The 72,089-nt window shown below is 39.1% G+C and overlaps 1 protein-coding gene and 1 non-coding gene across 5 annotated transcripts; both read right to left on the reverse strand.

Moving 5' to 3' along the window:
* Positions 1 to 10,606: 10,606 nt before the first annotated feature.
* Positions 10,607 to 10,714, reverse strand: LOC131222141 (small nucleolar RNA R71). Its single transcript, XR_009159849.1, has one exon. It is a non-coding gene; the product is annotated as a small nucleolar RNA R71 (small nucleolar RNA).
* A 14,923-nt stretch (positions 10,715 to 25,637) lies between these two features.
* On the reverse strand, positions 25,638 to 29,992 carry LOC131221386 (CRIB domain-containing protein RIC10). 4 transcript variants are annotated; one of them, XM_058216650.1, is made up of 5 exons: positions 29,796 to 29,992; positions 29,225 to 29,310; positions 28,917 to 29,014; positions 28,638 to 28,743; positions 25,638 to 26,095 (listed from the first exon to the last, which is right to left on the reverse strand). In XM_058216650.1, exons 2-5 carry the CDS (start codon positions 29,280 to 29,282, stop codon positions 25,962 to 25,964), a joined length of 396 nt encoding a protein of 131 aa, XP_058072633.1. In that variant the 5' UTR covers positions 29,283 to 29,310; positions 29,796 to 29,992; the 3' UTR covers positions 25,638 to 25,961. The 4 variants fall into 4 exon arrangements, with proteins under 4 accessions (XP_058072633.1, XP_058072632.1, XP_058072631.1 ...); XM_058216649.1 differs by having other exon boundaries at positions 29,225 to 29,298; positions 29,796 to 29,991; XM_058216648.1 differs by having other exon boundaries at positions 28,917 to 29,017; positions 29,796 to 29,990.
* Positions 29,993 to 72,089: the final 42,097 nt, after the last annotated feature.

Below are 72,089 nucleotides of genomic sequence, written 5' to 3' on the forward strand. Positions count from 1 at the left end.
ACAATGGGCCTTGCCCATAGGCCACGAATACATCACAATGGGCCATAACCCATGGGCTTCAAATACACAATAGGTGGGCCTCAAATATACATCACATGGGGCCTCATCAAATGGGTCGCACTAACATTATATTGGGTCGCATTCAAGGGAGTCTAATACATTAGGCGGGCCTTGCACGTTGCAGGTGCACCCAACAGATGGACGGCCTAGAAGTAAACACGTACATCATGGAAGGCTCCACCATCTAGAAACGCTAGACGGTGTGGGTTTACAACTCATACATCATGACCCCACATCCAGGGGCCGGATGGCTTGGATAAAACACCTACATCATGTGGGATCCACGTCCAGGGATGGACAACCTAGATAAAATACGTACGACATGGCGGGCCCACGTCTAACCCGTCTGGATAGATGGCACCGATAAAACACATATATATCTCAGCGGGCCCTATGGTCTGACCGGACGGCCTGGATTAAACATTCATATGAGGTGGGTCCGATATGAGGACGGTCCCTCGGGGTGCAGACCCGTCTATGTGGGCCCTGAGAGGGAGGTATGAAGTGGATAAACATATACAGTATGGCAGGCCCTGATGGACGCCAGTCTAGCAACGTTTTGGGCTTGCTTGAAATCTGGGCCCCTATACACATCACAGTGGGCCTGGGAGAATTAAAAGAATGCATATCATTGGGCCTGCAGTTAGACACCGTCCAGCTGCTGGACCTGGCCCCTCAGCTCGGGTCATGCCATAAAATGATCTCTACAAATGGATGGTATGGATGTTGCACACGTACATTACAGTGGGTCCCACCCACTGGATGGGTCAGGTGCGTGGAAGGCCCATATAACACGTGGGCCTGGAATTTGAAGTGCAACAACATCTCTGTTGTTGCTATGGTGCGGCCCACAGGAGTACTGATCTGGCAACTCGCATATAAGACCGTAAGTTGAGGTGGGGTCCACACGTCCCACATGTGGACCGTGGACATACAACACATCATCAAATTAAGTGGCCACCCAAATCCCATTCAGGGATGAACGGTTTGGATATAAAACAATCCACACGGTGGGGCCCGTCGTACTTGCTGACGTCATTAAAGTAGCTTTGCTGCTGGGTAACGTACACCAGCCAATCAGATTCACCAGATGGTATTGTATATCATGATATATAATATATAATATATATATTTTATTTGAAGAAGACCAACCAGCGTCCTGAACGGATGGACGGCTGGGGTATAAAATACACGCGCCAGGGCAGGCCACACGTGGCAGCAACAAGGTGGGCCCCACATCCCCTGCATGGACGAGATGGATCTAGAACACATACATCAGCGTGGGGTCCACACGTGTGGGGCCACGCTGCTAGGCAGCATGAATACAATACATATATCACGGTGCCCATAGAGCGTTGCTGACGTCTTTGCAATGGGCCCACCTTCCAGAAAATGGACGTACGGCTGGGATGGGTTACAAACCATCAAGTGGGTCCCACGCTGCATGGATGCAGCACACGAGTAGAGTGGGTGGCATAAATAAAACACTTGCATTACGGTGGAATCCATCCGTCCAGAAAACCTCTGGGTGGTGAAGATAAAACATATAAATCAGGTGGATCCCACCGTCCCTGATGGACGCTGGATATACATACCTCAAGTTAGACCCCACACGTCCAGCAGATGGACGGTGTGAAGGTACACATACATCAACGTGGTGCCACGCCAATGGCCCACCCGTTTTGGGATCAAGCTGATATTTATACTCCCATTTCATACAGTCCAGCAGCATTGCTGCTGGACGCCTGAACCTGGTCGGTCAGGATCAGATGAGCCTGTGGCCTGGACAAAATGGATGGACGTGTGGATGTGGGACACATGCCATGGGCATCCAGCACCCGCACATCAAGGTGGGTCCACGCGGTAGCCCACCAAAGCTTTGGATCAACTTGATATTTGTATTTTTCCTTCATCCAGGCCTGTCCAAATGGATGGGCAGCAATGGTGGGTCCCGTATTTGGACGGTGTGGATCAAACTTAACATGATGGGCCACACACCTCATTAACATCATCACCAAACAACAACAACAAAAAAAAAAGAAAAAAAAAGAAAGAGAGAGAGTGAGAGAGAGGGAAAACGGATGGAGGGGCCTCGCCACTATGGGCCCCTCAATACAATGCATATATCAAGATGGGTCCCACCATATGGGGGCCTTAAATCAAAACAACGAGATGATGAATACCCACCTTTGATCTGCTTGGACCTCTTCTTCCATCAATGCATCCTAGAGCTCCAAAGGGTGCATTTGAACGGTGGAGATTGATTTTGGAGAGTGGGATTGGGTGGTAGAGAGTAGGCCACACCAAGCTCCTCCATGGAAGGCATGGATGTTGGAGCTCTTGGGGTTGTTTGGAGAATGAGAGAGAGATGAGAGAGAGAGGTAGGTGTGATGGGTGTAAATGAGTGATGTGAATTTGTGTAAGAGAGAGTACTTTATGTAAGAAAGAGTTGACTTTAAGGGAAAGGTGGTTGTACTTGGGGATGGGTGAGTGATGGAGGGTGATGTGTACTTGATTAATTTGACATATTGTAGAGATTCTCTTGGTATTTACAACGCGCGGTGTTTTCTCAAACTGAATGCGAGCCCACATCTCTTGGCCAGGGTATCACATTGGTGTGCGAGTTGTAGCGTTGGAATCGCGGCGACGGCGCGATCGTTATGGTACAAGTTTCGAGTCGAGCCGACTCCGATATGTTCAACTCGTCTTAGGATCGCGCGTAAACGTCGAATATACGTCAAGGGTTGCCGGAATTCGACCGGGAGGACTGCGAAAGCCTACGGAACGATACGGGCTAGGATATGGGTCTCACAGTGATCCTAAGTTTTCGTTGCGTGCATTCAACTGCCATGGGTTGTCCTTTTCACATGGACTTTTCCAGGTGTCTAGTTTTTCTTGAACGTATCATAGAATACTCTTCTTGGAAGTTAGGTCACCTTGGGTGTCCTCGTTGCATGGTCTTTTTCGGATGGGTAGTTCTCCTTAGGACGTACCTTTAAGTACTTTTTCAGGTGGCTAGGTATCCTTGGGTGACCTTTTTGCCAGCTGGATGTGCATCCCCATATCTGTGAGCATGAGCATGAATGCGTATCTGATGAACCTTATTTGATTACTATGATAATCATTGCGAAATATTTGTTATATATTGTTCTTGACAACCATGCTTAACTATCGTGATGTTTGTTAAATCTTGAGGGTTATTCCTCATTACGATAGCCATTAACTCTATCAAACCATATTTAGTGTACAGGAGACGTAGATGATGCACATGCTGGTATTCATGTGGAATAGGAGGAGCCAGATGATCTTGTGACTCTCTATTTTGATTCATTTGTATTTAATTTGTACTAACATGTATTGTAAAAACTTAAGACATTGATTTGTATAAGTTTTTGAGTAACCACTTGAAATTTTGGTTATGTATATTTGGACTCCTTATATTTGATTTGTTTTTATTCTCCTAATTTACTAACTCTGATAAAGAAAAAAATGTACATGAAATTTGGGCGATCTTTAAAGGTTAATACTCGGATTTCAAGACCCGAGGTATTACAGAAGACCTATCCTTTAGTGGACTTTTTATCCCCTACACTTGATATCTAACTTGCATCGGTATATTTGTAACACCGTGAAAATCGGGGGTCGTGCATAAACTCGACTCCCGAGTTCCTGGGGTCACTTATAACCAATTTTCATTAATATACGCTTAAATCAAGTTTAAATGCACAACCTGAAATTTTTCGGAACATGAAGCACAAACACACAAGTTTACTGAAATAAAAGAGATCAAGTATATATACAAGTCCAAAAGAATGTATAATGGATCACACAAGCGTTACCCAACAAAATCACCAAAAAGAATAGTATGACCAAAAGAATAAAGCTGAGTCTACTACTCAGCGATCTAACGTCCCATCTACTGAGTCGATGAAGACCCACTCATCAACTGGAAGTAGGAGAACTCGTCCTCCTCCTTGAGGCATGCGCCGCCAGGCTCCTCACACTCTACATCACCTGCGTCTACGAGAGAGTCTGGTTGGTGTTTTAAAACACCGTCCCAGAGTGGGAGTGAGTGATTAACTCAGTGGGTGCTATTAGTCTTAAGTTGTAACAAGCATCAATTATAATATGAATTTAATGAAAAGCAATCATTCATAAACAACTAACTAATCTTATTAATGCATATGCATGATGGATGATATGATGCATGCCCTCGCCACAACACTCCCTCGAGCGACTCCATCTAACGATCGCGTATGACCAACACTCCCTCAGAGCGACCTCGACTGCCGAGTCCCCACCCTAACTAGTGCGATGCAATAATCGTGTTAGCCGAGTTCTTAGTTAAGTCTATTCATCCAGCAGGTTGAGAAAACTGGTACACTCCACATATCAATGCCCTAAACTGGTTGCGAGGCCAAGGCCCCCTAACGTGTGAGGCTGAAATCTCGCGATCCTTGATCCCATCGGGTTTTCCCCATCCCTAACTTCAAGCACATGGGGAGTGCTGAAATGTGGGATCGTTCACGGTCACTACGGGGAGACATGTCACCCCAGCGTAGGCTGACAGCTCAGACATAGTGTCCCATTCCACCATGCTCGGCTCTCGAGTCAGTGGATCGATTTCAAATGGTTGGCAATGGGCTCCAATGGTTGAAGGGTGTTCCAAGTTCCATACAGGTGTGGGCAAACATGGTTAACAAATAAGGTTGGTCAGTAAGTAGGCTAGATCGCATGATTTTAGGCGAGTACGGGACAGACGACATCGGGTACGAGTGACCCATGTAGCCTAACTACTATCGCCCACACGCACATGCCCAAATACATGGGTTTAACCTCAGGGCAGTCCTACCAACGGGACCACCTTCACTCTCCTCATATTCCTGACCAACCCAATGATTTGATGGTAATCTATAGCATGCCAATTAGCAGGGTTATCATCTACTATAAAACAATATCATGTTTCATATTTTCTCAACATACAATTTAGATTTTTCTATCAAGCAAAGCTACCAATATCATGAATCAAGAGTGCATGTGTTTTGTGTGGGTTAGTGAGGAAGATAAGCACTTCTTATACCTAATAGAACCAAATTACACAAGAGTTAATGGATCATACATGCTATGAGGCAACATCATATGAGAACCAAACAAGACAAGTACATGCAATCATCCATTCAAACCAAATCATACGAAAGGGAACAACATTCCATAACCATTCCATGTTAATCGATAGGATCAAGGGTAGGGTCTTCCCTAGGTTCGTCTAGATTCTCCAAATGCATCATCCAAGCAAGCAAAATCATTAAACTTATACTAAAATTGATGCTAAGCCACATAAGAATAATAGTCCGCACCTATGGATCGTTGAAGACGTTAGGAAGTGATTTAGGGTTGCCAAACTCGCTAGTCGATTCGTAGAGATCCTGAGCCAAATGAACTTGCATGTTAGGATTACATGCATTTCCTAGCTCAACCCTAAAGATTAAAAAAAGGATGGGTGCTTACCTCTCTATTCGGATGGAAGTGGCTTGTAGTTGTAGATATGGGAAGGGGAATGTATTTCTCTAAGGCTCCAAGCTTCCTTGGGCCCCACCTCCTACCACACACTCCTTTCCTTTCTTCTTCCTCTCTCTTTCTCCTCCTTTCTCCTCTTCTTCTTCTCCCTTTCTCTCCTTTCTCTCTTCTCTCTTTCCTTTCTCTAGGGCAAATTCGAATGAGGAGAGGGGTGCCCCAAAGAAGCCCCTTTTATAATGTCAGATTTGGTGTAAATGGCCCCAAGTGTTGGGTTTTTACTATACTAACCTATGGGAGGATTTTTCTAGCCTCTAGGGTCCACTATGGGGAGTAGGAGTTGACACCTACCGTTGGATAGTTGGCCCTAATGATGATCTACACACGGACGCAATCGGCCTGCCATTTGGATGCGCCGATCGATAGATATGATTAAAAGTCTGTTCAACGGTCACCGATAGTCGATCGAGACCGTGGCTATACGAATATGAGCAGAGAAATATCCTTACTCCACAAGTGAAGTTTGGTCACAAACCGACGGTCCGAAATCCTCAACTTTTCATAAGAGTGGACGACTCAATTCACTTAAGTTTCAGCTCCTTTCTTTAAGGTATTTGCACTTCTCATGCACTCGTCCTTCGGCTCAAGTTCAGTGGTTCTGGACAGTACCCCAGTCCGACTCTCGTGATGGGCGTCAAGCCCAGTAAGATGGACATTATTCTATAGTTTTGGAACTAGTGGCCCACCAACGAGCGGTCTAGAGCTTGTTTGGAGAATCGGGGCATTTCTAGAATAAATTAGGTATTGAGATTTTTCGTGGGCACTGATTAGGGTTTGGATTAACTATGTTCATAGTGTGGCCTATTTATAACTAGTGAAAGTGGAGATTTGGTCATGATTACTCTAAGCTGTTGGTTTTAGGCTAAAAGAGTAAAGGGGTTCATTTGGTCTATTAGCCAAGATCCGGGCCTTGTCTGATTCAGCTTCTGTTGATCTTTAATTTAGTTATGATTTTCTTGATTAGTTAACGATAGGTCGGTTAGATTTGGATCCTATGTGAGTAAATTATGGGGCTACACCTGATATTCAAGTAATCGGGCGGATTCATTGGCTTCCTAAGGCTGATTAATCGGACTTGTACGGTTCTTTACTGGTACCACTCCTGTATAAACTAACATTAAGTGCTAATGGTCATTAAGTGATATTATAAGTTAATTAATAAAAAAATTTCAAGGATTTTTTTGGAAATCCAAAACAGTGAAAATCCAGGATGTTACAATATCATTCCAATATGGCAGGAAACTTTGAGTAAAATAACCTTAAGTCTTTGGTTGCTTTCAAGTAACCAAGAACTCTACTGATTGCATTTTAGTGTTTCACACTAGGGTTGCTAGTGAACCTACCGAGTTTACTCGTAACATATGGAACATTTGGTCTAGTGCATTACATAGTATACATTAAATGGCCTATAACACTTACATATTCAAGTTGTTTAACTGCTCTTCCATTGTACTCTTTTAGCTTGATATTTGGATCGAATGAGGTTTTTGCCTCTTTTATTTTTAGATGACTAAACTTGTTTAGTATCTTCTCAATGTAACGAGATTGACATAATGCATAACCCCCACCATGTTCCTTAACTTTGATACATAGGATGATATCCACTTACTCAAGATTCTTCATTTTGAATACGGAATACAGAAACTTCTTTGTTCTAGTAACACTTTCCATTTTATTACTTATTATTAACATGTTAATATACAAATAAATAATAGTTATATAGTGTTGAGTGTCAAATATTGCATATTTTTTCCCATTTATATCTTGGTTTTATAAACATGATACTGCTTAATATTATATTTTATACATGTTTGTGTTGCAAGGTGAATCTAAGAGCTTGGATTGAAAAGAATGCTAAAAGCATTGATTTAGTGCTCAAGAATCACTAAGGCAAAGGAGGGATCTTAAGAGACCAAGAACGGAGAATTCTCGTGCCTAAGATCTAAGAAAACTATGTACAAAGGATGGAGAAAAGATTGACAAAAGCACAAGTTAAAAAATAGAAAAACAAGACACTTCGGTGCCACCTAAGCCAACTTCGGTGCCACCAATGTAGCTTTCTATGGAGAAGTGCAACCACTATGTTTGGGATCCCTCTATTTCATCATTCGTCTCTGCTGGATCGACTACATTGGTGGTTGCTTCGTCCTTTGCCTCGTCACCTTAACCCTTTGTATTTTCAAACTGCCCTTGCTTTTATCCTTTGGGAGATCTGGAGAGCTAGGAATTTCGCCAGATTCAACAACAACTCGTCCTCGGGGGTGCGAGTTTTCTCAAAGGTGAAATGGTGGTTGAGTTTGATTTTCCCCGACTTGATCTCTACTAATATCCTCTCCCCATCTCAGGCCAGCCCCTTGTCCCCTGGGCTGCGTCATCCCCTCCTGCCCTCTCGCCTCATCTCTGTTGTGAGATGGACCAAGCCGATTGTAGGATCTATTAAGCTCAATGTGGATGGTTCCGCCTTATCCAATCCTGGCCCTGCTGGTGGAGGCGGGATTTATCGAAATCACCTTGAAAATTTGGTTTTCGCCTTTGCTCTTGGCTACGGGGAAGCTTCCAACAATTCCGTGGAATGACGAGCTATTCATGACGGTCTTCGGTTTTGCCTAGGCCTTGGTTATCAAAACATCATCTTAGAGTCGGACTCCAACTGGGCGATTAGCTACTTGAAAGAAAATTCTACGTCTTCCTAGAAATGGCCTACTGGTTGTCTAGAATCAGGGCTCTCACTGCTAGCCGTTCTGTTTCTTTCTCTCATGTCCATCGTGAAGCTAATGGGCTGGCTGATAGTTTAGCTAAGATGGGGAGCAAACACCAGGCTCACTACTTTTTCTCAGATGTCTCCTCCCTCCCCCGTCTCATCTGGGGTCAGGTCCTACTAGACAAAACTGGAATAAGGGCCATTAGATCTCACGCCCCCTCTCATCAGCTTTAGTGCCACCCCCAGGCTTCGCGTTCCTTTTGTTGGAACGGATTTATCTCTTTTGTTTGTATAGTTTATGATAGACAGAGCAGAATTTTTTCTCTGTTCTCCGCCCGAATGGGCTTCCTGTAATGTTTCTTATACATGAATGAAATCTCTTTTGAAAAAAGAAGAAGCTAACTTCAGTGCTACCGAAAGTGCATAAACAATCCAACAAGAAAACAACTTAATTCGGTGCCACCTAAGCCAATTTTGGTACCACCTAAGTACTCTACACATACAATTTCAGATGCGATAAATTTCAGATATGATTTCGGTGTCACCAAAATTGCGCAAATTGTCGATGCGGATTGCGTAACTTGAAGCGGTTTGGCAAAATTCCAAGTCGGTGCGAAAGGTGGAGCTTCACAACTATAAATAGGAGTCCCTAGGACGTTCCTAGGGATCTTCTAAGGTTCAAGGAGTGGAGCAAGAGGATGGAGCCATCGTCTAAGAGCTTTCTTCTTCTTCCTTAGTTGGTTTTTATGCTTTGTTTGAGAGACTTTAGTTCAATCATGTCTATGGTTGGCTAAACCTCTTAACTAAGGCTAAGAGGTGAAGCTTGTAGCGTGATTGAAATGTTTGCTTTGCTTTGATTCATGTTGTGGTTGAACTCTTTTGGATTCTAGTTTGATTTTAAGGAATATTTTCAGTTTTCAATGGTTTGTTATGACTTAAATTATAATAGAGTTGCGATAGCTTTAGATATCTTCTTTTCTTATTTGAGATTGCTAGATTGGTAAATCTTGTTGTTTGCCATCATCCCATGAGCATGGTTAGGTGACAGAATCCCATCCAATCTTTCCAGTTCTCCTTCTTTGATGACTAGATTCATGAGAAGTTCAAAGATCTGATCGTCTCTTCTTCCAATTGGATAAGATAGGACTTTGATTCCAGTTGTGTCCTTGAATTAAGCATGGTAGCATCCTGATAAGCTACAAGTGGATCGTTAGCACCCTAGTTCCCACTTTCAATTAATAGTTTAAACCTTATTCACAATTACTCCTTTAAATTCAGATTTCTACTTTATTTCTTCATTTAGTTCTAGTTCTAGTTAAATTCAGAAGACACACAAGTTCAGTCCTTATGGATTCGACCTCGGTCTCACCGAGATTATTACTACATCGTGACCCTATACTTAGGGTTGTGAACAAGTTTTTGGCGCCCTTTTCGGGTACTAACAGTTGTGTTTTTTAAAATTTAATTAGATTTAGAATTAGGTTAAGAATAGGGTTAACTTTTTGTTTTATTTTTAGGTTAGGAATTTTTCTGCCTTGTTTTAGAAACTAACTTTGTTTTCTGTTTTGTAGGGTCCTGACCTACCATCTCCCATCTGGTAACTTCATTCTAAATCTCTCTTTCTTACTTCTTATTTGCTGTAGTTTTCAATTCTTAGATTTAGGGTTAAATTTTGAACTTGAAGACTGTGAGTGTTTCATGCCCAAGTGGGTTCATGACAACACTCGGCGTCTCTTAAGCGAATGAGGATTAGTTGAGGGGTTATCTATTCATCACAGGATTAGACACCGCTTAAAATTTTCAGAGTTAATTGAAGTGATGGCTGCCAATCAACTGGCTAATCAACCTGCAATTTAACCTCAACCTCCGGTAGAGGAAATTTAGGATGAGAATGAGGTGCATCAAGCACCCTTGTCTCGTACTTTGTGAGATTACTTACAACCGGCGGGGGTGAGCACACCTTTTTGTATGGTTTTTTCAGAAAATATAAAAAACATGGATATCAAGCCAGGAGTGATCTAACTCCTTCCAAAGTTCCATGGACTTGAATCTGAAAGTCCATATTTACACATGAAAGAGTTTGATTAGATAATAGCCACTTTATACTTTCCTAATGTGTTTGAGGACATGGTCAGGCTGAAACTCTTTCCCTTTTCCTTAAAAGAAAAAGCTAAGACATGGTTACACTCACTACGTCCATGATCCATTGGTAGATGGAACGACATGACAAAGGAGTTCATAAAGAAATTCTTCCCAGATCATAAAACGAACACTCTTAGAAAGTCAATCATGAACTTTGCCCAAAAGGAAGATGGAACATTCTTTCAATGTTGGGAGCAGTTCAAGGATCTTTGTCAGTTCATGTCCACAACATGGTTTTGAAACATGACACATAACAAGTTTCTTCTATGATAGACTAACATCTTCCATGCACCAAATGGTCGAGACAATGTGCAATGGGGAATTCATGAGAAAAGATGTCAATGATGTGTGGGATTATTTTGACAAGCTTGCTAAAAACACACAATTATGGGACGTCTCCCCTAGACCCAATACCACTTCTAAGCCAACTCAAACAAAGGAGAGGGCTGGAATGTATGCTCTAAGAGAAGAAGATGATAAAAGTGCTAAAGTGGCCAATCTCATAAGGAAACTCAAGGCCATTGAACTTAAGAGAGACAAGGCTAAGGAGGTAGTTTGCTGTATTTGTGCTTGCAATGTTTATACAACTGAAAATTGTCCAACAATACTTGCCTTTCAAGAAATATTGAATAAACAGTTGAATGCCGTAAACAATTACCAGAGGTATTTCAAGGGAACCACCTTAAACACATATAACTATGGCTGGAGAAACCATCCAAACTTCAGTTGGAGGAATGGGCAAACTGCTACTCTTCAGGGGATCCTTAACCAGTTTTTGGATTAAAAGAAGCCTCAGGAAGATTTGGTTTCGAAACACATTTAAAATCAAGACACACTATAAGCCTTTCAAGATCTTACCAAGGCTGTGCAACGAATTGAGTCACACTTGACGATTGGAGAGAAAGGGGTACTTCCAGCCTAACCTTTCCCAAATCCTAAACCACAATATGAAGTTACTGACTGAAGCTCTTCAAATCAAATGGAGTAAGCCAAGTCTATCACCTCTCTTAGGAGTGGGAAGACTATTGACAAAACCATTCTGGTTAGGGCTAAAAAGCCTTAGGACCCGAAAGAGAATAACAATGATAAATCTAGCACTGCTCCACAAGATTTAGAATCGGAACCTCAAGGCATGCCAATTGCTTCATTCCCTCAATGGTTGGTTGCACCAAAACCTTTTCCTAACTCCCAAAATATTCTAGAAGTACTTAAGCAAGTGAAGGTAAACATCCCTTTACGGGATGCCGTTAAACAAATTCCTTCATACGCCAAATTCCTGAAAGATATATGCACTACCAAAAGATGGCAAAACATACAAAAGAAGATCTTTTTCACAGAAAAAGTGAATGCCATCATAAAACAAGATGTGCCATAAAAATACAAGGATCCTGGTAGCCTAACTATCGATTGCGTAATTGGAAACTGCCGGATTAAGCATGCACTTCTTAATTTGGGAGCGAGCATAAGTCTGAGTCCTTATTTGGTCTACGAACAACTAGGCCTAGGTGAATTAAAACCCACCAAAACTACATTGCAACTCGCTGATCGCTTAGTTCATGTACTGAGAGGGATAATAGATGATGTGTTAGTCCAAGTTGACAAATTCTACTGTCTAATAGATTTTATCATCCTGGACACTCAACCCATTATGGATATGAGCACTTAAATCCCCGTCATACTTAGCCGTCCATTCCTTGCTACATCAAATGCAATCATTAATTGTAAGAATGGGGTCATGAACTTATCTTTCGAAAATATGACATTGGAGCTGACTATATTTTTCAATACGAGCAAACAGTTGGAGGATGATGACAATTCCCACAATATTAACCTGATCAATTCTTTCGTGGAAGATAGAGCACTCCTAACTCTATACTCTGACCCTCTAAAGACGTGCATGGCCCGCTCCTCTAGTTTAGATGATGATATGATTAGGGAGATGGATGCCTTTCTTGATGCTATGCCGGTACTTGAAATTAACCGGTGGAGGCCATAATTTGAGAAATTGCCCTAAACCGATTAGTGCCTCTAGCGTCTACCTTCAAAGCACTGAAGCTTGACCTAAAACCTTTGGTCGTGGATTTGAAATATGTCATTTAGGTCAAGATGAAACATACTCGGTAGTGATTTCTTCCCACCTTGAGCAAGAACAGGATAGTATGCTTATCTCTACTTTCATTGAGCACAAAAGAGCCCTTGGATGGGCGATTGTGGACCTCAAGGGAATTGACCCTTTGATTTGTACTCACCGCAATTATCTTGAGGATAGTGCGAAGACCTCCCGACAACCACAACGTAAACTAAATCCAAATATGAAGGAAGTGGTTAAGACCGAGGTTCTTAAACTATTGGATATGGGTATTATATACCCTTTATCGGATAGTCAATGGGTGAGTCAAACTCAGGTAGTTCTCAAGAAGTCCAGAATCACCATCGTAGCTAATGTCGACAACGAACTCATACCAACTAGAGTCACTACTGGTTGGAGAATGTGTATTGACTATAGGAAGTTAAATATCGTCACGAGGAAAGACCACTTTTCATTGCCCTTCATTGATTAAATCTTGAAAAGGCTAGCTAGTCACTCTTATTATTGCTTCCTTGATGGATATTCAGGCTACAACCAGATAGAGATAGCCCTTGAAAATTATGAAAAGACTACATTCATATGTCCCTTTGGCACATTTGCTTATCGAAGGATGTCATTCGGACTGTGTAATGCCCATGCCACTTTTCAGCAATGCATGTTAAATATTTTTTCTGATATGGTGGGGTCATATTTAGAGGTCTTCATGGACAATTTCTCTGTCTTTGGTCCATCCTTCAGCAAATGTTTGAAAAATCTAAAAAATGTGTTGAAGAGATGTGAGGAAAAGAATTTGGTACTAAATTGGGAGAAGTGCAATTTCATAGTTCGTAAGAAAATTGTTCTTAGACATATCATCTCGTCGAAGAGAATCGAGGTAAATAAAGCAAAAATTGATCTTATCTCTAACCTACCTCCACCCAAGAGCATACGAGACGTACGATCCTTCTTAGGACACGCTGGTTTTTACAGACAATTCATGAAGGACTTTAGTTATCTCTCTCGTCATTTATGTAATCTGCTTCAAAATGATGTACCATACGAGTGGACTGATCAATGCCTGGAAGCTTTTGCTAAGCTCAAGGGTATGTTAACCACCACACCTATCATGCAGCCACCCGACTGAAATATTCCTTTTAAGATTATGTGTGATGCATCTGATTCTGCTATTGGGGTGGTGTTAGGCCAGAGAAAAGAAAAGAAGCCTTACGTTATTCACTATGCGAGTAGAACTCTAAATTCTGCCCAAGTGAACTATTCTACTACAGAGAAGGAACTCTTAGCTGTAATATTTATTTTGGACAAATTTAGGTCCTACCTAATCATATCCAAGATCATTATTTACACTGACCATGTGGCGTTGAAGTACCTTCTTTTTAAGAATGATGTTAAGCCCCGCTTGATAAGATGGATCCTTCTACTCCAAAAATTTGATTTAGAAATAAAAGATAAAAAGGGAGTAGAGAACGTGGTCGCTGACCATCTTTCACGACTTGATCTCACTGATTCCCTTAAGACAACACCAATAAATCACATGTTCCCTGATAAACAACTATTTAAACTATCCCACTCACCTTGGTTTGCTGATATTGCTAATTATCTTGCTATGGGTTTCACGCCAACACATTGGACAACGCAAGATAAGAAAAAATTCTTCGCCAAGGTACACAATTTTTTTTGGGATGATCCATACTTGTTTAAGTATTGTCTAGACCAAATTCTAAGGAGATGTGTGCCAGACAATGAACACCAAAGTGTCATCTCCTTCTGTCACTCTCAGGCCTGTGGTGGTCACTTTTTTGCTAAAAAGACCACGACCAAAATTTTGTAGTGCTGCTTCTATTGGCCCACTATGTTCAAGGACACTCATGAGTTCTGCAAAGCTTGTGAGCATTGTCAAAAATTGGAAGTATTGTCCCATTGAAATATGATGCCTCTTAACCCCATTTTGATCATTGAAGCATTTGATTGTTGGGGCATCGATTTCATGGGACCATTCCTCCAATCCTTTGGGAATCTATACATTCTACTAGTAGTAGATTATATCACTAAATGGGTTGAAGCGATCTCGTGCCGGAACAATGATCATCGAATGGTCGTTAGATTCTTAAAAGAAAACATCATTTTCCGATTTGGTACGCCTCGGGCCATCATTAGTAATGGAGGTTCATATTTCTGTAATAAGTCATTTGAGAACTTAATGAAGAAATATGGCATCTCCCATAAAGTGAGCACTCCATACCACCCACAGACAAATGGGCAAGCTGAGATTTTCAACAGAAAAATTAAACACATTATAGAGAAAACGGTTAACCCTAACTGTAAGGATTGGTCAATCCAATTGACCGATGCTTTATGGGCTTGCCATACTGCTTTTAAGACCCCCATTGGAATATCTCTCTTTGGACTTGTCTATTGGAAAACTTGCCACTTACCTATGGAATTAGAACATAGTGCCTACTAGGCAATCAAAAACATGAATTTTAACCTGGATAACGCTGGCTTGCTGTGCAAACTTCAGTTAAATGAACTTGAGAAAATCTGGAACAACATGTATGAGAACTCAAGAATTTACAAGGATAGGATGAAGGTATTTCATGACAGGAACATCATTCGGAAATCATTCTTGACTGGTCGAAAGGTCGTTTTGTATAATTCTCGGTTACATATTTTTTCGGGTAAACTCCGATTTTGTTGGACTGGCTCTTTCATAGTTACTAATATCTATTCTCATGGGGCGGTTGAGATAAAGAATCCAAACAATGACAATGCTTTTAAAGTGAATCGACATCGTTTAAAGCCATTTATTGCGAAATTTGATTCAAAGGGTATGTCCATACCTCTGATTGATCTTGTTTACCAGGATTGACCTCCTAGTCTGATGGAGGTGTAGTTAGGTTTTATTGCTTTCATAGGATTTAGGACTAGGATAGTTTGCTTTCCATTGTTTAGTCTGTGTGCTAGCCCATCTTCGCGTTTAGATCCTTGGAAAAGCTGCAATTCGCCTTCTTAGGTACTGCATTTCCTTTACTTCACGTTTATTTTTGTAGCCTCATACATTGCATGCTTATATCTTTTACATTGAGGACAATGTTGATTTTGGGTTAGGGGTGTGGATTAGGTAAACTAATTAAGCGTGTTCTTAGTTTTGAGGAAAAATTGTGAAAATTTTCAAAATTTCAAGATAAAAACCTATTGAAAAATGATAATTTGTATATTTAAGAATACTTTGAGTATGATGATGAGCTAGAGATTGAATTTTGAATTATTAGAGTTTGATCAACTGAGTAACCAATCACCTAAGTTCTTATACTCAATTGATTAAGTGGAAGTTTGAATATCATGATAATCTAAATCACAAGACACATTCAATTTGCTTTCTGTGAATAGTATTAGAATTTCTGATTATTAGTATGATGATCACTGAAAGATATTGAGAATCGAATTTGGAGAATTTTATCCACCTTAAAAGATGAAAATAACTAGTTAAAAAACAGTGAGATCGACAAAAATGTCATGTATGGTGAAAAGACTGAAAAAGCTTGAAAAAGAATGAAAAATATGAAAAGATGAAAAGATGAAAAAACTGAATGAATATGAATGATTGTTGATATAAAATCAAAAACTGGAAAAAGAAGGAAAATGGGATAAGTTCGGAAATAGTACTCGAATTTTCAACCAATCTTGAAGTGATGAGCATGACTAATATTATGAAAAAATAGTATTTTTATGGGAAGTAAGTTGATTTGCACTGAGCACATTGAAAAACTTGGTATATGAACTTATGCTCTAAGTTAAATGATAAAGAACCTACTTGATTGATTGCTTATGTGATTCGGCTCTAGGTTTTCAAAATCTCACCTTTCTCACCTTCATTTTACTCATTCATACTTAATTGCATAAAAGATTATTTTTTGAAAGAGGCTTTAAACATTGAGGATTGAAGATTATTTCACACATGCTTTGCTCGAGACTAGCAAAATGCTGGTTGGGGAGTGTGTTGAGTGTCAAATATTGCATATTCCCCCCTCCCCATATATATATCTTGGTTTTATGAACATGATACTGCTTAATGTTATATTTTATGCATGTTTGTGTTGCAAGGTGAATCTGAGAGATTGGATTGAAAAGAATGCTATAAGCATGGATTTAGTGCTCAAGAATCACCAAGGCAAAGGAAGGATCTTAGGAGACCAAGAACGGAGAATTCGCATGCCTAAAATCCAAGGAAACCAAGTACAAAGGATAGAGAAAAGATTGGCAAAAATACAAGTTAAACAATAGAAAAACAGGATACTTCGGTGCCACCGAAAGTGTACAAAATAGTCATGTAAGAAAACAACTTAATTCGGTGCCACCAAAGCTAACTTCGGTGCCACCTAAGAAAATTTCGGTGCCACCTAAATACTCTACACATATAATTTCAGATGCGATAAATTTTATATACGATTTAGATGCCACTGAACTAACTTCGGTGCTACTGAAATCACACAAAATTGTCGACGCGAATTGCGTAACTTAAGATGGTTTACGGAAATTATAAATCGGTGCGAAAGGTGGAGCTTCACAACTATAAATAAGAGTCCCTAAGACGTTCCTAGGGATCTTTTAGGGTTCAAGGAGTGGAGCAAGAGGGTGGAGTCGCCGTCCAAGAGCTTTCTTCTTCTTCTTTAGTTAGTTTTTATGCTTTGTTTGAGAGACTTTAGTTCAATCATGTCTATGGTTGGTTACAGCTCTTAGCTAGGGCTAAGAGGTGAAGCTTGTAGTGTGATTGGGATGCTTTCTTTGCTTTGATTCATGTTTTGGTTGAACTCTTTTGGATTTTAGTTTGATTTTAAGGAATATTTTCAGTTTTTAATGGTTTGTTATGATTCAAATTATAATAGATCTGCGATAGCTCTAAATATTATTTTTTTATTTGAGATTGCTGGATTAGTAAATCATGTTGTTTGCCATCGTCCCATGAGCATGGTTAGGTGACGGAATGCCTTCCAATCTTCCCAATTCTCCTTCTTTGATTACTAGATTCATGAGAAGTTTAGAGATTTGACTGTCTCATCTTCCAACTGGATAAGATAGGACCCTGGTTTCAATTGTGTCCTTGAATCAAGCATAGTAGCATCTTAAGAAGCTATAAGTGGATCATGAAATTGCGGTTTATACCGCTGATACTGAAGAATGAATATGAGACAATGTCCCAGAGGGGGGTGAATAGGACTTTTCAAATATTTTTGTCTATTTAAAAATCCTAATTGCCTAACTTAAATAATCATTTAGTTTAAAGCAAGTACGACAATATACCTCTAAAGGCTTACAGGCCAATAGAGGGTTCAATCACAAAGGTTATAGAAGATATACAAATAAAACAACAAGCCTAGTGATGTGAGCTTGTGTGTGGAATGTGCTTCCTATCAATCTTAAGCATTTATCTAATCATGCATAAACAATCAAGTATTTAAACTTAAATAATCATGATAAATGCACAAATGATCATTTCAAACACAAGTATGTATAGTGGTTCGGCTATGTGCCTACTCCACTCTCGGCATCCACACTCAATCCTATAGTGCACCAGATTTTATTATTAATGGTTTTAAAATAGGTTCACCAATAACCTTTATAGTCTTGTACTAAGGACACCAATTTTCACTCTCTGCAAGAGTAAAGGTTATACACTTAGAACCCACGTTTAAGCCCACCGGCTAAGGTCCTACACAAGGCACCTATGTTTAGGCCCACCGGCTAAGATCCCACACAAGGCACTTACGTTTAGGCCCACCGGCCAAGGTCCTATACATGTACCTATGTTTAGGCCCACCGGCCAAGTTCCCACACAAGGAACCTAATTGATTTTGTTGATAGCAAACTCTTAATTAGCCTCAATCCTACACGAGGATAAAGACTAAACTTTGAACTCTTTATAATGACACTTATCGGAATGAGTTCTCTTCTGTAGCTCATCTTGAGTTGCTTAATCTTTGCGCTCTCTTGCTTGAATCAGCTTCTCGATGCTCCCCCGATCGCGTAGCTTGAATTTTCCTATTGTTCATCCTCACGATCAAGAACCTTACATAAGATATACCTATAAAGGTGACTAAGGTAATGTGAGATGGTTAAATCTCCTATCTAGGATAATGAGTGGATTTCCTAAGGGATTTAACCTATGGATGCTCTAGAGTATCAAAAGATAAATTAATTTCCTATTGGTTTGGTCTTTGTACTCTAGAGAAGTCACGAGTTCATATTCTTCATTAATAGGAGCTTTGAATGCTCATAGAAGTGGAAGATCACAATGAAAATAACATGAAACTCATATGGATAGAGTCTAGGTAGGCTAGGATAAGCTTGGGATACACTAGAAACTCTAAGATGCTTTTTTTCTACTAATTTTAGAAGTTTCTACAAGCCGTTATTATAGAGAAAAAGTTTCAACAGATAGAAAATGGGTAGTTTACGGTGCTACCGAAGCCAACTTCAGTGGTACCGAAATATTAATCGGTAGTACCGAAATATTAATCGGTAGTAACGAATTAATTCCTCAAGTTGCTTAATGAAAAAGGTTCCTTTCGGTGGAACTGAATTTTAATCATTAGTGGCAGTTGGTGTCACCGAAATATCCAATCTGTGACATCGAATTATCTTTGTAATGTTGTTGGACTATTTTGAGTACCTTCGGTAACATCGAAGGTATCTTTAGTGATACCGAAGGTGCTATTCGGTGACACCTTCTTCCTACCGAATGTGGATAGATTTTCCTATTTGTCCATTTAATCATTCATCAACTTGGGACTTGTTAAAGCTAAGACTAAATGATGCAAAATATGAACTCAAAATTGGCTTTGAATAAACGACCTAAGTAGGTTTTCCTATTTGGGTTAGGATCATCTATTTGCATGGTCAAGATCGTAGAAGCGATTTTTTATCTTCAATGTGGCTTTGATGCTTCTGATCCAGTTGTGTTGCTGGTCTTCATTTGTCAAGAACTCATCCGACTACTTAACATGTGATTGACAAACATGTATGCAAATAAGTGCACTAACAAATCCTTGGCACCCTAGTTCTCACTTTCAATTAATAGTTTAAACCTAATTCACAATTACTCCTTTAAATTCAGATTTCTGCTTTAGATCTTCATCTAGTTCTAGTTCTAGTTAAATTCAGAAGATACATAAGTTCAGTCCCTGTAGATTTAACCTCGGTCTCACCGAGATTATTACTACATCGTGACCCTACACTTGAGGTTGTGAACATACAACTTCCACAAACTTTAGAATATATGTATTTGTCAGCTACACTATGCATGAAATAATGGGGATAATATTTTGGAATCAAATTTCTTATATCACTGTTTGAGTGTTTGTTTTAGTCCATATAAAGATTTAATTAGTTTACGAACATTCGTCTCATTTCCTGGTATAACAAATCATTCGGGTTGTTCTATGTATACTTCTTTATTAAGGTCGCCATTCAGGACAGCCGTCTTTACATCAATTTGGTAGATGTGAAGATGATGTATGGATGCTAGCTATTGGTCAGACCTCAAGTGCAGGGTTGCAATGTAGTTTTAACTCGGTGAGATTGAGATCGTATCCACATAAACTTATATTTGTGAGATTTCTAAAACACTTTAAAACTAGAATTAAAACTAGGATCCAATTTTGGAATTGGTTTTAAGATATAATGATGTAATTGTGTAATTTAAACTTGAAATTAAATTAATAAAGTGAAACACTAACAATCTTAGCTATCCTAGGCATCCAATGTAAGTAAACTAAAAATAAAGCTTTATTTAAACTAATATCAATGAATTATTCAACATTCAAACCAAATACTTGAATCAAAATAAACTAAAGCATTAAAAAGAATTACAAGCTTCACCACTTAGCCATAACTAAGAGGTTTAGCTAACTATAAACATGATTGAACTAAACTTAAAAGAAAAATATAAAAATCAAAGAATAAACGAAAGATTGGAGTGGAAGAACGACTCAATAAAAGCTCTGCAACTCCTTACTCTCTCCTCTACCTTAATTCGCATATATAACATCTAAAAACATCCCTTTAAATAGGTAAAAGTTGCACTAACTTTTGCATCGATTTCGAAAGTTCACACTTTTTTATACTTCAGTCGCACAGAACTTCACTTCAGTCGCATCAAACCTGTCTTTTGGTTGCAATTAATTTTTCTGAAAACCTTCTGAAGCCTTTGTCTTCCTCAAGTCGGATCGAATTCTCTTTCAGTGGCACCGAACCCAACTTTGGTCAGATCAAATGTTGAGCTGAATTGCATATGAAAATCACAGTTTCTTACTAGACTGTTCAGTGCACCTTTGGTCCGACTGAACCAACCTTAGGTGGAACCGAACAGTCTGTTATTTTTATTATTAGACCGTGTGATTTTTTCAATCTTTTATCTCTCTTTCGTACTTAGTTTTCTTGGGTCTTTGGAACTTGAATTCTTCATTAATGTCATATAAATCTCCAAGTCTTCAATAGCTCATTCTTTGAACATTAAATCATATCTTTAATCACCTATTTATCCTTAGCTTTCCAAATCACCTCACATAGAAAAATACATATAAATAGATTAATTAAGCACCTCCATGCATATAAAACCAATGCATAATAAGGAAGAAATATATGATATTTCACACTCAACACACCCTCAAACAACATTTTGCTAGTCCCGAGTAAAACAAGCGAAAAACTAATTTTCAAAACTCAAATTCTAAACCTTTCTTAGAAAAACAAAAGTCAGTGTAATCCTATGCATATGTAAGTAAAATTTAAAGATAAAAAGATGAAACATTGTTACTCAAGAAGTTAATATCACTAGTAAATCATTAAACTAAGTTCTTATTCATCAATCACTTAACAGAATACATTCAAACATCAAGTTTTTAGTGTGTTAAGTGAATTTCGACTTATAATTCATAAGAGCTAGCATTCCCTCCATGATGTTAAGTATGATGATTACCTTAAATTAGTTAGATCAACACAAGTTACTGCTTCCGAACCCATCTCCCTTTCTACTTATTTTGTTAGTTTTTTTATTTTTTTCATTAACGACTTTTACACTATTATCCCTTATTCTTTCTTTCCTTACTTCATTGTTTTATCATTTGAGCACATGCAATAGATAACCATTTTCGATTCTAACTGTTTTTTGTAGCTGGTCCTTTTCTTCTTTTCATAACAAGATATATAAGGATCTCTCGAATTTTAAGATTAAACTCTTAGAGTAGAAGGATTAATCTTAACAAATGAGGCTTAACATCCTTCATAGAGATAAGGTACTTCAACACTGCATAGTCAATAAAGATGATGATCTTAGATCCTATCAAGTACGACCTAAACTTGTCCAAGGCAAACACTACAACTAGAAGTTCCTTTTCCGTATTGAAGTAGTTCACCTGGGTAGAGTTTAGAGTTCTACTTGCATAGTAGATGATGTAGAGCTTCTTCTCTTTTCTTTGGCCTACCACTACCCCAATTGCATAGTCACTTGCATCGCACATGATTTTAAAAGGTACACTCTAATTAGGTGGTTACATGATAAGAGTGCTCGTCTATATATCTTTGAGCTTGGTGAAAACTCTGTTTGGCATTCTTCACTCCACTCGAAGGAAGTTTCCTTTTGAAGAAGGTTTCACAAAGGACGAGAAATAAGAGTAAAGTTCTTTATAAACATTTGATAAATCTGGTGTGTCCTAAGAAGGATTGCACATCATGTATACTTTTGGGTGGTGCTAGGTTAAAGATTAAGTCAATTTTGGCTTTTTCTATCTCAATTCTATTGGACGATATGATGTATCCAAGGACTATTCCCTTATGTACCATGAAATGACATTTCTCCCAGTTGAGCACAAGGTTCTTTTCTTTATATCTCTTCAGCACTAATTTCAAGTACTAAAGGCACTCGCTAAATGAAGAACCAAAGATAGAGATGTCGTCCATGAAGACCTGTAAAAACTGCCTTACTATGTTAGAAAAACATACATTGCTAAAATGTGGTGGGTACATTACACAGTCCGAATGACATTCTTCAGTAAGTGAATGTGCTAAAAGGACATGTAAATGTGATTTTTTCCTAATCTTCTAAGGCTATTAATATCTGATTGTAGCCTGAATACCCACCTAGGAAGAAATAGAAGGAATGACCTGCTAACCTTTCTAAAATCTGGTCAACAAAGGGCAAATGGAAGTAGTTCTTGTGACGGTATTCAATTTTTGGTAGTCAATGCACATTCTCTGACCAGTAGTGACTCTATTTGGCATGAGTTCATTATCCGCATTTGTTACAATGATAATCCTAGACTTCTTAAGTACCACTTAAGTTGAACTCACTTATTGGATATCAGATATAGGGTATATGATTCTTACATCTAAAAACTTTAATACCTTAGCCTTAACAACTTCCTTTATGTTTGGATTTAAACGACATTGTGGTTGTCTAGATATTTTAACGTTGTCTTCAAGGTGAATGCGGTGAGTACAAATCAAAGGGTTGATTCTCTTGAGGTTCGTGATAGACCATTTAAGGGCTCCTTTGTGTTCTTTGAGAGTAGAAATCAATATACTCTCTTATTCCTTATCCAAGTGCGAAGAAATCATCACTGTATATGTCTCATCTTGACCCAAATAAGTGTATTTAAGGTCAAGAGGCAAATGTTTTAGGTCAAGCTTCAGTGCTTTGACACTGGATGGTAGAGGCTTTAAGTCAATTAAAGGTAGTCGTTCAAATTCAAGCTTCCACTAGTTAGTTTCAACTACTGGCATTGCATTAAGCAAGACATCCATCTCCCTAATTATGTCATTATGTAAATTAGTGGAGTGTGTCAGGCATGTCTCTAAAGTGTCAGAGTATAAAGTCAAAAGTTACTTATCTTCTACATATGAATCTATCTGATTAAACCCGTGGATGTTATCACCATCCTTTTGTTGTTTGCACATATTAAAAAATTTCATCTCAAGTAGTGTTATATTTCCAACGGACAACTTCATAATCTCATTCCTACAATTAATTATAGTGTTTGATATGACTAGGAATGGTCGACCAAGGATAACAAGAATATGAGTGGTAGTATCTAGGTTGCGTATCTATAACAATAAAATTTACTAGATAGTAGAATTTATAGACTTGGACAACTACATCCTCTATCATCCCTCTTGGTGTACAAATTGAACAATGAAGAACATATCAAAAACTTCATGCTTGGATTTTAAAAGATAAACTCCGGTCATATGTGTGCAAATATATATATATATATATATATATATATATATATATATATATATATATATATATATATATATATATATATATATATATATATATATATAATGGTGTGGATGTAAGGCATGTATAAAACGGAGGCCCGAAGTCAGGGATCCACCGAAGCCGCGCCCATCAGTAGGCAATCCGCGTCTCCTTACCCCATGCTTGTTGTTGGTGGGGCCTTCATCTTAAACTGTTCCGATCATCCACCGGCGGATCCCAACCATCGGATGATATGGGTAGCTAAACCATGTGGGGCCCACCCATAATGTAATTATCATATGTTAGATCTGCGTGGAGCCCAATCGTGATGTGTATATGGAATACAAACCGTCCATCCGGTGCACCTTCTCATGTTCACCGTATACACCAAGAATCATCCTGATCAAATTTCAGGTGTGCACACTACAGTAAGAAATGTACAAGACACCCAAAACATATATATCCACGTGGTGTGGCCCACCTGCGTTTTCGAATTGCGTGAGTTTTGAATGTCTCTCCATGCTGATGGAGCGCACCTGATGAAGGGATTGAATGGCAAATACACAACACTGGGCCCCACATTCCATCTGGACGCTTTTACGCTTGGCGTCAACCTCCCCACTGTTCCCTTCAGTATGGCCCACCTGAGTTATGAATCAGGCTCGATTTGGGATCTAGGCCTAACATGCCTATCCCAGATCTAGGTAGGCTCAATATAGGCTTGAGCTTATTTACTTTTGGAATGGGACCCACTTACAATTTTAAAGGCCCGAGGATTGGCCGTGCATAAACGGCTGGCCTGGGCTGGAACAAGACCAAGTTCCCTAGCTGGTGGGCTGGGCTTGTAATGTAGAGTAGGTCGCATACAATTTCATGGCTAAGATGGGACCAGAAAAGGCCCGATTAGTGATACGGATCGTCGGAACCTTAAAATGAATGTATCTTGCAAACTAGAATGAGTTATCCGATGTGCTATACATAATTTTGAAGTAGGAGAAGCTATTTTAGCCACCTAACCCTACACCAACCCCACCATGCTGGGTTGCTCATTTTGAATTTGTGAGATTTCATCACATCGGCAGTCGAAATTTCATTTTATTTTCAGTTTTATATTGTAACTTTTCATCCGTTGCGGCTTTAGGAGTTGTATCCAACACAAAAAGTGCTTAGAAAAATTAGGAGAATAGTACGGTCAAGCCAAATAGGATACTAATTATTTTTGGCTGAAAACCATGACGTCCAGTAAAAATCATGACCGGCTATGAATGGTAAGTTCAGTATTTATAGTAAGTCACGATATATGGGAGTTTTAGTTGTATTTTGATTCCGAAACTTGTTCTTAGGGTTCATGTTAGTATGTATAATAAGCTCATATATATATATATATATATATATATATATATATATATATATATATATATATATATATATCATCAATCAATATATTATTACGAATTTGAAGTTTGGTGGATTCGAAATAGTTATTTCCCAAGGAAGACGGTTCTCAACCTCATCACGTCCATCCCTCCGTCGGCTTGTACTGGGACTGGGCCTTGTGTTATCTCCTGTGTTCGGCTTTGACAAGCATTAGCATGGCCCACCACAGAGAGGCCTGAGAGATGAAAGAACTGATTTACCACACATGCACCAATATGGAATACGTGTGTGAAGGCCCAATTCTCCAGTGGGCCACTCGGTTAAGGTAAAAATATAGATTATGGTTCCTTTTTTACGGTAACCGGCCATTCTTAACCAGCCTGTTTTTTTTAGGGCCATGGCATGGTCTACTTGATGAATGGCCTGGATCTCATACATGTTTACTACCAGCATTTCTCCTCATCTTATGGCTAATGGCTTACATAGTGAGTCATTCTGAGTTAACTCAGGTGTAGACACCTCAACTCAGTGATTTTAAGAACCTAAACCCACAAAAAAGAATTGGGCCTTCTTTTGGGCTTCACACAAGTTGAATTTTTCAAATCTTTGTGTCTTACTCTTTCAATGTATACATCCGAAAAAACCCGAAAATGTGGGAATTCAATCCATAGATTGCTACTCATTTCTCACATTATTCCAAACGGGTTTTCCATTCCTTCAGATTCCTCTGCGGCGAATGAACCTTTCGACTTCGATGATCGTCATCTTGAGGACGACGGTGGAGATGAATCCTTACCCTTCTTTCGCCTCATTTTCTTAGGAATTTTTGGTAGATCACTTGGAGAGTCTGCGAAGATCGCCGACGCTGGATGTACTCCCATAGATTGCTGAAAATCTGTTGGTACATACATTGGGCGGTGTATAAGTATGGATATTAAAGTGAAGTATGAGATCAAGCAACTGATCGGACAGTTCTGAATACCCTAATAGGTGCCAAATTTAGGTTACTGTGGATGTAATTGATGGTGAGCCAATTGGACAGTCCAGATCGATGAGATGTGGGCAAATTGTTATTGGGTCCTTTGAAAGGTTTGAGAGGCAGGTGGTTGGGCTTTCCTGGTCCAACCCAGAGAGAGCTGTGATATGGTGGCTCTATTTCTTGAATGTCCATAAACGGGCCAGACCTGACCTTGGTTTAACATCTTTTCAGATTAATGGGTCAGGCCTGACGTGGTCTAGATCTGGCCATTGCTACTGTTAGTTTTGGACACCTGTGGCAAGGGGAACCGAAAGATGTGGGCCAATCTTTTTAGATCCATGGCACCCAAGTTGGCGTCATTACGATGACTGAAGCGAACGGCTTGATGTATTTACCTACTCAGGTGGCCCATTATTCTCCACCGTTCAATCAGGCCCCCCAGGGCACTAAGCAAGTCTGTACTTGAAATAGCAAGTAAAATGGGCCCATCTGGCCCATGCCAAGAGGGCCCAGCCCAAATTGTGCTGGACTTGGTCTGATGCCCTGGAACCAGAATCCAAGGATTCCTTGTCCGTTTCTAATTTGGGGCGTGTTTGGGTATTCCATTATCTTAAATTGTCCATTGAAGGTGGACAGGAGTTCTATGTACATCTCAGTGCCAATCCTGAATTTACGAATGCAAGGGATCCAAACAGACCCGAGAAATCCTAATCTGAGCGTCCAAAGCAATTCCAATCGACGGTGGAGGATGATCTGGGAAGACCATCTGATGTGTTCCAATAGGAACAAGAAAATCCCAATCTGGCTATGGTCCTGACTTGGCTGGTACCCTGACCGTGGGGCCAACTCATGCCTCACCCAAGAAAGTGAGGCCATTGCCGTGGGGCCACCTTATATATATATATATATATATATATATATATATACCCTACATCCACGCCGTCCATCCATTTTTCCAGATCACTTTAGCTTGTGAGCCGAAAAGTGATAAAGATCCAAAACTCAGGTGGACCATACCATTAGAAACAGTGGTGATTGAAGGACCTACCATTAAAAATTCCCAGGGCCCACTGTAATCATCCTGTAATGTTCATTTGCCATCCAACATATTGGTAAGGTCACATGAACATGGATGAATGCAAAAAAACAAATATCAGCTTGATCCAAAACTCGTATGGCTTATTAATGGACAATCACCACGTTTTATAAAAGTATGGTCCACCATGGAGCAGGATCTGCTTCATTTTTGGTGTCATGCCTGAAATAATATGAAAAAAAGAATGGATGATGATGGATATAAAATACATACATCAAGGTGGGCCGCACCGTCTTGGGTGAGTCCGGGGTCTCCCCTAATCCTCCGTCCTCATTTGTGGCATGAGACCTAGAAATCTCAGGTGGACCACGCCAAAGGACGGTAGTGAATAACTATTAAAAACATTTCGTGGGTGGGCCTGTTTGGCCGGGCAGGCTGGATTGGATTAGATTGTATTAGAAGGGATTGGAAGGAGCAATCCCGGGATTGGCCGGGCGAGCCAAACAAGCACGATGAAATTCTGCCTGGATTGGAGCAATCCCATGGGATTGCCAGCAATCCACTGACATCACTATCATTACCTTGAAATCCACCCAATCCTTCCTAAACCCACCTAATCCCATGATTTTTGCCTGGGACATGTTTGGATGAACAAATTGGAAGGGATTGGCTGGGCGTAATCCCGGGATTGACCAGGCGGGCCAAACATACTTGGTGGTAGATTCCCTGGATTTAGCAATCCCATGTGATTGCCTGCAATCCACTGACACACCCTATTACAATCTAATCCCGTGGGATGGGCCTGTCCAAACACGCCCTTAAGTGGTTTTCCTTTATGGATGTCCTTGTGATCTTTTCAATAGGTTTTAATGGCAAATAAATATTAGAGTGGGCCCTAGGAAGTTTTGTGTGATCTTATCAACAGACAGTGAATGAAGATTAGAGTGGGCCCCGGGAATTTTTTAATGGTGGGTGTTCAATGACCACTGTTTCCTGTGGTGTGGTCCACCTGAGATTTGTAAATGCTTCATTTTTGGGCTTATGCAATAAAATGAGTTGGCAAAGCGGATGGACCGTATAGATATAGAACGCATACGATGTGGTGGGCCCCACGGTTAGGGTACCACCCACATAGCGATTCTGGGGTACCAGCCGAGCCGCGCCCTCCGGGTGTTCAAGGTTTCACTCCTGTAAAAAAATTCAAATAATATCCCGGTGGTGCCTGTGATCTATAGCCATAGATGCGGCACAAATAGGAGAGATCTGAACCGTTCATCAGTTGAGCACTACCCTAGAGGGTCCATAGATCAAATGCATGGTCCTAACCAAACGAATTACAAGATCATATATATATATATATATATATCGAGAGAGAGAGAGAGAGAGAGAGAGAGAGAGAGAGAGATGAAGAAGAAGAAAAACCTTGAGAAGACCATGAGGCAACGCCCACACAACTCGGATCCCTTGAATGGCCAAAGTGACTTAGCTGTGTCGATGAAAAATCGGATGCTGTCTTGAACTCATTCATCTGCATTTGGGATTTTTTTTTTTAATTAAATGTAAATGATTCATTTCTCAAAAAACAAAAAACAAAAAACAAAAAAGAAAAGAAAGAAAAAATACATCATACCAACATACATAGATTGCCTAACACATCAGAAAATAAAAAGAAAAAAATAGTTTGTAAAATGTAATACATACCCAACTTGGTGCATTCACAGATGTGCCATCCCACCCTATATGTGACACGTGTCTTACATCCGTTGGGTACCCAATCTCCATCTCATGCTCCTTATAAACTGCTGCAAGAACCAATTTTTAGAGACCATAGATAAAGGTTAATATCATGTGATATGTCCACACACAATTATTAAGATTTTCAACTATTGCACATCCCAAATTAACCTGGTGGATTGAAATGGCAATTTTAGGGTGGAAATGTCAATTCAAGAAACATTGAGTCATTTATAAGAAAGGTAAAAACAAAAAACAAAAAACAAAAATATTACCAAAGATTTGGGAGATGTATTTGATCCCTTTAAAGATCCCTTTCATCTTGGTAGCCATGGAAGACTTCTTTCAACTGCAATAATCCCTTCACATGGTAAAATGAGAGAGAAAAAAAGTAATAAAATGATGTTGTTAGAGATGATTTTTTTTTGTTTTTTTTTTTTGGTTTTTGTTTTTAGAGATGTTGTTAGGATTGTGTTTGAACTTTGAAAATGTTGGTATTATTATGGTAGTAAAGGAAATGCATTAGATGTTCTTTAAATGCTCTCTCAATCGAAAGGGCAATACCAAATTGCATTTCAAACAAGCAAATGACATTTGACCCCCACTTTTTGAGACCCGCATGCACACACATTGTAGTGATTTAAGTCATTTTTGCACAAAAAAAAAATAATAATAATAATAAATAAATAAAAATGGGGGTGTAATATTAAAAAGGAGAGGGTGTAAATAGACTGTCCCTTTCTGATGTTCATTATCTGGATACAGTCTATGAGTCGGAGAAAATAAAAGAACTTGCCATTTCCATGCAACAAAAACCAAGAAAGAGAGATACTGATAGATTCATACCTTTAAAAGACCATGAATAACATGGGAAGGGCTCTGATATTCAATTGAAGAGCCTCTCTACTTTCTATTCCTAACCATGTCTCTCAGATATTGAGGGAAATGCATGGAACTTGAACTCTTGTACCGTAGTGTAGGAAACCCAAACGCCCAGAGAGAGAGAGAGAGAGAGAGAGAGAGAGAGAGAGAGAGAGAGAACAAGGCCAAAAACCATAAAACCTCTGAATGAGAGGGCGCAGTGAAGGCTTTAAAGAAGCAAATCAATGCCATTTATTATTGGTTGTTGTGTTGAATGAGTAAAAATCTCTCTCCTATACACCCTTGAGAAGAGAGATCTTTAAAACCAGGAATTATTTTATTCATTACAGGATAAGAACCCTTTCATTACAGGATAAGAACCCTGTGTTAGTTCACTACCATTATACCCTTCTCACTTGCATACATTCGCAGCTATCCAGACCATCCAAACTCTGGAAGCCACTTGTGGAGAGTATAGATCGATGACCACCTTGATCAAGCAATCCTAACCGTCAAGTTGGTGGTTATCAAGTGGATTGTTAGAAGAAAAATACTGAAGCAGCTTAAATTAAGAAAACAAATTAGATGGTTAATTAATTACTACCACGGTTTGTAGGTGAATGCTCCATCCATGATCGGTTCATCAGTTTGGACGGTCTGTATCATCAGAAATCTGTGCCATCGCTAAGGGGAATGAGTCGCTATTATTTTATAGCAATGGTGAAGGATCAGGGGAGTGTAGCTGTTTCATATACACTGAGAAAGGTTGGTGGTCCGTTGTGGTGGGACCGCAATCGTCTCCATCAACTACGGCTGTCAATGGGTACCGGGGCCCACGGTACCTGATGGACCCAATACGGGATTTCATATGCTGGTCCCCTTAGGAGATGAGGTTTAGTTTCTCTTAGTTGTACAATTGTATATATTTTATTCACATGGACGTGGGCAGTAGTCATGTCTACTGGGGTTTGGCTGGGTCTTGCAATTAAACCATTTTCTGTAAGCCACATGCAAGCATGACAGCCTGCTTACCACCAATTCATGTCTCAAACTGACAGTGGGTGCAATTGAAAGATATTGTCCACGTTAGCCAAAGTCACCCCGTTTTGGTCACGAGGCATCCCCCGTAAGGCTTCATTACATTGAAGGGTGGAACCGTACTTATAGCCAGGGTATTGAGTGTTTATCCATTCGATGTGGGACTAAGCCAATGCCCTGACCAACTGTTAGCGATATTTTCAAACATTGACGATATTTTCTAACAACCCACAAGTTGAACTCTCGCCCGGACATTGAACCGTTGCTCGGACAGTAGCTCAGTTAACCAGGGTGTTAGAATCCCCCGCCTTTAGGGCAGAGCTGCCTCAGCTTTGATGTCATTATTCTAACACATTGGTTAACTGAGTTGTTGTCCAAGTGAGGGTTCAACTTGTGGATTGTTCGAACATATCGCTAACAGTTGGTCAGGCCTCGGCTTAGTCCCACATCGGATGGATGAGTGCTCGAGACCCTGGCCATAAGTGCGGTTCTTCCTTTCCCTACGATGAGGCATTTTGGCGGAATCCCATAACCAAAACTATTGAGGCTTTGGCCAAAGCGGACAATATCAATACAGTGAAGGCTGGGTCATTACAAATGGTATCAGTGCCGAGGGTAGCTCTGCCCTGAAGGTGGGGGGATTCTAACACCCTGGATAACCGGGCTCTTGTCCAAGTGAGGGTTCATTGTCCGGGCGATGGTCCACAAGTGGAGAACCCATTTGAATCTAGGTGTGGATTTTCCAGAATTAGAACTTAGACCAGGTTAGAACAAATGTGAATATGGTATTGGAGGACCCTACTTGAACCCAACCCGGTAATACTTAATATGTTGTATTTTGGTGTTTAAAAAAAAAAAAAAAATCCTTCAAAGTTTTCAAAAAACAATAAAGATATTTTGTCTTGTCATGGTGTGGGTTTAGTTCCATATCGACTAAACATAAAGAAAAACTTGGGTTTTTAAGAAGATGATTTTGCAAAGGGTTTATGTCATTTCAGGGGGCATGTGAATTTAGTTGTTTGTGAAATATGCCAATAGCTCCAATTTATGCCACGAACCACATGCACCCGTTGGTCCATGGTCGTAGTGTAATGTGGTGTGCACGAGATATATATATATATATATATATGGTTGCCTTTTGATTCGTTTTCCAACGATGGACAAAAATGGCAATTTATTTTGAATTTTCAAACAGAATTTTTAAATAGAGCCAAAAAACAAAATGTTTTTCTTTTACAAAAAACCCAACACCCATGACTGTTGGCATGGTTGCATACACACCCATTCGAGGCGAATTTTTAAAGTCTATATAAGGGACTTCTCTTGTTTCGAATTTAATATCAATCCAATTGTTTGATTCTCTTTCTCACTTAAAATCTCTACAATAGTTTCTTTTGGTTTATCTAGTTCAGTTTTCGTGTTAAGCAAATAAAGACGGTTTGGGTCTTCATACATTGAGTGCGCTGGTGTGACGAGATAACATTTGAGGGTACATCGAGTGCGCCCCGATTTGTCTAGTATTCCTATTGCATTATGGACATCCCCCAAAGGAGGACAAATAAATTTCAAGTTGAGTGACTTTCATTGTGCCTCGAATCAAATAAGTTTTTTAAATTATTCCTTATTCAAATTTCTATTTTTGTTTTAATTTCTTTTACAATTATTTTTAAATTTCAAAATTTCATAATTACAGATTTACAGATCCAAAATTCCTACATAACACCCCTATTAATTGTCCAAAGCACCATGCACTACCCGACGTGTATTGCATCCAATATTGTGTATGTAAGATCCACTTTATCCATCATCCATCACTAACAAAAATCAGTGTGAGAAAGGCTCCGATAACTAACAACACTAAAATAATGATAGAACTTATTTAGAAATTAGGAAAAGAAAAGATGAAAAAAGAGTATGGATCTAACACCCTGGTTAACCAGGCTGTTGTCCGAGCGAGGGTTCAGTGTCTGGGCGAGGGTTCAACTTGTGGTTTGTTCGAAAATATCGCTAACAGTTGGTCGGGGACTTAGCTTAGTCCTACATCAGATGGATGAGCGTTCGAGACCTTGGTTATAAGTGCAGTTCCACCATTCCCTGTAATGAGGCCTTTTGGGGGAAACCGCATAACCAAAAGCGTGAGGCTTTGGCTAAAGTGGACAATATCGGTACAGTGAGAGCTGGGTTGTTACAAATATTCTAACACATAGGCTAATCGAGTTGTTGTCCAAGCGAGGGTTCAATTGCTGGGTTCAGTATCCTTACAATGGATGACTTTTTTCATGATTAGAAGATGTTATTGTGTCTGAATTGTAAATAATACATTAGATGGAAAAATACAATAATTAACTAAATAATATGACTAAAGTCTTAAAATACAAAATTTGAAGGAACTTTTGTGAGAGTTTTATTTGCCTGTGACCATATATCTTAGTGGTAGACTCACAAGAGTTTCAACATGAGGCTATGAGTTTGAGCACCCATTGTGGTGTGAGTGCGCGGGCATACGTGAGTGCGTGTGATAAAACAAAAATAAAATAAAATAAAATAAAATTAATGGAAACTAGAAATTCATGCTCACTTCATTGCTTGCTGAAAATTTTAAGAAATTATCGTTTGATAAACACATTTATAAAAAAAACACGAAGAAATGAGTTGCTTAGCACTTATTTACATATACATTTTCAACATATTGTCATATTGTTCGAGACGATCAATCATAAAATATACAATTATAATTGTTTCTCAAACAATTAAACTATAGAAGAGTCTTTAATTAGATTACCAATACTGGAATTATCAATACCCTAGAAGGTTAAGGAAGTTGGTGACTTGATGATGGGGAGCTGGTGACCGAATCCCCGGTGAACAGCGCCCATAACTATAACAGTCATAAGGCAGTGAAATTCCTTGTTCGATAAGTTCCTACCCTCACGAAAGGCGCAACGATCCGGACACAGTTTCATAGAGAGACTCGGTGGCTAAACCGGCATAAATCATACATAAGTCATAAATTTACGAGGCGCAGCCCCTGCAGCTGTTGGGACAAATTAGATTTCTAGCTTTTTGTTAACATTTGATAGTCTTAGCTAACGATAGGATAGAAATGGCATTTAAACCACACAGTGGTTGCGGAAAAGTTGCTATGGTGGCCATCCACATACACAATGTTCCATGTGGTGTGGCCCACCTAAGTTTTGAATCAATTTGATTATTGGGATCAGATCCTAAATGGAGTTCCCCAAGTCTCAGACGGAGGGTGTACGCTTTTCCTGCAACAGGTTGCAGAGGATTCCGGTCCGCAGTGGAGGAACTCATCCACGGTACACGTGGCATACATGCCAAGATGAAGGGAGGGGATTGCCTGTTACCCCGGGTGCCTAGGGCTGTGTGCGGCCCACAGAGATGTTCATGACAAATCCACTCCGTCTATCCGTTTTAAAAGACCACAATGGGATATGAGCAAAAAATCAGGAGGATTCGAAACTCAAGCCGGCCATAACACATGAATCAGTTGATATGGAAACGTCCATAGTTGTAACCTTCCTGGAGCTGACCATGATGTTTATATGCCATCCAAACCGTTCATAGGGTTATTACCCCTCTGATAAATTGTCGGCACAAATATCATCCTGATGCAAAACTTCTGTCACCTCCATGGGTTCAATCCTCACGGTTTCTTGTGTGGCCCACCTGAGTTTTGGATCTGCCTTATTTTTAGGCTTCAGTACTATTATGGTATTATAAAACATGTGGACGGAGTGGATTTGTCATGAACATCGCCATGAGCCTCACACAGCCCTAGGCACAGAGATATATAATCCACTCCCCAATATGAACGGTCTGAATCATGAGAACTATTAGGAGGAATTGATGTCCCAAAAATCACACAAACAGGACAATCCTAACCACGAAACTGGTGACTTCAAATGGACACTGAGAAAACACAATGATCAACGGGCCAAATTCCACAGGTGAAATCATAAGGGCCCGTTTGGCCGGTCGGATTGGAAGGGATTGGATGGTATTGGAAGAGATTGGAAGTTAAATACCGAGATTGGCCAGGCGTGCCAAACAGAGTCAGTGATCTGATCCCAATCCCATGGATCTTAAGACAATCCACTGACAACACCATCATTACCTTTAAATCCCATCCAATCTACCCTAATCCGTTTAAATATGCCTAGGACGTGTTTGGTTCGAGGGATTGGAAGGGATGGGAAGGTTTAATCCCGAGATTGGCCAGGCGTGCCAAACAGACTGGATATAGCAATCCAGGGATAGAGCAATCCCATGGATCTCAAGACAATCCAGTGACAACACCGTCATTACCTAGAAATCCATGCCTTCCACCCTACTGCCATTCAATCCCTTTCAATCTACCTGGCCAAACGGGCCCTAAGCTAACGTCATCCAATCAGTTTGATTTCAAGTATACAGCTCATTGGCCAATGGGCCACAAGTTGCACGGTCGAAAGTTTTTGTGAACCGCTGACACGTGTACGGTGCGTTAGTTGTTGTCTCTGACGAGGTACAGCTGACATGATAGCGATGACCCAATGGCAATAAAATCCCAGTAGTCAAAGTAAACGTCTGACTTGAAAACGGGAAATCCTCGGCGTGGTTGCGAAGGATGGAGGTGAATTTGCTGTTGCACGGCGCGCGCGCAACAAAAAGCTCTGTGGGCCCACTGTCACATATGAGTGATATCCACTCTGTCCATCTTTTGGGCCATATGATAGTAGAACGGAAGGCCAAAAATCAAACTGGCATACAATTCAAGTGGCCCACACCGTATGGAATAGAGTGTATGGAATGCCCACAATTGAAACATGGATGGAGCCCACTGAATTTTTGGATCAGGCTGATATTTTGTTTCCTAGTAATTCAGCACCGTTCATCTAGTAGTCCCCACTTTAGATAAAAACTAGCTAAACTGTACATGAATGGCGAAACTGTACATGAATGGCGATTGTGTTGTTTTGATCGGTGGACTTCACAGCGATGGTCCAAAATATAAATTTCAGTGGTCTGACATATTGGCGATAGAATCATTGGCCATTCAAGATAGATTTCACCACATAGATGGGGCCCATAGTTATGTTGTGATCTAGATCATTGGTCTTACAGGTCCAGCCATGGATGGAGTATTCTCCGAAGAAATATATTGCTAAAGCAACCTCACCGTAAATTGCTGGCACGCATATAGACGGTTGAGAAAAGAAATTGACCAACAGGTCCAGTCCCCTTAAGAAAGTCAAAAAGATTGGAGGATAGGATCCTACAACCTGTAGAGCAGTCTACCGACAGTTTCATTTGGAAGATGGATCAAAGAAGGCCGGATTGGAGGCAGAAGCGATGAAGACGGTTAGATCCTTAAAACATGCATATCTTGCAAACAGAATTAGTTATTCGAAATAAAATATATGATTTTGGATAGGAGATGCTACTTTTGCCTCCCAACTTGGCTTTGCCAGGTTGTCCACATCAAATTTGTTAGATTCCATTGGATTGATGGTTGAAAATTCATTTTTAAAATTTTTTTTACTATTTATAGTAAATTTAATTTCCATCATAATTTTTTATCCTTTGAGTTGTGCCCCCACATGAAAAATGCTTAGAAAATTTAGTAAAACAATGTGGTTAGGCCTAATAGGATACTATTTTTGGCCGAAAGATATGAAGTCGGGGAGAAATCATGACATCTATTTAAAGGGTTGTAAATTCAAATTTATCATCTATCAATCAATTTTTGATTGTTTTTTTGAATTTATTTTTATTTTCTTATTTTTTGTCTCATGGATTAGGAGAGTTTCCGTGAGGAGTCTAGAAAAGTTATGTGAATTTGGAGTAGTTATCCCCTTAAGAAAGATGATGTTCAACCTCCTCACGTCCATCTCTACATCATTCTAAGTATGGCTTAGCCTATTTGATAGATGGTTTGGATCGCTAAACTGTAGGCCCCACTACTAGAAATGTAAAACTCGGGTTATTATGGGGCTTACTTTGTAATCCAAACCGTTCCTTAGTGGATACTATTGATATTCCAGGAAGGGAAAACATTTTGGAGCATGGTCCATCCACGTTTTGGGACCATTGGATCGATGGTTTGGATTTGTTGGAATATTTGGTTGAATTAAATGGACTATTAAAAAATTGAAAATAAAAAAGAAAATAAAATTTGAGAAAGAAGACTAATCGAATTGAGTTGAGGCCTAACGTGAGTCACTTTGTTTGAAATCGAATTTACTTCTCTTGGGCAGTGTCTCAAGTGCAATAGATGTCTAGAGCAATCGACCTTTAGGATACAACGACTATGACTCAGTCCTAGCGATGCACTCACTATATGCGGGTTTGAACCACTTGCAGCTTAACCTGAAAATGCTGAGTTAAATCAGTGATGAACTAAGCAACAATAAAACTTATAAACAAGATGACAAAGAGAGTTTTAAGAAGATAAAAAAGATTTCGTACTTTTGAAACTGGAATAGAAGTCCTTAATCAGTGACGAATTTTTAAGTAGTGCATTAAGCACCATTTTGAAAGGGTTTGGTTTGTTGGATTTACACTTTTGCAAATAAAGTCCTGTGAGTACTCATACATATACACGCGCGAGTACACCTGGACCCACACCCACACCCACACCCGCACCTAACCCGTCTCGTCCCGCATGTGCACACACATGTGGACTCGGCTCGGCACGGTATGGCTCGATTTAGCTCATCGCACGCATGACCTCTAAATGGGGCTCAAGCCCCAAGGCAAAAAACTTATCTTATATACAAGTTGTTTTTCTTTGTTAAATTCGATGTGAGACAAAACTAATAATTCAAAAGTACAAAAAATTTCAAATCTAGAGAGAAACCAAAATATTTGAAATTTCATTTTTAATATAAATTTTGAAACAAAATGCAACAGGACATGCGGACAAAATTTAAATTGTGCAATCATATCTTGAATTGAGGACCATGGAACTCCCGCTAATGTATGGTAGTCCACTTCCTAAAAAAGAAAAAAAAGAAAGAAAGAAAAAAAGAAGCAAGCAAATACACAGTAGCCAGATGTTAAATTTTCATTCGAAATTTGAGATAGTTGCGTTTCCTTGTCTGACGTTGGGATTACCACGACAATAAGCTATCATTTGCTTGTGATTAAAGGTCCATAGAGATGATATCTTTTTATTTTACCCAAGAAGTCAAAGAGTGTGTGTGTGTGTATATATATAATAATAATAATTTTGTTAATAAAATCTTAATAATAATAATATGTTATTATGAAAGTTTTATAATTCCACGTGTATATGTGGAAGCCCTGCCAAAAATTCAGGCACGCAGGCCAATAAGAGACAGGTGTGAGAGATCTAGGCTTCCCAGAAGATGGTTACACACAGTATACAAAAGGAGTGGACGGCTATAAAAAATTGATTAACCATTAGCTCTACTGTGTAGGGTCCTTGTCGCGTGTATATGGCATTCAACTGATCTGACCGACAAGGCTCATGGACCTAAAAATAGACCGTTCGGAACCTTACGTGGGTCATAACACCTGAATTTATAAGTTGTAGGCACTATTTATACAGTTTCCTATGGTGTGCCCACCTGAGTTTTAGGGCAGCTTCGTTGAGTTCTGGACTGTGGGGCTCACCATGATGTATGTGCCTTCCATCCATGCCGTCCATCCGTTTTGAAACCACATTTTAGAGCATAATAATAAAAACGAATATAATCCAAATATTAAGTGGACCACACCAAGAAACAGTGTGATCGAATACCTAACATTAAAAGATTCCTAGGTGCCTCCGGGATGTTTATTTGCCATCTAACCTGTTGATAAAGTCAAAAATACCTGGATGAAGGTACCATACAAATATCAGCTTGATAAAATAAATTTGTGGCCCATAATAAGTTTTTAATTGTCAATAACCACTGTTTTCAGTGGCGTGGTCCACCTGAGATTTTGATCTGCTTATTTTTTTGGAACCGTGCATAAAATGGTCTGTCAAAACTGATGAACGGCGTGGATTTAAATATCATGCATCACAGTGGTCCCCACTGTCGGCTCACCTGATAGACTGGTTACTCGTCTTCTCACTGGTTTGGCCTAATTCAAGAATCGATCTGCATGATCTTTGTGATGTGGCCGACCTTTTCTACGGATCAGATGTTCTGCATACATGACACATTGCAGGAAAATGCGCAGGATGATAAGCTTATGGTGGGAGGAGGAAAGTACCTTATCGTTCTGCCTATTCCTCGGTTGGCGGTGAGAGACAAAAGAAAACCAACCAGAAAAAAAGTCAACATCTTCTCAATGGTGGGTGAGTGAGGTAAGGGAGATGTCTGGACCATTGGAATTAGAGCTGAATAATTATGGCATTGATTAGTTGCTTCCAAAATAATTATTTTTGCTATTGTTAATGAATGGGGATTCTTCCAATGTCATCGTGCACACACAACTTCATGCTTGATCCGGGCCGTTCATCAAGTGTCCTCGCCATTGGGTAATCTTAACAGTTGGTTGCCTAAAATGGGAAGCCGGCTTGCCTGATTACTCAATGTCTGGTGACCGGAGTTTGTGGGGTCCACCGTGATTTGTGTAGTTTAGCCACCCCGTATATCTGTTTTATTAGCTCATTTTAGGCCATGAACACAAAGTAGAAGCATATTCAAAGCTCAAGTAGACCATAAACAACGGTAGAGATTGAATGCCTACTGTTGAAAACTTCTCACGCGGCACAAAAGTTTTGGATTAAACTTGTATTTTTGTTTTTCCTTCATCCAAATTTGTGTTGATCTTATGAACGGGTTGGATGAGAAATAAACATCACGGTGGGTGCTTGAAAGGTTTCAATGGTGACAACGCTACTCAATTGTTTCTTGTGTTGGGTGCACTTAGCTTGGATATGCTTCAATTTTGGATTCATGTCCTAAACTGAGCCGAAAAAATGGATGGACGGTATCGATAATACACATAAATCAGAGTGGGCCCCACAGAGTCCCGTTACTAGGGATATCCATATGGTCCACGATCCGCTCTCCCTGATTGGCACAGCTACGGACGCGGATTAGCTACTGACAGGTGAAGTAGCAAGACGAACTAGCGAAGTGACGTTGCCAAGTTATGTGGCCCCACTATGACGTTCGAGTTGTATCCACACCGTCTATCCATTTGGAGAGATATTTTAGGGCATTAGAAAGAATAAGTTAGGTTCAAAACTCGTATGGACCCTACCATTGGAAATAGTGGAGAGAGTGACGCCCACTATTGAAACCTTCTCAGGGGCAGCCGAAGTTTCCGATCAAGCTTATATTTATAACTTCCCTTCTTTCATGTTTGTGTTAACTTATGAACAGGCTGGATCTCAAATAAACATCATGGGACCCTAGGAAGGTTTCAGGGATGGGCGTCACTGTCCCCACTTTTTTCTGTGGTTTGGATCTAATGGAACTGCCTTTTTCTTTGTGTCATGCCCTGAAATGATCTATCCAAATTGATGAACGGTGTGGATACACCACATACATCATAGTGGAGCCCACAAAATTTGGTGACGTCACTTCAACAGCAGCGAGTCTCGCTACTCAACCTGTCAGTAGCTAATCCGCGTCCCAGCGACACGGGCGCTGATTAGCACCGGAAATTTTCGTAGTCGGGCGCGGTGGGCCCACATAAATGCCAGTAACAGATCCTCTGTCCATCAGTTTTGCAGGACCACAAGAGGACAATAATTTAAACGTCAGGCCCTGATCCAAAACTCAGGTGGGCTGTACAAAACCAAACAGGGGAAAAGGAAATGACCACCGTTAAAACTTCCTCGAGCTGATCAAGATGTTTATATGCCATTCAAACCGTTCATAAGGTTATTACCACTCAAGTAAACTTTCCGCACAAATGTCATCCTCATAAAAAAGTTCTGTGACCCCAAAAAGTTTCAATGGTGGACGTTCAATCCCCAGTGTTTCGTGTGGTGTGGTCACACCAATTTTGGATCTGCCTGATTTTTATTTACTCATTCTACTGCGGCCTTGCAAAACTGTTGGACCAAGTGGATTTTTCACCGACATCTCTGTGGCCACAAGTCCAACTACTGGAACCTCTTCTGTCCGATCAAAGGTAATCCCCTCTCCTCTAGGAAGTGGATTGGGTAGTGTACCACACACCACTGACTTACCTGGTGTGTTGATGTCACCAAGTTCTGTGGTTCCCCTCATGAGGTACGAGTTATATCCAAACCGTCCGTCCACCTGACAAGCTTCTTTAGTAAGCCTCGAGCAAAAAAAAAAAAATAAGACATGCAAAGATCAAATGGATTACAATGCAAAAATCATTGGAACATTGAACGTCTACCATTAAAACCTTGGGGTCACAGAATCGACCATTGAAACTCTTTTGGGCTAACAGAAATTTTGGATCAATATGAAATGTATTTGTCCTCATCCAGTTATGTGTGACCTTATGAACAGATTGGATGGAAACTAAACGTTACAGTAGACTCTATGAATGATTTAAGGTTGAGAATTATTATCCACAGCTATTTATGGTGGTCCACTTTAGCTTATATAACTCAATTTTGGGATGATCTGGCCAAATGGATAAAAAGTGTGAATATAATAAATACATCATTGTGGGAAGCATGTAACTTCTCCTTTGAACAGTTTGCACAACTCAGGAGCTCGAGCAGCATCACGCCATGTACCCACACCAGCTAGTTTGGTGGTGTGTGGTACATCGGCCAATCCGCTTCCCTCTCCAGCTTCTCCAAAAAGTTTTCAATATGCATTCTAAAATTTTAAGTAATAATCATTAGATTACTATTTGTGATTGGATTTCTTAACCGAAGGTTGTTCCTCGGGACCTAACCGGTTCGGTCAGGTCCGTGGGGCTCGTCTTGATATATATACGGTATGCCGTCCATCTGTTTTTCCAGCTCATTTTTGGACGTGGGCCCAAAATTAATCTCAGGTGGACCACATAACAGGAACAGTGGTAATCAACCATTAAAAACTCCTCGTGGGCTGCAAAAGTTTTGGATCAAGCTGACATATATATTTTCCCTTCATTCAAATATGTTCAACGATGTCAACAGGGTGGATGGAAAATAAGCATTACAGCAGGCCTTAGAAAGTTTTTAATGGTAGAATCCAATCACCTTTCCTAGTGTGGTGCATATGAGATTTGGATCTCTCCAGTGTTAAGCTCACGTTTTAAAACCAGCCGGATAAAAAAAATTAAATGTGGGTAGATATACAACACATACATCAAGGTGGCCCAATAGTCACGACCCAACAGAGTTGGCTACTTCAACATGCCAGAGTTAGGTTGTGAGGACGTAATTAACATCGATTGATAAGTAGCTGATTGACCTCATGATCATAGTCATTAGACCCATACAAATTGATCGATACTTCCAGCTACCTAGAGGGTATAATGTCACAATTCGAAATTTGAGATTTGAGCATGCATCGTAGATCTGGGTTTCGTCGCGTGACTTGTATACTAAGTGTACTCAACCCAACAAATTTACAAATTTACTAATTTACTGATCAGAGTTGATAATTATGTTTAAATAGAATAGATTCTATGTTCTATACATATTCATTCACACATTAAATCAAAACTAACATCCATGCATTTCCAACATTCACAAACTACCTAAATTCCATTCACCGTGTATTATACATCAATCAAAGGTTTATATAGCCCACTCACTTGAGACCTTATTCAAAAGTAGACATTAATAACCATCTCAAAGTACTAAAGACTCATATCCGGCATAATCAACTTAACATATAAACAATATCACAACATGATATGAGCAAATAAATTAAAACATGAACGAATCCCAATGAATGACAAACTTGTCCTTATAAATTAACAAAATAAATAAAATTCTAAAATCACTCCAATGCAGTGATTTCTTCTTCGATCAAATAGGGCCACATGTCCCGTGGGTCACTCTCCGCTTCAGTTACAATATCAGGCTCTGGTGACAATGTTCGACCTCAGTTACATCTGTACGGTTTTTCATTAATAAAACGTAAATTGGTCAGGCTTAGTGAGAATCCCCAGCATGGTTCATCTACATTAAAATTAAAATAGCACAATAAACATAAGGTGCATAGAATAACCATCAAACTCATGTAAATATATAAAATGGATGAATGCATCAAGTGGGATATTCATCTACGTACTTGAGTTGGAATATTATCAACTTGCTTTCGCCGCTTGGGAAGGCTTCCACCAATTTGGTAGGCCTGGGCATGGCCCGCATCCGCTGCTTTGATTGGCTTCAACCAGTTTGGAAGGTATAAGCATGGCCTACATCTGGAATCAAGGCTACTAGGATAAACTCACCTGGAGAGGTCCCCCAGGATAGACTAGGCACGTAGTGCACATTCAAGATATTAATATTCAATTGTAATTACATAATTGTAAACAATTGATCAGATATATAGAGCTGATATATCAACTTAGAAACAACACAAATTATATGTGAATTGATAAAATCAACAACAAGATAATTCTTAAATGAAACGAATCAAATTATATATTTAGCAAACATTAAATCAAATGGTTTCAAATTAGTCAAAACAAACAAATATTAAAATAAAACATCTAATTGGATATAATAGATATATCAAAGCTATCTTAATTTTAACGGAGAGAAAACATGTTGGGATCACTCACCTGTAACTCGGTGATGTTGATTCCATTATATTAACTAAATTTAAATGGATTAAGAATTCCTAATACAACATAAAAGTGAAATCATTTTGCTAATTATATTAATTTGTATGGTGGGGCCTACCTTTGATTGATTAGTTTTCAAATTTGGGCCCACACGTTGTCCAATTGAATTCCTTTAGATCCAACCCTTAACTTGTGATCACCATAACCTAATGTGAGACCCACTAAATCAAATTAAAGTGGCCTTCCACCATCCAACGTCATTTAAATTATCTAGATATGTATCCTATATTTGAATTTAAAAGAATAATTGATTCATTAATCGAGAATTTTAAATTTAGAATCGAACAAATCTGATCTCTCATCTGTTGATCGAATTAACCCCATTGTTGATCGAATCAACTTAAATCAATGACCCGTTGATCAAATCGATGACCTTTAGACTCGATCAAGTTTTGACGAACCGAATGTAAATTGGAGATTTTTTTTTCCACATCTTAATTTTAGAATCCAATTGCGCATGTTGGTTAGATCCAAATTGACCATTGGCCATCTCATGATTGACTAAGAGAGGTCCATTGATTAGCTTGATTTGATACCTCCATGGCCCACATCAATCATGATTATATTAATTTATCTAGGATTTTCATCCAATCGATGTGGCCCATCTGATGGTTGAATTAATATGATATTCAAGGTCCTGACCTATTTTGACCTTGACAATCAAAAGATCCATGCGGATCTATTCCCACACATTAAGGTGGTGTAACATAATTCTTTATGCCAATTCGCAAAAGTGATTATGTAGAGGATTTGTCTCTTTATGTATACACTAAATAAGTCGATGTGACGAACGTTCGACTAATTCAACCCATTCATTGCACAGTTTTAATATAATTATTTTTTATTAAAAAAACCAAAATAAAATGATTAGAACATGAAATGGATTGAAAGCAAAGAATTAAAATTGTGTGAATTATATACCATAGCATACAAAAGCTTAACGCGCCCGAGAATTATGGCTAAATTCTAAAAGGGTTTAAGTTCAAGTTCAAGTTCTTTCTTGCCATCGGAAACTCCACCTTCAAGGTAGAGGCCCACCCGAACCAAAGACCCCTTTGGTAGCAGTACGGCCGACCCAACTTCCGTCAACCGGAAACCTTTTTGAAAAGTGCACCATAATGTAAATTCAATATTAAATGATTCTCTTTTCAAAATGGGGTGAACTGAGGTGGGTGAGAGTTTTATTTATTTGAGAGAATGTGCTGGCCTCCTGGGCAAATCCTAAATCTAGTTGTCCTGTGATAGTGGACCACCATTTCAGGAATGATTATGACTATTCAACAGTACACAATCCACGATGGTTTGACATCCGGACCATTCAAATCGGTGATGCAACTTGAATGGATCATGATCCAAAAATTACTTTGAGACGAGGACAGTAACCATATGATTTTGTAATTGGGACCACTTCTATTCATCCATTTGATGGCTATAAACCATATATGAATAAGATTGCTTAATCGGTAACATTCCTATGCCGCAAAGTTGAATGGCTTGGATAGCTATTCATGAGTGCTGTAGGTGAGGACGACAAGTCACCAACCATTTTCAAAATGGGTCAACTATCATAGGAGAGAGAGAGAGAGAGAGAGAGAGAGAGAGAGAGAGAGAGAGAGAGAGAGAGAGAGAGAGAGAGAGAGAGAGAGACTTATTTTATTTATTGAAGGAATTTATTTGCCTCCTTGGCAAATCCTACCACCGCTCAGGTTATTATATCCTAGGCACTCCTTATATTATACACGCAATTCATGTATCTCGCCAGAGCCATGAGATGGCTATTCTCAATAACATGCCAATGTGGCACAAGTGTGCAAGATCAGGATCGTTCAGTGTTATACTCATGGTCCATTTTGTGTGGCCTGAAAATCATGTCAAACCAGTCACGACGCCTCCAACATGTGTTACATGTGCACCATCGGCCTTTTTTTCTAATTTCCTTCCCTCCCAGCAGTCATTATTTTTGTGTCCCACCTAAGGATAATTCCATTCTGGCCAGGCTGCATCCATGGTGGGACCCACCGGATGAATGAACCGCATCTTGCACATATTAATAGAATGAGAGTCGGATCAGTGGCACATTTTTTATTTTTTATTTTATAAATACACGCATGCAACTTGTTCCTTGAATGGCTTTAGATTATTTGAATATGTATATGAACGTTGGAGGCACGTTTTATGGGGTTGTTGCTTGATTAGAGACAAACACATAGGCCTGACATTACTTGATGTGGAAACATGGGCTGTCTCCTTGGATGCAATCTCTTGACTGTGTCAAAGAAGCTTATGGAAAGCCACCTACATCATTTGAGCGGAAATCATGGGATTTCTTGCTTGGTGTCCATTGGTTAGCAAATATTATTAGACCATGCTAATCGCATGGTTAGTTGGTAATTCTTTATTAATGTAATTCGGTATGCCTGGAACAATATTTTTGTAAAGGTATATTTCAAAGGTGGAGGTATTTAAGAACTTCGATTTAATTAAACGAAATGAAATTTATGAAATAGGGAAGAAAAAAAGATTGAGGGAATTAACTAGCAATCCAGGGGATCCCCATCAATCATATGGTTTTTTCTTGGACGCTGCCAATAAATAAATGATTAATCTTGCTTATTGTTTGTATTTCTACTGAAAACAAAAGATTTTTTTTTTCCTACTTTATTTATTCCCCCACCCACATTTCATTTTTTATTTTTTTATTTTTTATTTTATTATCTATGTAGTGCCCATTCAACACAAGTCTTTATTTTCTTTATTGAATTGTTTTCTCTTATAATTCTCAACTATTAGGAATGTTACACACTTTTGTATATTCTAATCAAGTGTAAACAGGAAAATTATGTAAGGTTAAAACTGTGAGGTATGGCAGTTAAAATAAAAAGATATTTAGAGATTTAAAAAATCAGTTGACATTCTTTTGTTTTACTCTCTATATCCAGCCATAGCCAACTATATTCATTTTGAATTGTTGGGGATGAAGGGCAAGTCCTATTTTGTCACAATGCGTTGAACTTATCCAACATGGCCTCTCTTGATTTGGCTAATTGGATGCTTGCATGAAGCAACTCGCCTCAAGTTGGGAGTTTTGTGGCAGTAAGGCAATGGATAATGTTTGGCACGGGCCAAGTAGAGTTTTTTAGGTTTTTATTTATAAAGATATGCCCACCTTGGGTCGGGTTGCCATCACATCTATGGACTGGATATATGGGCCAGTGGAGGTTTTGATAGTGGGATCCAAGTGGGTTTGGTGTAGGTGTGTCATCAGCGGGTTCACAAAGTAGTATTTTGGGCATCATGTTCTTGATAGTAAGACCGGACAGGTGAACCAACAGGGTTAGATAAGGTTTGGTTTGATTTATTAGGTGGGGCAGGCTGCACAATAAGAGGCACACACAACAGACCACGCACAAGAGGTGAGCATATATCCATAACATGTGGTGGGGGTGATCTAGTGGCTTATTCGTGCAATGGAAATAGCAAGTTATCAAAGACAACAGCTCCTGAAAATAGACCCAATCGATGATTGAGTCAAGGAAAACAGCACCCAAGATGGTTCAGGCCATAGCTTAAGAAAACATATTGTTTCGTTTCTTAATCAAGTTTATTAGAGGCATGTAGGGATTCGAATACCGGTAGCGCGCACACACAAAGTATAGAGGAAGGTGTATTCTAGAGGTACCTAAATAGCTTTTTCCATAGGGATGTATTGTGGAGCAAGATTGGGATACAATTGATCAAATAAACCGTAGTCCAAAGGGCCTAGACCCATTATTATTGGAGAATATTGGAGTGGGCCAACAAGGTAAAGCCCATTTCAAAAAGATGGCGATGTTTTCGCTTGGTAGTCTAAATCTATTTAAATGTGTGGGGACAAGGGATTTGATGGTCATTGCCATTGGAGAGGAGGAACTGCCAAGTCTTGAATTCATGAACTTACCACCACAGTCAGATTTTAGTGATACGACCAACAACTAAGAATATTTTTAACAAGCACCTTCCACTGAATAAAAACTTTTAAGACATCCAAACATAAATAAAGAAAATATAACCAATAGCTATGACTAAAATCATTGATAGACACACACACACACACACACACACACACACACACACTTTAAGTAACCTTATTGAAGATGTACGATTGAGTTAGTCGATCCATATATTTGAATGAACAAGTTAAAGTGATGAAGATGCAGTAGGGTCTAAAGCAGAAAATGGCAGTCTCTTGATTTTACCTAACTAGCAAGAGTGATAAACATATAACATGTGAGGAGACCCATTTAAAGGTAGATGTTGGTGAGACAATATCACCCAGGAGTAAATTGTGTAAGAAATAAAGAATTTTTGATATGTTCAGAGCATATAATATATTTTGTATAGTAAAATTGGAAGTAGGCGTAGTTAAGGTTTTGGATCCCATGTGGTAAATTTTCAAAGACGTGCCGTTGCCTACATGGACTTGATCCTGCTCATGATATTCAGTATGGAGAGAGAGAGAGATTAGCCGAGTCCAATGACTTGCATGTGCCCCATCCTAATATAGATAGGGTAGAGGGGATTATTGGACGACCAAGAGTTGTTTCATGTACGGTTGCAACCATGTCCCCTGCTTTTGTCCTAATTATTGTTGTATATGTTGGTAGGTGGGCCAGAACCATGTCCACATGAAAGCTTGGATGTCCCACGAGAAGCAGCTAAAGCTGTGGGGCCTTTATCAATGACCATAGTATCTTGAGTCATTTAACTTTCAACTTAACCTACGGAGGAGGCCACCATGCGACTCCTCCAGTGTAATTGGAGTTGCATGAGTTGCAACTTGACGCACTACCGTGTCTTTCTTAAGGATAACTACTCTGTTTCCACGTATGTTGTTCTTTGGACTCCTCACAGAGACTTTTCGAATCTAAGAGGAAAAGCAAGAAAAATAGAAATAAATTCTATAAAATTCGTAATTTGGTTGATGAATGAAATAAATGAGTTCACAACCCTTTAAATAGGGATATTAAGCCATGGGAGAAGTTTTGGAATCAAACTATAACTAAAACTCCTAGAAATCGCAACTTACTATAAATAGTAAACTTACTATTTGGTCATCATGTCTACTAGTGCGCATGGTTTTCGGCCAAAAATAGTAAGTGTCCTATTTGGCCGAACCATGATGTTCTCCTAATTATTCTAAGCACATTCATGTTGGGTGCAACTCCTAAAGCCCAATGGATGAAGTGTTATACTCAAACTAAAACTTACTATAAATGAAAACAAAACGCAATTTCGACTGTTGATTTGATGGTATTTCACAAATTCAGCATGGCTATACCAGGTTGAGTGGCTAAAGTAGCTTGTCCTACCCCAAAATCATATATGGTATGTCGAATAACTCATTCTAGATTGCGAGATATGCTCGATTTAAGGTCTAACGGTCCGGATCACTTCTGTCGTTGACCGGGCCTTTTCTGATCCATCTTGGCCATGAAACTGTCCGCAACCCGCACTACATTACAACTCATGATGTGGGGGATGGATCATAAGAGAGATGCAACCCATGCATATTGTATAGGGTGAGGTGACATAGGAAAGCGAGTGAAATAATGATGAGAAAGATTTCCATCTCTCAAGCAATTAAAACCTTGAATCCATGGGAAACAATAAGAGAAAACTCAAATATTTTTATTGAATTAATAATGTGTAATGTTTATGATTTCCTGAATACACCACTTAATAAAATAAAAATAAAACTCTAATTCATCCAATTAGAATAGAACTTAGCAAAAGTAATATATATATTTTTTTTAAAAAATAAAAAGTCTTAAATTAACCTTAGTAGAGGAATCTCGGCATGATTATAATTAATATCTAAAAAAGATAGAATTCTATGACTATTTAAAAATAAGAAGATATGACAAAAATCAAAATTACTAAAAATATTAAATTTTATCTAAAATCTTGCTTTTGAGTTGAGGGCGTGCATTTTCTCATGAAACGGATGGATGCGATCCACAAGTGGGTTGGTTAACCCTGGATGGCCCGTTATGATAAAGATTGATAGGCCGTGCGTCTTTTAACAATACTCAGATCAAAAGTTACAACCGATTTACGGTTCACACTTGAAACAACAATTTTTCCTTATCCGAATTGAATTTCTTCAAACTAGGGTCAACCAATAGAACGGTATATCTCTTAATAATATATAGATAAACTAGTTGAGGCCCGTCAATTGGCTTCATTGATAATATATTATAAACAACTTCCAAGTGAAGGCAAGGACTCTCACCCTATCACTTGAACTTGTTGCAGTTTAAAAACTGAATTGCCCCCAAAAGCCACTTAAGTCATCCAGAATAAGAATTTGATGCATATAATGGTTCAACTTTTCTCATCTCTAGGAAAGAGAAGCATAATATGAATCCACCGATAATTCTCCCTACGACATATTAGTAATCTCTCAATGTAACAAATGATACGAGTGAGGTCATCAGGATGGGAATATGTTTCTATTATAGTATTTAAAATCCGTTTGGTTATTGAGGGGCCGCTAATTAATCTCGAGCTACACATTTATAAAGTTCTCACTGCTCGAATCCACTTAAGAAGGATTAGAAATAGGTGATGGCGGCCTACTACCATTAATGTAACCAAGTTTTCTTTCTTACCAAGATACACCTTAGTAGACTATAGGACCGGTGAGATAGTTGTGACCATCCAATTTAACTGTGGTAATGAATAAATTAGGATGTTGATTTATAGATCCAATTTTCTAACTGTCAATGATTTACTGCATTCTGAAATAGCAAATACAGATAACAAAGTAACAAGTAATTGCATACTAATCAAATGGTCACAAACGTCAAGAGAGAAATAAGATTTGAGCTTGCTACATAAATTTACGATGCGAGATTAACGAAGAAGAACACTGATTGATGCGAAAAGGGGCTGATCTGCGCCTGTCGAAGTTGCTGATCAATTAGAACGATGCTGTTATGCAACAGTGGTGCTACTTGTCACTGTTGCTATATGATGGAGGATGACACTGCTATGCGGTGCTGGCACTTGTGTGTGACAAAGGTCGCTGCTGGGCAACGGTGTTACCGATGGTTGCCGGTGCTTGTGTTGTTATGCTGCAGTGGTGACATTGCTTCACAGTAGTGGTTGATGTTGCTATATAACGGTGCCCGGAGTTGGTGCCATTGTTGTGCTTTGTGGTGTCCCTTCAAGATATTGGACAGCAGCTGCCGTCCGATCTTTATGCCAGAGAGAGGTTTAGCAAGCATGAGCTTTGATACCATGTAGATTTTGAGAAATTATCCATTTCTCCCATTGTTAATAAGATAATAGTATGGTATTTTATATGAGAATCCAATTACAATAAGAAAATTTATTGTCGAACCACTTTTATGATCAATTTAGGTAATTTATTTGACTATGTGAAAATATATAATTAGGCCTTGGGGTTGTCTAGTTAAGGTGATTTCTTGAGAGGAGAAATATGGACGGTATTTGGTAGATGTCACATGTTGAACAAACCTTCCCGGTAACCCTATGCCAATCATGGTTTCACCTGCAGTCAATCTGATAGTTGGATTGTTTGATCAGTGTAATTTTTGAAAGATATGGTCAATTCAAAGTGGAACCCAAATGAAGAAAAAACTAAAATGTTTTTTCAACTTATTTTTCATATTCAATCTGGGCCTTGTATTTTGGTGGCATACGATGTGATGCCTATATTCATCCAATCAAAGTAATTGGCAAGAAGCATGTGCACCCAAAGTAGGAATACCCTTTTTCCTACTCGTCTTCATCTATTTGACTGTTTTTCTTTCGTTTTTTGGTGATGAGTCTTAAACAATTTTAGAAATGGCTAGTGGATTCAAAAGACCTTACAAAAGAAGAAGAACAAGAAGAAGACTCTTAATCAATTTTATCAACACACCTACAACATTAATATGTTAGCCTTTTAATATAAAATGCAAAACACTATTTAATTCTGCTTTCGATTTGTGAGTTTGGACAAATGTGAATGATTGTTATAGAGGAAACAAAGTGGCAGTGTTTGGGAGCAAGAACAAATCCCAATTTCTAAGGACATCAAAACAATCATTTATAACTCCCTTAGTGGAAGTTTTGTAGCATTTATAACTCGCTTGGTAGAAGTTTTGTGTTTTCACCGTTGAGACAAGAAAGTTGAAATTATAGTTTTAAACACATAATAGGACATCAGTCTAAAAATCAGGCTGATCCATATAGTTTTAAATAGTTCAAACAAACTTAGATGAAAGGAAAGAAACAAATATCAGCTTGATCCTCATTTCTAAGTGGCCACGATAAGTTTCTTATTGTCAATCACCACTATTTCCTATGATATAGTCCACCTGAAGTTTGGATCTTCTTCATTTTGGGCTCATGCTCTAAAATGATCTATCAAAACATATGGACAATGTGAATATAAAATACATATATCAAGGTGGACTTTACGGTAAGGACCGCACCTTAGATCTAAATCTCAGGGGAACCAATCTGTCCATCCATTTTGAAAGATGATAATAGGACATGAGTCTAAAATCAAGCAGTTCCAAAACTGATAATAGGACAGTAGTCTAAAAATCAAGCCATCCAAATCTCATGTGGACCACACCACGAGAAATAGTTCTGATTGAATGCCCATTATTAAAAACTTGCTAGGGTCTACCATAATGTTTATTTTCTACCCAAGCTATTGATAATATCACATAGACATGGGTTAAGGGAAAACATAAATTATCGGCTTCATTCAAAACTTAGGTCGCCCATAAAACATTTTTAATGGTTAATCATCACTATTTCTAGTGGTGTGACGGATCCAAAACATCCCCTTAGGGGGTCACTAATCTATCCATATGTTTTGCAAGACCATAATAGAACAAGAGTCTAATAATCAAGTAGATCCAAAACCCATGTGGACTTTCTATCCCATCCATCCAACCAGACAACAATACAACCATACAACAATCTATCAAATCATGCCATCCATCCAACCATACAACCATACAAAAATTCATCCATCTAAGCATCTCATCCATCGATCCAACAACTCCATTCATCTAACCATATAACCATCCATCCAACCATGAGAGGCCAAACAGTTCATGAGAAATATGATAGTTTGGAACACCATTCTTCTGAAAGATTTGGATTTTACCTTTACCTTTCATAAGCGTTTTTGATGAGTCTTCAAACGTTACATCACCATGAACTCCTTCTGTGAGTTCCACAAAGAGTTTCTTGTCGCCGCACATGTGATTACTTGCACCCGTGTCGAGATACCATACATCATGTTGATCACTACCTTTCTCTTGTGCAAGGAGAAGTGTGGAGCTTTCTTGTTCATGGCTTGATGCTTCGGCATAGTTGGATAGCTAGTCTTGAGTCACCGGCTTGCTCCAGCAATCAGATGCATAGTGGCCAAGCTTGTTGCAATTGTAGCATTGAATGTTCTTTGTACCTTCTCGTCCATGCATAGATCTACCTCTACCATTTTCTCTTCCATGAAAATTGATATTTTTCTGCTGGTTTTGGCTATGGCTTTGTTGGTATCCGCGCCCTCTGCCTCTTGCGCGATTGTTAGCAAAACGTCCACCACGTTGTGAACTTCCACGTCCACCATTGTTATTATTCAGAGTCAATCTTGACTCTAAAGCTTGTTCCATCGACATGGAACTGGCATTCTTCTGCATTCGTTGCTCATGAACTTGCAACGATCCCATCAACTTCTCAATGGAGAGTTTCTCAATATCTTTTGATTCTTCGATCGCCACAACCACATGCTCAAACTTGGTTGTGAGGGGTCGAAGTATCTTTTCAATAACTCGGACATCTTCAATCTTTTCACCATTTCTTTTCAAATTATTGACAATTACAAGAAAACGTGAAAAATAATCAGTAATATTCTCACATTCTTTCATGTGAGTCGCTTCAAACTCGGCTCTTAATGTTTGAAGGCGAACCCGCTTCACTCGATCTACACCCTTGAAGATGGTACTAAGGGTATCCCATGCTTGCTTGCTTGATATTGCTTCGGCAATCTTTTCGAAGGTGGATTCATCCAACCCTTGATAGAGGAGAAACAAAGCCTTATTGTCTCTCTTCCTTTGATTTTTTAGAGTGATCTTTTCTTCATTGGTGAAGGCGGCTTCTTCTTCCATAGTGGGTTCTTCATACCCATTGGTGACGATCTCCCATAGTTCTTGCGACCCGAACAATGCCTTCATTTGAATGCACCATTTTCATAGTTGTCCTTTGACAACTTAGGAACCTGCGGCTGGATTGTGCTAGCCATCTTTTCTATTTTTAAAGGAATGACTGTTTCTTTTTGAAAAATGAAGGGAGATAGAAAAATAGATTTTTTTTGGCTAAAATTTGATTTTTTTTAAAACAGATTTTTTTTTGCTGCAATCAGATTTTTTGAAAAAACAGATTTTTTTTTTTTTAAAAAGGTTTTTTTTTTTTTTTGAAAACAGATTTTTTTTTTCTGCAATCTGATTTTTGAAAACAGATTTTTTTGAAAAAAAATTCTGTTGTGGCCGAAAACTTGCTGGAAAACTTTTTGCTCGAAATTTTTTACTAGTTTTGTTGTTGGGTATTTGCAGACACCCAAAACAGGTAGAGGTGCAGGACCTCCTTCTCACGTCTGATGAGGCTCTCACGGCTGATGAGGCCCAAGGATTAGCAGCTCCTTCTCACGGCTGATGAGGCCCAAGGATCAAGGGCTCTGATACTTTGTTGGGTCTAAAACCCAGCTTCCTGCTGACGTGTGGCTGCAGCCACCATGAAATAAAAACTGAAACTTTTTGGAAGAAGAAGAAGAGAGAACTGCTGCTGTATTGGAATGAATGAAATCATATTACACTGCTGCCTTTTATAGGCTTTCTTATTCTATGAAATGACTAATTTATCCCTGTCTAGATTCATCCTAGGGGCAGCTAAAGAAAGAAAAGAATCCAGAAAATATCTACTGTTTATCTTCACCCAACTAATATTCTAAACTTAGAAAAATATCACAGCTAGAAAAATCTCACAGCTAGCATACCAGCTCAAAAGATCCCTATACGGTTTTGGATTTGCACAAATCCTCCACCGTATGCAACACTCCCCTTAAGAAGAGTTATACTTAAACTAAAACTTACTATAAACGAAAACAAAACGGGATTTCGACTGTCGATTTGATGGTATTTCACAAATTCGGCATGGCTATACCAGTTTGAGTGGCTAAAGTAGCTCGTCCTACCCCAAAATCATATATGGTACGTCAAATAACTCATTCCAGATTGCGAGATATGCCCGATTTAAGGTCTAACAGTCCGGATCACTTCTGTCGTTGACCGGGCCTTTTCTGATCCATCTTGGCCATGAAACTGTCCGCGACCCGCACTACATTACAACTCATGATGTGGGGGATGGATCATAAGAGAGATGCAACCCATGCATATTGTATAGGGTGAGGTGACATAGGAAAGGGAGTGAAATAATGATGAGAAAGATTTCCATCTCTCTCAAGCAATTAAAACCTTGAATCCATGAGAAACAATAAGAGAAAACTCAAATATTTTTATTGAATTAATAATGTGTAATGTTTATGATTTCCTGATTACACCACTTAATAAAATAAAAATAAAACTCTAATTCATCCAATTAGAATAGAACTTAGCAATAGTAATATTTTTTTTTTTTTTTTAAATAAAAAGTCTTAAATTAACCTTAGTAGAGGAATCTCGGCATGATTATAATTAATATCTAAAAAAGATAGAATTCTATGACTATTTAAAAATAAGAAGATATGACCAAAATCAAAATTACTAAAAATATTAAATTTTATCTAAAATCTTGCTTTTGAGTTGAGGGCGTGCATTTTCTTATGAAACGGATGGATGCGATCCACAAGTGGGTTGGCTGACCCCGGATGGCTCGTTATAATAAAGATTGATAGGCCGTGCGTTTTGTAACAATACTCAGATCAAAAGTTACAACCGATTTACGGTTCACACTTGAAACAACAATTTTCCTTATCCGAATTGAATTTCTTCAAACTAGGGTCAACCAATAGAAAGGTATATCTCTTAATAATATATAGATAAACTAGTTGAGGCCCGTCAATTGGCTTCACTGATAATATATTATAGACAACTTCAAGTGAAGGCAAGGACTCTCACCCTATCACTTGAACTTGTTGCAGTTTAAAAACTGAATTGCCCCTAAAAGCCACTTAAGTCATCCAGAACAAGAATTTGATGCATATAATGTTTCAACTTTTCTCATCTCTAGGAAAGAGAAGCATAATAGGATTCCTCCGATAATTCTCCCTACGACATATTAGTAATCTCTCAATGTAACAAATGATACGAGTGAGGTCATCAGGATGGGAATATGTTTCTATTATAGTATTCAAAATCCGTTTGGTTATTGAGGGGCCGCTAATTAATCTCGAGCTACATATTTATAAAGTTCTCACTGCTCGAATCCACTTAAGAAGGATTAGAAATAGGTGATGGCGGCCTACTACCATTAATGTAACCAAGTTTTCTTTCTTACCAAGATACACCTTAGTAGACTAGGACCGGTGAGATAGTTGTGACCATCCAATTTAACTGTGGTAATGAATAAATTAGGATGTTGATTTATAGATCCAATTTTCTAGCTGTCAATGATTTACTGCATTCTGAAATAGCAAACACAGATAACAAAGTAACAAGTAATTGCATACTAATCAAATGGTCACAAATGTCAAGAGAGAAATAAGATTTGAGCTTGCTACATAAATTTACGATGCTAGATTAACGAAGAAGAACACTGATTGATGCGAAAAGGGGCTGATCTGCGCCTGTCGAAGTTGCTGATCAATTAGAACGATGCTGTTATGCAACAGTGGTGCTACTTGTCACTGTTGCTATATGATGGAGGATGACACTGCTATGCGGTGCTGGCACTTGTGTGTGACAAAGGTCGCTGCTGGGCAACGGTGTCACCGATGGTTGCTGGTGCTTGTGTTGTTATGCTGCGGTGGTGACATTGCTTCACAGTAGTAGTTGATGTTGCTATATGACGTACGATGTCCGGAGGTGGTGCCATTGTTGTGCTTTGTGGTGTCCCTACAAGATATTGGACAGCTGCTGCCATCCGTTGTGCCAGAGAGAGGTTTAGCAAGCATGAGCTTTGATACCATGTAGATTTTGAGAAATAATCCATTTCTCCCATTGTTAATAAGATAATAGTATGGTATTTTATATGACAATCCAATTACAATAAGAAAATTTATTGTCGAACCACTTTTATGATCAATTTAGGTAATTTATTTGACTATGTGACAATATATAATTAGGCCTTGGGGTTGTCTAGTTAAGGTGATTTCTTGAGAGGAGAAATATGGACGGTATTTGGTAGATGTCACATGTTGAACAAACCTTCCCGGTAACCCTATGCCAATCATGGTTTCCCCTGCAGTCAATCTGATAGTTGGATTGTTTGATCAGTGTAATTTTTGAAAGATATGGTCAATTCAAGGTAGAACCCAAATGAAGAAAAAACTAAAATGTTTTTTCTACTTATTTTTCATATTCAATCTGGGCCTTGTATTTTGGTGGCATGTGATGTGATGCCTATCTTCATCCAATCAAAGTAATTGGTAAGAAGCATGTGCACCCAAAGTTGGGTTCCATGATATGGACTGTTTACGACCATGATTGCATCACTTTATATTGTAATCGACGTGGATTTCATGACCAGCTGCTGGATGATCACAGATCATCCAATCGGAGCCATTTATATAACATCACTACTACTCTCTCTCTCTCTCTCTCTCTCTCTCTCTCTCTCTCTCTCTCTCTCTCATGAGCAATCCTCCTTCGGATTGGGCTTGGGTTATTGCACCCCTAGCCAATCTATAACCCACCAGGCCTGCCTTCTGGCTTTGACTTAGAGCTGTCAACCGGCTGGGTTTGGGTCTACCAAATTCAAATATTTGACTACGCCCAGCCTGAAAGCGCAGCCTAAAGTAGTTCAGAGTCGAGTCTAAGAAAACCATGGGCCTGGCCTGCTGACAGACATATTTTGTATACAACATGAGTCTTTTTATCTTTTAGGTTGATTAGAAATGTTGTTGGGGTCCACCATCTCTTCGTGGTGGTCCAGTATCTGGAGCCATCTCATTAACTACGTTAGATTGCATTATAAAATCGGGTATGAGTGACTCGTACTAGATTGTCAATGACACAGGAGAAAACATAAGAAGAAAAGAAGTGCGCTCCTAGTACAGGTGCCACTACTACATGTGGTATGGGTGGGATCCTGACTATGGGGCTAACAGTGATAAATATGCCTTAAATCCACACCGTCCAAACATTTTTTGAGAGATCATTTTATGGCATGATTCCAAAAGTGAAGTTTACATAAGTCTTAGGTGGACCACATCACATGAAACAGTCGTGATTGAATCCCCAATCTTAAAAACTTCAGGGATTATACCGTAATGTTTATTTCTCATCCAACCTGTTGATAAGGTCACAAACAGTTAGATCAAGAGACCACACAAATATCATCTTGATCCAAAGCTTGTGTTGCCCACCGTAAAAAAAGTTTTTAGTGGTCAATCACTACTGTTTCCAATACTATGGTCCATCTGAAATTTGAATCTATTTCATTCTTTGGATCATGCCCTAAAATGAGAGTTTTCAATATGGATGGACGGCATGGATGTAGTCATATACATCACAATGGGCCCCACGATCAGGGGTCCCACCCACCTCGGTGGGTCCGGGGATCCACGCCCTGTGGTACCGGGCTTGTGTGGGTCCCACGTCAACTGTGCATCTGATCTACTCTGTCCCCCTTGTTGTTAGGCCATGGGGCCAGAAATCAACCGAAGGGAAAGTCAGGTATACCTCACCACGAGGAAAAATTGGAAGGGGCACTCAACCAATCAATCCGTCCAAACTATTCATGGGCCTGCTGTGCTTTGTATATGCCATCTAATCCATTCATAAGACGTGCTCCACTAAGATGAAGGAACACACAAAAAAGGGTCCATTCCAAACCCAGGTGGGCCACACCACATGAATTGAGAAGTATTAAGCATGATTCTACATTGTTACCTCTGACGTGGTTCACCTAAGTTATGGATCGTCATGACGTTCGATTTCTTATGTGAGCATTAGGTAGAGAACATGATGGACAAGGTGGACCAAATCCACAGTTGACATTTATGGCAAGCAGGTACTACCGGGACCATATGAGCCCGCCTCACAGGAAAATTTCCAAGTGGGCAGCGTCTTAGTTTCAGGGTAGCTAGGCCTAAACTAATCTTTCAGTCGGGTCGACTCAAAGAGATTCTGTGGTCTTCAGGAGACTCTGGTTATGAATATGTTTTAAAATAATGAAATTAGTAAATCAAACGAATGGCCATGCATTCGACAGAATGGTCCGTGATCTGAACCATCCATGAGGCATGTTGCAACATGGATTGATCACAGAGAAAATTAATCAAGATTTAGTGGTTCTTTTGTCCGTGCAGCATGACTTCGACATGGTTGGGGACCTTGAGCTAGACCGTCTCTTTTGCTGACTGAAACAGGTCTATCTTTCGATCATTGGCTAACGATGGGGGGCTGAGTTCAGCTGAAATGTTGTGTGCATTCCGGCGTGGATCATGACACAAGGAGGACGTGCTGAGGTTGATCACGGTCTTCCTCAGGGATAACTGCTCTAAATCCACGGTGATTATCTAAACTCCTGGTAGAAATTCCATGAATCCACTAGGGAAGAAAATAGAAACAATTTCTAATAATTAAAAAAAATAATTAATTGATAATAAAACATGAAATTATAATTCTTTAAATAGTGAACTCATACGTAGGATGAATTTTTAGAATCAAACTCCAACTCAAATTCCTTAAAAATGTGACTTACTATAAATAGTAAACTTAATTTCTATAGACGGGCATGATTCCTACTAGACTTCATGGTTTTGGGTGAAAAATAGAAAGCGTCCAATTTGACCTAATCAAATTATTCTCCTAATTTTTTAAAGCCCTTTTCATGTTGGACACAACTCTTAAAACTCAAATGATTAAAAGTTATGATCGAATTAAAAATTACTATTTACAGTGAGAACAAAAATATAAAGGATTTTTACCCGTTGATCTCATGGAATCTTGCAAATCCGTGGGCAACTCGGCATTGCCGGGTTGGTTGGATAAAGTAGCTTCTCCTACCCCAAAATCATATATGCTATGTTGAAAAACTCATTCCGGTTTGCAAGATACGGTTGTTTTGAGATGACGATAGTCCTGATCACTTTCTTCACCGATCGGGCCTTCCCTGGTCCATTTTGGCGATGAAAACGTTCGCGACCCGCTCTACATCAGATCAGGCCTAGGGGTGGCAATTAGTCCAAGTTCTGCCCTGGTTTAGGTCAGCATGAGCCCAAGGCAAGAATTCTGGCCCAACTGGACCCAAGATTCATTACCATGTGCAGGAGCCAACCCACTTAAAATTCATCAAATCCAAGTCCGGTAATACCCAACCCGTTTAATTGTTATCGGGTCAGGCATGACTTGCCTGACCAAATCCGGCAACACCATACTCGGGTTTAAGAACAGAGTATGTGCATGTATCTAATTACTGTTGATTAATTCGTTTTGGGTTTTGAGTGAGATCTAGTAATCTCAGCGAGCCCACTAATACTTACATGGGAAGGTTGGTAGAATTGAACCCAATCCCAACCCATTACTACGGCCCACATTTTCTAACTTGAACCGGACCCACTACATATTTAGCATGGCTGAAACCTGCCCGAGAAGCAGGTCCGACCAATTGACCTGTGTGCCGACCCAATCCATTGCGACTCCTTTTCCTCTCCTACATATTTATTTACAGTCCCTGTCAAGCCCATGGAACTAAGATTGAGGCCCATGCGTAGCTAATTGACAGCTTACTAGAAGCTTCGAGGATAACATATAAGTATGGCAAAATCCCAAATTTCCTGATTTTGTATGATGCTGGATTCTGTGATTAGAGTTGCATTTCATGTTTTCTCTTTGGCTTTAACTTATAGTTAGTTTAGTAGATTTACATGCATTGTTGAATAAGGTCTACAATGGATGTCTAATATGGAAGAGGTGGGACTTCATAGACGACTGTCTGGGACGAAAGTAGGGTCAGAAAGTTCAATCCAAGGCCAAAACAGCCTAGCAAGCGCTGTGGGATTCCAACTGGCAAAGTTTTTTATTCTCATCTCTTATTTTTTGCTCATAGTTTATCATTGGAAAGTTCTCAACGAGCTCTGTGGTGGTTTTGAGTTTTTTTTATTATAAATGTTTACTAGGTCAAACTTGTGCTCAAAGTTAGAACTTAATATTTTAGTAAGTTCCAGTACCTTTTTTTTTTTTTTAAAAGAAAGATGTTGCTTAGGTACTATCCTCTAGTCCAATTTTTTTTTTTTTTAAATGTTTACTAGGTCAAACTTGTGCTCAAAGTTAGAACTTAATATTTTAGTAAGCTCCAGTATTTTTTTATTTTTATTTTTTAAAAAAAAGATGTTGCTTAAGTACTAAGAGTTGTGCTAGGCAATTTTTTATATTTTATAAAAGTTTTAAGTTTGATTAGAAGAAATGTTTTAAATATGGATGGTATCGGCTGATATATCTCACGATATATCTTTTATCCCACCCGTGCGATACGAAATGCACAAGTAGTGCCGATATATCCCACATGTTGCTTAGGTACTAAGAGTTACGCTAGGCAATTTTTATATTTTATGAAAGTTTTAAGTTTGATTAGAAGAAATGTTTTAAATATGGATGATATCGGCTAATATATCTCACGATATATCTTTTATCCCACTTGATACAAAATGCACAAGTAGTGACGATATATCTCACATGTTGCTTAGGTACTAAGAGTTACGCTAGGCAATTTTTATATTTTATGAAAGTTTTAAGTTTGATTAGAAGAAATGTTTTAAATATGGATGATATCGGCTAATATATCTCACGATATATCTTTTATCCCAATACGAAATGCACAAGTAGTGCCGATATATCTCACATGTTCGGCAATTCTTCATGTTTTGTATGAAAAATTATGGATTTGGTGTCAGTACACACACTCCATGTTAGCCACCCCTGCTAGGGATCGGTACCAAGACCTCAAGTGTGGAAACGAGGTATCTCCACCCAAATTGCTTGTAATGTTGCTCTCCAAACATGAAATCAAGCCAGTGTGATGGCCGATCTGCTGATTTGTTAAGTTTTTATCAATTTTTTGAAAAACAAAAATTATTTTTGATAAAAAATTATATCTATATATATATATATATATTTCAAAATTTTCCTTTAACCTACAGTTGTTAATTAAGACTAATTTCGAAGTATTTAAAAGTAATTGATGAAATGATCATCACATATACTCTAAATTTTATGCATTTAATTTGAATATAATTGCATTAGTTCAGTCAAATAACACACAGCTTGGGACCCTATATAAAGGAAACCTATTATATGCAATTCTTTTTTGAGATGTTGTGATTTAAATGTGTATTAAGGTCTTTTATAACAATTCTTAAAGTTTCATTGAAAAATTCAACCATTTTCCTAATATTTTCATATGTTTTCTAAAAAGTGCGATAAATTACCCGATACAAACTATATATTCTGTGTGATAATCGATACATATTTGTTTCCCAAGGATGCGATACGTAACATGATACTGATATTTCGAACACTAAGTAGAGGTTAGAGTAAAGGTTCTTTTGTTAAATTTTAAAGTGTATTTTCTAGAAATTTTTTAGTTAAATTAGTTATTTAATTTACTTTTATTTCGAGAGATGCAGTGAAAATAACTATGCAGTTTTCTATGTTGGGGGTAATTTTGCACTATAGGCCAACTTACATCTGGTTGGCACATGTCATACTCTCTGTCCTCTTCCACTTTTGTTCACCTTACTATTCCTCTTTCCCATTTTTAGCCATCATGAGAATTTTCACTATTAAAGCAATACTTTCTCTTTTCCATGTAATTACTATCATTTTTAATACAGTTTTTTACTTTTCATTGTACTAACCATGTATTTCCCATGAGCTTTACTTAAATATCTTCTTTTTCCCATATAGCTAATCATATTCTTATACTTATTTAAAAAATCAATTGTGCAAATTCGTATGCCTTCCATGTTCCCATGAAAACTCATGTTTATCTTCATGTAAAAGTGTTAGCATGTGCTAGAATTCTTCTCATCACTTGTATATTTATAAAGGTGATAATCCACAAAAATAAGTTCATAATTAGTGAGAGGAGTGAAAACAAACAATAAGTCCAAGTTTCATTATCTTTTGTAAGAAAGATCTCATATCAAGTGTATTTCTCTTTTGTACCCCAGCTATGTTCATGATTGAAAAAGGAATACCCTTTTTTCTATCATATCATCTTCATCTATTTAACTGTTTTTCTTTCGTTTTTTGGTGATGAGTCTTTAACAATTTTAGAAACGGCTAGTGGATTTAAAAGACCTTACAAAAGAAGAAGAACAAGAAGAAGACTCTTAAGCAATTTTATCAACACACCTACTACATTAATATGTTAGCGTTTTAACATAAAATGCAAAACACTATTTAATTTTGTTTTCGATTTGTGAGTTTGGACAAATGTGAATGATTATTATAGAGGAAACAAAGTGGTAGTTTTTGGGAGCAAGAACAAATCCCAATTTCTAAGGACATCAAAACAATCATTTATAACTCCCTTAGTGGAAGTTTTGTATTTTCACTGTTGAGACAAGAAAGTTGAAATTATAGTTTTAAAAACATAATAGGACATCAGTCTAAAAATCAGGCTGATCCATATAGTTTTAAATAGTTCAAACAAACTTAGATGAAAGGAAAGAAACAAATATCAACTTGATCCTCATTTTTAAGTGGCCACGATAAGTTTCTTATTGTCAATCACCACTATTTCCTATCATCTAGTCCACCTGAAGTTTGGATCTTCTTCATTTTGGGCTCATGCTCTAAAATGATTTATCAAAACATATGGACAATATGAATATAAAATACATACATCAAGGTGGGCCTTACGGTAAGGACTGCACCTCAGATCTAAATCTCAGGTGAACCAATCTGTCCATCCATTTTGAAAGATGATAACAGGACGTGAGTCTAAAAATCAAGCAGTTCCAAAACCGATAATAGGACGGTAGTCTAAAAATCAAGCAATCCAAATATCATGTGGACCACACCACAAGAAATAGTTTTGATTGAATGCCCATTATTAAAAACTTCCTAGGGTCCACCATAATGTTTATTTTCTACCCAAGCTATTGATAATATCACATAGACATGGGTTAAGGGAAAACATAAATTATCAGCTTCATTCAAAACTTGGGTTGCCTATAAAACATTTTTAATGGTTAATCATCACTGTTTCTAGTGGTGTGGCAGATCTAAAACATCCCCTTAGCAGTCACTAATTTGTCCATATGTTTTGCAAGACCATAATAGAACAAGAGTCTAAAAATCAAGCAGATCCAAAACCCATGTGGGCTTTCTATCCCATCCATCTAACCAGACAACAATACAACCATACAACAATCTTTCAAATTATGCCATCCATCCAATCATACAACCATACAAAAATTCATCCATCTATACATCCATCCATCTAAGCATCTCATCCATCGATCCAACAACTCCATCCATCTAACCATATAACCATCCATCCAACCATGGGAGGCCAAACAGTTCATGGGAAATATGATAGTTCGGGATTTGACAATAAAAATCCCTGATTAGGGATTTGACAATGTATATCCCTAATAGGGTATTCTAAATTACATGAAGCAACAATAAGAAGGGGAAATACTACATCATACCTAAGAATCTGAGATTTATGAGTAGAAGATAATTGAGCAATATCAGATGGCCAAACAAATGGCTAAGCATCAGCAGATTGCCAAGCTGCAGCAGAGGACTGAAGAGATTGGGAGAGAGAGAGAGAGAGTACTAGGATTTTGAGAGAGTGAGAGAGAGAGGTGAGTTAGAGCAACAAAGGGCTAGGGTTTTGAGAGAGAGAGAGAGAGAGAGAGAGAGAGAGAGAGAGAGAGAGAGTAACAAAGGGCTAGGGTTTTGAGAAAGATAGAGACAAAGAGAGCGAGAGGGGGAGCGAGATAGAACAAGAGATCTAGGTGATAGAGAGAGTGAGAGGGGGAGTGAGAGACTCACACGAGAGAGAGAGAGAGAGAGAGAGAGAGAGAGAGAGAGAGAGAGATAGGGTTTTAAGTTACTTCGTTTTCTTCCTTGAGGCTAAGATGGTTCAACAGAAGATGAAGGAATCGAGTTTCTATTTTTTTCGAAAATAGGCCCTTCCTCGATGACTTATTTTTGTTAGGGAATTATATTAGTCATCATTGATTTATCTGGCAACTATAATCTGTTGAGGAAAGTAAGGCAGGACCGTCGGCATTAGACATGACTTTCATCTATGGTTTTATACATAACTTGGACATATTTAAATAATTAGAAATGTATCAATGGTTTAGATCCGTTGGGAAAAAAAAAGGCAAGACTGTTACGGAGAGTCATTTTTCTGATAGTGGTAGAATTACCTTCATGGAATTTAGTTGTGCTCATATGGCTTATGAGTTAGAGCTTTATTAGTATCTTTAGCTGGACTTGAGAGGGCTTGTGGGATAAATCTTATTGTTGTAGTTATGGATGATCTTGTGATAGTAAGACTACTTTTCAGATCATGGAATGGGGTTGTCACTAGTTATAAGGACATGCTTACATAAGTGGATTGTTTGTAAATTAAACTAATAAAGGATGCGATAATTATGTATTCATATTATACATGTTTCCGCCAATTGGCTAGTCATTGTGCGCATGTATTTTTATATTATTATTATTATTATTATTATTATTATTATTATTATTATTATTATTTGTATTTTAGCGGATGATTAGTCATTGGTGGTTGTCCATTTGTTGGGATTTTAATTGGGGGACTAATCTTGTATGCATGTACCCTTGGGGGATTTTGGTAGATAACTATCATCATGTGCCCATCCCTTGTTTTCGTATCATGAGTTTCACCCATATTTTCCAGATGGATGTGCATCACCAGTCTGAAGAATATTTCATACATACATGCATTTAAACAAGAATACACTTATGGATTACTATTATGATTGTATTTTTCCTCTTAAAATATTATTAAACTATTATTATGGATTATAAATCTTAGGGGTGTTCTCATTGAGATGGTCACTCATGGATATTATGTGCAATTGTACCAATATGTGATGTAAAGGATGGGCATGTACCGGCGGATGTGGAGCATGATGATATCGCTAGGGACAAGTGGTCGTACTTGTCCCAAGAAGAGCTTGGCAACATTGCAACTTAAGAGTAGATGCTTAGTTTTTCCTTCTATTTTTAGTCTTAGTTGTTATTTCCATTTTATTTGGACTTGAGTACTTGGTTTGTATAAGCACCACGGGCAACTATTTGGTTATTTTTGGATTTTCATTTGGACATTAATCAGTGCATGGTTTGCTTTACTTATGTTATGGTGCTCACTTGAGAATGTGGGCCAGCGTTCGGTGCAAGGAAAACGCCGCACGTTGCAAAACCCGAGAGAATATCTATGAGATGTCACCTCAATCAATCCATCCCATCATGTCAAGTACACATCACCTTTCACCCTTTCCCAAGCAAGCCCCAAAAGTCAAAAAGTTCTTACAAAACCCATACTTTTCTTATAACATTTGCCACAAAAGTTAAAAAGGGCTCTTACACCCATCACTCACCACATCAACACATCCATCACTCCATCACACATCACCCATCTCTCTTTATAACTCTCTCTCTCCTTCATTTTTAAATCCATTCTAAGCAACCCAAGAGCACCATCCGTCCAAGCCTCTCCCATTCCTCCCAAGCTTCAAGTATGGCCCATTTCCTACCCCTTCATCTCCCATCTCAACCATCCAAACATCATCTCCTCCGTTGGAATCGAAGCTAAGGAGCTAAGGAAGCCAAGGGAGCAAGAAGATCAAGCGGTGGGTGCTTTGATAGGGTAGTTTTAATATTTTTAAGATGGGCCAAGTGAGGCCAACCGATCAATGGTTTGGATCTCACTTTGGACCCTAAGGTGTGGCCGATGGCCCACTTGGATCATCATGATCATTCCATAATGGGGCCATTCTCCACGGACCCCATCATGATGTTTACTTTCCTTGTATACTTAGGGTCATCTAGACCATCTAATTTAGTGGAGAAGGGATCTCCACCGTTGGATTTCGATTTAATGGGCCCACATGTAATGGCCACTTAATTTATATTGTAGATCATTGAAGGGAGGGCCCATAGTGTCGGGGTCCCTCCATCATGCGTGTCCCACTCTTTTTCTCTCTCTCCCTCCCTTTTTATGTTTTCTTTAGTGATGATGATGTAGTTGTATGGCCCACTCAGTTGGACCCCACCATAAAGTATGTATTTTTTCTAAGCTGTCTATAAGTGGGACCCACTTCATGTGTGTTGTACCCACACCATCCATCATTGGTGGCCCACCTTGCACGGCCAGACCGTCCAGCATCCCTGGATGCTGGACTTTTGTTGGAAAATGCAAATATTAGCTTGGTTCCAAGCCTTTGGGTGGCCCACTGATGTAGGCCCCACCTTGATGTATGTATTAAATCCACGCCGTCCATTCCTTTCCCAAGCTCGTTTTAGGCATTGAGCCGAAAGATGGGACCAATCAGACTTTCAGGAGAGCCATAACATGGCAAACAGTGGGTTTACCGTTAAAATATCCCCTGTTGTTTCTATATATCGAAATAGGCCCAATATTGGGCTTGTTTTGCTTGTCTTGAGCCATGGAGGGCCATTGGATGGAGTGGATTCTCAGACGTGGGCCCCACCTGTGAAAAACCATAGGAAAACATAAAAAAATAAAAATAAAAACACAACAGCAGCAGCAGGCGCTGCTGCTGTGTCAGAAGGCAGTAGGCGCTGCCTGCGCACAGCGGACGACGGACGGCGGGTGGGCAACAACCCACAGCCCCACCCGTGGGCCCCACCATGATGCATGTTTACCATCCACTCCATTCATCAGGTGGGCCACTTCCTTAAGTGGGCCTCCTCCAAAAATCATCCTGATCTAAAGCTCAGGTGGCCCACACCGTAGGAAACAGTGGGAATAAACGTCTACCCATGAAACCCCTTTTCTGGGCCACAGAAGTTTTAGATCTAGCTGAGATTTGTTCTCCCTATTCATTTGGGTCCGTAGGACCTTGTCAATGGATCGGATGGTATGTAAACATTATGGTGGGCCCCACATGGAGCCCACAGTGATTTATGTGTTTCACTCCCATCGTCCAGGTGGACGGTGGAGCCCACTGTGATGTTTGTGTTCTATCCCCACTGTCCAGGGACAGTGGGTGTGCATGTGTGCGTGTGCCTGTGTGTGTGGGTGTGTGTGTGTGTATATATATATATAATATTATATTATATATATAATATTGTATATCCTATATATAAAATATATATTATATTATATAAAATATGTGATGGTTGACCTTCATGTGGACCCCCCCACCATGACGCATGTGCTGCATCCCATCCACCCAATCATTTTAAAAGTTTATTTTATGGCATGGGCAATAAGAATGAGCCAGATCCATAGTCCAAGTGGACCCCACCTTGGCATGTTGCAAGGCCCATTAGATGTATTAGAGGCCCATGGGTTAAGGCCCATTAAAATGTATTGGGGCTTATGGGTTGAGGCCCATTTGATGTACATATGGGGCCCAATTGGTGTGGCCCATTTGATACACATAAGGCCCATTTTATGAGGCCCATTGTGATGTATTCTAAGGCCCATGGGCTATGGCCTATTGCAATGTACATAAGGCCCGTTGGTGAGGCCCATTAATGCGGCCCATTTGGTGAATGTAAGGCTCATGTGATACGGCCCATTTGATGTATTGAAGGCCCAATGTGATGTACCTAAGGACCATTGCAATGTGCGACCCCAACATGGTTTATGTAATGATGTTTATGACGGGCTATGCCTTGGGAGCAATGGTGGTTTGATGTCCACATTGCAAGTATAGTGTTGGTTGAATGTCCGCATTATGACTTTTCCTAAGGCCCATTGTTAGGCCCGTACATGTAATGAGTAGGCCGTCTAAGCCCATCTTCGTTATGAACTGTATCCATTACCATATAATATGTTTAGTATAGTTCCATGATCCATGATTATATGCATCATATGTATGCTTAATATGAGAAGTGATGATCATAGCATATGCCTTCGAGCAGATTGTTTATGGGCTCCCGGATAGGCGGTGCTACCCTACATGAGCGCACGATACGCGCAGGACTGCTGCATGACTGGATAGTGTGATTCATGCATTCGCATTGTGTGATATGATACTGTATGCCCTAGCGACATCAGGGCCGTAGCCTCCATAGGCGTATCGTGATTGACAGGATTGGATACCGAAAATCTTGTTCTACATGGGGTGCTATAGATATCCCTGGGTGAAAGTCCCTAAACCCTTATGGTACCAAGAGGTTGCTCCAACGTCTAGACCAAGTGGGTGCATGAGCACCGAGTGCCGATTACCAGACGGTTGCGCTTTCCACTGTGTCATAGTCGGTTGGAAGGGGGTGCGGCCTTACCTGCCCGAGAGTAGGGTGCAATGCTAGACTGAGTTTGACCAGCTCGAGGAATGGGTTTGCTATCGATGAGCCAAGCCCGATATTAGCAGGCGGATAGGGCAATCTGGTTGGAGTGTACTAGACCCGGTGATATTTCCAATTTGAGGTGTATTGATATGTGGACTTAGATGAGGATTTGTATGCTTGAGTTATATTTCACCTTACATGGCCTTGGTATGGCCGACATCATTCATGCTTTGCACCGAATGGCCTTGTACGGCTAATGGCATTTTTGACTTTCATCGGCATGTTCCGCATTACTCTGATGCATAACCGCATTACCACCTTGAGAACACACTTTCACCACCCTCTAAGCTTTCTATAAGCTTATGCATGACCGTTGCGTGCGGTGACGTTGGATCGCAGTAGGGCTGAGGCTCATCGTGGCGATTATTTTGGAGTTTTGGTCATCATCATTGTATTTCCCTTTATTCTTTTTGTACTTGTAAAGTTTTTGATCATAGTGGAAATGTGATGGAGTTTTTGGTTGTTGTTTGTGGGTTATACCTTTGGTTATGCTTATTACGAATTAAACTGATGTTGAAAAAAATCCTCCTCGTAGGATCCCAGGATCGGAACCTGGCGAATGGGCGCTGGGAGCTGAGAATGGGGTTCTACGGAGGCTGTCGGTGCTGGATTCGGTGATCGAAAATTTTGTGAGCCATAAAAAAATATGAGTCATTTATCCCTTCTTTTTGCCTGTACCTCATAACTACTAATTTAGTTTTAAAGGTTTGGATAGTTCCATCAGTATGATATTTCTTCCTATATATACATTTACACACTACCAAAAAAAGGGGCAAAGAATTCAGACTACGTTACTTTTTTGCGATGGATATAAGCCTTAGCTAAGATTGCTACGGTTTTAATCCGTAGCTAAAAGTCAATACACCATTAATATTTAATAGTGATGTAAGGGGCTTTATGAGGCTTAAAAGAAACTATATGTTCTATCTAAGCCGTCAATATATTTGTAAATATTAATTTAGAGGATTAGAAAAAAAATCAGCTAGATCGAAGGCTTAGGTGGACCACACAGTAGTAAACATTGATATTAAATTACAGTTGCTTCTTATGGTGTGGTCCACTTGGATCTTCAATATATATGGAATTTGTTGTGGTAAGCTAAAATAATTTATTTAAATTATAGATCGGAATGGATTGAGTAAATACATCATGATGGGCCCCACGGAGCCCTTGATCAGACTGTCTATATCTGTGCGTTACACACACACACACACTCTCTCTCTCTCTCTCTCTCTCTCTCTCTCTCTCTCCGTTCCCTAATTAGAGCTTTCCCTAATCCTCTCTCTCCCTCCCGATCTCTACTCCATCTCTTTCATTCTCCTCCCTCTCTCCAATGCATTAGCCGTGAACGCCCTCTTCTCTCTCTCTCTCTCTCTCTCTCTCTCTCTCTCTCTCTCTCTCCATTACAGCAGTCGTGAATCTCCTGCCCGAAGAAACACACGTCATGAAGCTCCTCTCCATAGGTTCGATATCTTCTTCTATTTGTATCTCTTTCCTATCTTTCAGATTTGATATACGTTAACTGTTTGATGAAATGGCATGCTATCTGTTTGTTGAAATGGCATGCTATCTATTTGATGAAATGGCATGCTATCTATTTGTTGAAATGACATTCATGCTAGGAGATATTGACCAGGTTTTTTTTATTTTTTTATTTTTTATTTTTATTTTAATGCAACGTCCCCATCCCATTTAATTTGTGAGCCTTAATTTTCAGCTTAAAGTCCAACCCTCATAGAGTTGTTACCAAATTGTCACCAAGCAGGCTGTCCCTGGAAGTTCATCAGTACAGGATAGCTCACCCACACACTGGTATAAGGTCCCTCAGAGATCTCCCAGCTTCTTTTCTCTCTCTCTCCCTCTCTTTTTTCTTTCTGCTATCTCAATAGTCCCCCCTGTCTCCCTATTTTTTGTTCTTAATAAATTCCAGTTGCTTTAAAATGCAGACATGAAAAACCCCTATGAAATCCTCAGGAAACGAAAACTGTGGAATTTTGGATTTGATGTATGGTCAAGTAGTAACTTGCCTTGCCGCTCAGAACCATGGAAATCTAGATTTAACATGTTTTTTGGGGAATCATTTTACTCATTTTTTGAGGAAACTATGGAAATGGAAATCAATTTTCACCTACAATTGGGTATTCACAATCTGGGGAAAACATCACATTTGTGGAAATAGATTTCATTTCCATGATTTTCCATTGTTTGTCACCAATCCAAATACCCTCAATTAATTCTTATGTATGTATCTTCAGAGATGAATTCATGAAGAGATGGGCAGTTTTATAAACATGTAGACTTATTATCTGCATCCCATCTCGTGCCTACCCTGCCCAATGGTCCATAAAATCTGTAATGGCCACATGGACCCTCAAATCATTTCTTGGAGGTAGTCCTAACTCAACCTACTATAGGGGAGTTTGATAAGAAAGATCAAACCCACTGAAACTCTCAAGATGACAGCAAGATGACCATTTAAAGTTATTCCATTTGGTTATGGAAGAAAACTGAAAGGTGGGAACTTCATATGGACAATCATCATGGATGTGCTACTTTTCATGTTCCGAACAAGAATCCGCACTCCAACCTAACATTGTCTGGTTTTCTCTTTTTTAAATTTTAACAAACCAAGTGAAATTTCATCTTGCTTGGTATTTTATTAAAGAACTGCATTCAGCACCCTGAATGGCCTCTAAACCATTTGGACAGGAAAAGAAGATGTCCCAAAACAGTT

The sequence above is a fragment of the Magnolia sinica genome, chromosome 12, assembly GCF_029962835.1.
Source record: "Magnolia sinica isolate HGM2019 chromosome 12, MsV1, whole genome shotgun sequence".
Taxonomy (NCBI): domain Eukaryota; kingdom Viridiplantae; phylum Streptophyta; class Magnoliopsida; order Magnoliales; family Magnoliaceae; genus Magnolia; species Magnolia sinica.

Coding starts and splice junctions, on each gene's coding strand:
- LOC131221386 (XM_058216648.1), bottom strand. CDS start 29,282: ATGGCTACCAAGATGAAAGGGATCTTTAAAGGGATCAAATACATCTCC. Junction 28,744..28,916: donor CTGTGAATGCACCAAGTTGG/GTATGTATTACA, acceptor TCCCAAATGCAG/ATGAATGAGTTCAAGACAGC. Junction 26,096..28,637: donor TGCCTCATGGTCTTCTCAAG/GTTTTTCTTCTT, acceptor ATGTACCAACAG/ATTTTCAGCAATCTATGGGA.